The 72,089-nt window shown below is 39.9% G+C and overlaps 2 protein-coding genes across 2 annotated transcripts; one reads left to right on the top strand and one right to left on the bottom strand.

Annotated features, from left to right (window-relative positions):
• Window positions 1-39,496: 39,496 nt before the first annotated feature.
• Window positions 39,497-64,182, top strand: LOC121982095 (GDP-mannose 3,5-epimerase 2-like). The gene is made up of 7 exons (XM_042534999.1): window positions 39,497-39,663; window positions 61,400-61,816; window positions 62,773-62,866; window positions 63,000-63,129; window positions 63,202-63,334; window positions 63,505-63,712; window positions 63,812-64,182. The coding sequence occupies exons 2-7, from the start codon at window positions 61,401-61,403 to the stop codon at window positions 63,965-63,967; spliced, it is 1,137 nt and encodes a 378-aa protein (XP_042390933.1). The 5' UTR covers window positions 39,497-39,663; window position 61,400; the 3' UTR covers window positions 63,968-64,182.
• Window positions 64,183-68,367: 4,185 nt separating this feature from the next.
• Window positions 68,368-71,138, bottom strand: LOC121982094 (protein LONGIFOLIA 1-like). The gene is made up of 4 exons (XM_042534998.1): window positions 70,859-71,138; window positions 69,440-70,774; window positions 69,155-69,359; window positions 68,368-69,072 (listed from the first exon to the last, which is right to left on the bottom strand). Exons 1-4 carry the CDS (start codon window positions 71,024-71,026, stop codon window positions 68,468-68,470), a joined length of 2,313 nt encoding a protein of 770 aa, XP_042390932.1. The 5' UTR covers window positions 71,027-71,138; the 3' UTR covers window positions 68,368-68,467.
• Window positions 71,139-72,089: the final 951 nt, after the last annotated feature.

The raw sequence follows: 72,089 nt of genomic DNA, 5'->3' as shown, positions 1-72,089 counted from the left end.
GACCCGGTGGCAGTGGCCAAAGATGGCAGCAGCTAGGGTTGGTGACACACGGAGGACAACAATAGATAAAAGCCATAATAGTTGAAAATTAGATTTTCTATTTATTGCTTTTATATGGTACTGTGTGTGCATGTTAGTATACATAGACTAGTATAGTTAAAAATTCCTCGTTTATAAATAACTAAGTGGGAGAGGGATTTTTAAATAAATCCTATGGTCTCCATTACTGGTTTGTAAGTGATGCAAACAAGCTTGCGCGTTGGCTCTGAGTGCCTTCCTCCATAACGGATGAGCTTGTTTGTGGATCACTAGAACAGACTTCCAATTTTGGATGACTATAGGAAGTTAATTAAGAGCGTGTGATCTTCCCCAACGGAAGGGGCATAATCTTATTAATGGACTTAGTGTCAAGTAATGGTATACACTTAGGCATGTCTAATAGTATCCTCCCCATCGGAGTCACTGCTATTATTTGTGTGACCAAAGAAAATCAACTATTAATTTGTCAAATAAAAAGGTTGACAAGATAATAAAATTAAAAAAACCCCTCTTACAAATGTTTGATTTTGTATACGTCCACACTAACGTGGCATACAAAATTCACGGTGTTTGAGGTAATTTTATTTGTCATAAAGATTTATTGACAAGATAATTAATGGGTAAAACCCTCCTCTTACAAATGTTTAAATTTTGTATACGTCCACACTAACGTGGCATGCAAAATTCACGGTGTTTGAGGTGTTGGTGAATTTAAATAATATTGTTTGAGGAATCAATGTTATTTTAAATTCAAAGAGTTTTGACCAAATATTTGATCAAAGACAGATCAACTATTAATTTTATTCATAAAGTAAAGTTGACGAGATAATAAAATTAATGAATAAAATCTCCTCTTCGATTTTGTATATACAAAATTCATGGAGATTTTAAGGAGTTGATCTTGACCAAATATTTTGTGATTCTTAGGATGTTTGTCAATCCTAGTAGTCATACTATAGAAAAGACTTAGTAGTCCCAATTGTAATGATTGGAAATAGGACTTGGACATTAAGGTAGATCTTCTTAGAACTAAGAACAATTTAGGTGTATTTAATTCATTAGTTGAAACATGTCTAGTGGTGTTATCTACCAGAACCTGGAGTGTAGATACAAGATGCCATTAATCATGTCTGCAATTCAGGGTTCCAGGAAACCCGACAACTAAATGAAAGGTAAATCACCGTCCACATGAGCACTACTGTAAAAGTGGTAGTTGTTGCAGTGGGAGATGTTTATCCTTTGATAAGAATAAAATATGGATTTTAAGTAATTGTCTTTACGTACCAAGTTTAGAAAGAACCTGATTTCAGTTTCTAAACTATTATAGATATTGTGTCTATTTTGATAACAAAGATGTTATCAAGAAAAATAAGGAAATTATCTATTCTGGTATGATGGTTGACAATTTATAATCCAATAACTCCCACGATGCAACAAATGGAAATTAGTAACACATCTTCTAATTTTAAGAGAAAGCAACCTTCAGAAAAGAACCAATTATATCTTTGGCGTCTAAAAGCTAGGTTATACTTGAGTAGGATTCATTGGTAGCTGATGAACTTTTGGGTTCATTGGTAGTGGAAATCTTTCCAACCTGCGAGTCTTACTTAGAAAGAAAATAACCAAGAAGCTTTTAAGGGGTATGGAGTCAAATATATGTTGAAATTGGTTCATTCTAATTTGTGTGATCCTATGACTATCCAAACAAGAGGTAGTATTGAATATTTTGTCTATTTTATAGACAACTATTCAAGATACAAATAAATTTACTTAATGTGCCGCAAGACTAAGTACTTTGATTAGTTCAAAGAGTACAAGGCTGATGCGGAGAAATGTTAAAGTAAAAGTCACTATGGTAAGATCGTAGTGGCAAGTACCTCTTGGGAGAATTTAGGAGTCACTTATCGGAAGTTGGATTTCAATCCCAACTAACTGCATCTGGTACACCCCAACAGAATGATGTAGTAGAAAGAAGGTATAGGACTCTTATGGAATAATTAGATAGGTGATGAGTTATTCAGAAAATTACCAAATTTGTTTTAAGGATATGCTCTGGAAACGGAAGTGAACGTAGTACCTTCCAAAGTCATAACTCTCTACTCATATAGAGTTGCTGAATAGGCGTAAGCCTATTTTGAAGCATATTCGGATTCGGATAGTCCAGCACATATGCTGAAGAGAGACAATGATAAGTTGGACAGGAATTCACTTGTTTGTGGGTTATCCTAGAGAAATGAAAGTAGGTTTATAGTCTTAAAAATCAGAAGGTCATTGTTAGCATCAATGACCGATTTTTAGAAAAGGACTATGTAATAAACCTCATACCCATAAGTAAATTTGTTCTTAAGGAAATAATAAAGGACATGTCTAATCTAGTACCAACTGTACAAGATGAAATATCACAAGAAATTGTAATACGTATCATAAATGATACACAATTACAGATAGTGCCTCATCGTAGTGGGAGGGTTGTTAGGCAACCTTAAAAAATTCATGTTTTGGGAGAGTTTTTGGACTCGATCCCTGAAGGACATGAACCTGATCTCCGGACATGTGACGAAGCACTCCAAGATAAATATGCAGCATCTTGTCAAAGAGTAATGAATAATAGAATTAGAATATATGTATTCTAATAAAATCTGGAAGCTTGTAAAACCACCAAGTGGTGTAAAAGCCTTTGGGTGTAAAAGGTCTATAATAGGAAAAGAAGGATAGACAGGAAGGTAGAAACTTTCAAGGCAAGGCTTGATGAAAAAGGAAACTTTTTCACTGGTAGCCATGCTTAAGTCTATCCGGATTCTTTTATCTATTTGGCAAGTGGATGTCAAGACGACATTCCTTAATGGAAGTCTTGAAGAAAGCATCCATATAAAGCAACCAGAAGGGTTCATTGCAAAGGGCTAAGAGCATCTTGTGTGCAAGCTCAATCAGTCTATGGACTGAGGCAAAGCTTCAAGGTCTTAGAACATCCGATTTATTAAAGTCTATGGATTTATTTAGTAACCGGATAAGTCTTGTGTATACAAAAGGCGTGATAGAAACGTGGTGGTATTTCTTGTACTATACGTAGATAACATTTTTGGTAGTTGGAAACAATATCAAAGTGTTGTCAGAAGTAAGGGTATGGTCGTCCAAACAATTCGATATGAAGGAATGTAAATATTCTTGAGATCAAAGTAATAAGGGATCGCAAGAAAAGAATATTTTACTTATCCCAAGCTTCATACATCGAAAAAATCCTTGCTCGTTTTAAGCATACAAAACTCCAAGAAAGGTTTCTTACCTTTTCAGGATAGAGTAACTTTATCTAAAGATGTCTCTGTAGACATCAAAGGAGATAAAGGAAATAAAGGCAGTTCTTTATGCTTCGGCTGACAGAAGCCTAATGTATGCTATGCACGAGATCAGAAATCTGTTTTGCCAAGGGCATAGTTAGCAGATATCAAAGTAACTCTAGACAAGGACAGTGGACTGCAGTAAAGCATATATTGAAGTACCTTAGAGGTACTAGAGATTATATGCTAGCTTACAAGGCAGTTAATTTGGTCCTTGTGGGTTACATGGATTTTGATTTCCAATCGGATAGGGACAATAATAAGTCAACCTCGGGGTTTTGTGTTTACTTTAGGAGGTAAAGTCATAACTATGGAAGAGTGATAAGCATAGGTGTTTTTCTGGACTCCACCATAGAAGTTTAGTATATGGCAAGCCTCTGAGGCAGCCATAAAACCTGAATGACTCAATAACCTCAAGATAGACTTAGATATGATTTCTGGTTTGTCCAAAGATTATTACAATTTATTGTAATAATGTTGGTGCAGTAGCAAACTCAAAGAAACCATAAGTCTATAAGGCAAGTAAACACAATAGAGCGCAAGTACCACCCAATACGAGAAATAGTATAAACGAGCAGAAGTTGTTGCCGCCCAGATTGCATCAGGTGATGACCTATAGATCCTTTCACTAAGGTCCTTAAGGCAAGAGCTTTTGATAGGCATGTTGAAGGGTTGGGAATCAGATGTATGGCAGCAGATATGGCAGCTTAGTCTTTTAGTATAAGTGGGAGATTGTTAGAGTGTATACTAAAAGCCTAGCTTTCGGTATAAACATTTATCTAGAAATAAGAATCACATTGGTCAAATGTCTACATTTATGATAAATGTAGTTGTTCAATTAATTTATATTGTAGATAACATGGTGTGTGGTGTCACACACAGAAGATCATGTTATCAGTACCTTATAAATTATAAACAGTAGCTCACGACCATAATGGAAAGGAACAAACCATTGGAAGGTCGTAGTGTAATTATGTATTAGTTTATCTTAACTATATAATTACACTAGTACACTTAGAGTGTATTGAGTAGGACCATTAGAGGTCGTTTCTTTTATACTGACTTTATAAAGAAACAAAGACCTCAGTTATTATGGAAGTGTGTGCTCTTAATCCTAATATAATAACAAGCACATATATTTGATATTTATTTCTTTAATTTATCAATGGGTGAGATTTAGTTCGATGAATCAATAAGCCCGATAAGTTGGGAAATGATATCACTTATAGTGTGTGTTGTTGATTATAGAAGGAAACTGTGTCCTAGTGATCTAGGTTGAGAATGTCCCCAAGAGGAGCTCATAAGGATTGTCATGTTAAACCCTGCAGGTGGACTTAGTCCGACATGACGATGAAGTTGAGTGGTACTACTCTTGGAGCTAGATATTAATTAAGTGAGTTGTCAGTAACTTACTTAATTAGTGGACATTTGTTATCTTAAATACAGGGAGACTAACACACTCATAATAAGAAGGAGCCCAAAATGTAATTTGGGATTGGTGCGGTAGTTCAATAATAGTTCTTTAGTGGAATGAATTATTATTGATGAAATTAAGTTGTGTGTTTGGGGCGAACACGGGATGCTTAATTTCATCGGGAGACCAAAACCAATTCCTCCTCTCGGTCCCTATCGTAGCCTCTAGTATATAGAGATTTATATCCACCGCATACCCACCTTCTTACCCATCCAATGGGGCCGGCCAAGCTAGCTTGGAACCCAAGCTAGGGCCGGCCAAGTCCAAGTGGATGAGCCATGTAGGTGGCCGGCCAAAGCTTGGGTCCCAAGCTTAGGTGGCCGGCCACTAGAATATTAAAAAGGATTTTATTAAAATTATTTCTTATGTGGATATCATGATTTTAAAAGAGAGTTTAAAAATTAAAAATTTCCTTTTATAACTTTCTACAAAAGATTAAGAGAAGAGATTAATCTCTTTCCTTATTTGTAGATTAAAAGGATGATTTTAATTTTTAGTAAAAACTTTCCTTATTTGTAAATCATCTACATGTTTAAAAGAGAGTTTAAAATTTGAAATCTTTCCTTATTTGTTGATTAAAGGAGGATTTTAAATTTTAAGAAAACTTTCAATTTTAATCATGTTCATGATTTAAAAGAGAGTTTAAAATTAAATATTCTCTTTTATAAGTTTCTACAAAAGATTAAGAAAAGATTTGATATCTTTCCTTATTTGTAGATTAAAAGAGATTTTAATTTTTAGAGATAACTTTCTTTTTATCCACATGTTTAAAAGAAATATTTTAATTTATAAAAATTCCTTTTTATTAACCACCATGAAGGGAAAAATTATTTGAGAAATTTTTATAAATTTCCGAAAGCAAATTAGGAAGTTTTAATTCTTGTGTGAATTAAAATTTCCTTGATTTGTGGAATGGTGTGGCCGGCCATTGTATTTGTAAAAAGGAAATTATTTTTAATTAAATAAAATTTTCTTTTTCATGGCAAAATAATTAAGGAAGTTTTTAATTAAATTTCCTTATTTGCCAAAACCAAGGATTATAAAAGTAGAGAAGGCTTCATGGTGAACAACTCTATTATTTTTCCTCTCTCTTTTTCTTCCTTGGTGTGGCCGGCCATCCTCTCCTCCTTTCTTCTCTTTGATGGCCGAACCTCATCCTTCTTGTGGAGACCCATATGGTGGCCGGATCAAGTTTAGAGAAGAAGAAGAAGAAGGAGAGAAAGAAAGCTTTGTTTCTAGCATCCCTTGGAGCATGGTGGTGGTGGCCGAACCTCTTCATCCTATGAGAAGTTTTGATGGCCGAAACTTGTAAGGAAGAAGAAGGTGCTTGGTGGTTCTCATCTCGGAAGATCGTTGCCCACACAACGTCCGAGGTTAGAAGAGGAATACGGTAGAAGATCAAGAGGTCTTTCTAAAAGGTATAACTAGTAATTTTTGTTTCCGCATCATACTAGTTATTTTTGGAAATAATACTAAATACAAGAGGCATACGATTCTAGAGTTTCGAATTTATTTTCGATATAGTGTTCTTTTGTTTTTCTTTCCCTTGTGATTTGATTGTTCTTTTCGGTTAACCTAAAGTTATTTTAGGAAATTAAATATTAGCTTTCTATAAAAGGTTTTGTCTAGTCGGTGGTGGTTGCTCCCATATCCAAGAAGGCCATGTGCCTCGCCACGTCAGTACTGGGAACCAATTATGGAAATTAATATTTAATGGAATTAATAACTTAAGGTGATTTGGGTCGAACGTGTTAAGTTCCGCAGGAGACCCAAGTCAAAACCTAAAGGAACAAATAGATTAAGTTTTGGATCAAATGTGTTAAGTTCCGCAGGCGATCCAAAATTTAATTTAAAAGAACACATGGTAGCTAGGAAAAGGTTCAAACCTTTGTACAAAATTTTTGTACAGTGGAACCTCTAGGCTTTCCGAGTAGCAACCAACAGGAAGCTCGATAGGTCTGGAGGACCTGGTGTCGAGAGAAAGCCCTGGTGAGTTGATCCAATGCTAAGACGTAAAGTCCAAACATGTCTGAAGGGCCAATAGTTAGCATATAGGTTAAGGTAAGTAACTAGAGAGGAGTGACGGTGAGGTCGTGTCCCGGGAAGGGACAAACCCCTAGGTGACTGATCCAACTGAAGAAACCAAGAAGGTTTCCAAGTTGAGATCAAGACAATTTTACTTTCAATTAATACTCATGCATTATATATTATCATTGTGCTAACTTTGTTTTGTAGAACTATTTGTTTTAACTCTATTTTGTAGGAACTGAAGTTATCAGTCGACCGAACCAAGTTGATAGAGATCAGTTCAAAGCAAAGTTTGGTAAAGTGACTGATCAGTCGACCGAACAAAGGTGACATGACAAGATCAGATTAACTCGAAGCAAACATGGAAGTCAGGCCGATTAGTCGACCAAACTCAGGAATCGGTCGACTGAACAATAAAACATTAATGGTGAATTAATGACGAAGCAGGAAACTACACATATCGGTCAATTGATCAAGGGGATCAGTCTAGCTATATCGAACAATAAATACTCATAAATGCACAAAGATCAAATCTCGACAAAGAAGGAAAGCAAGGGGTTGAGTCGACCGATAGGAGGATCAGTTGACATAACGGTTTATCGATTGATCGAATGAGACTTATATAAGGGGTACTCGAGGTCCAAGCTAAAGTAACTTTTCAATCTATTCTGAATCAATTCTCTGTTCATGCTCCTGCTATTCTGCGCTTCATCTTTACAAGCAAGTTGCTTCATCAAGAAGTGTCGACAGAGTTTCATCTCCTACCTATTGTTGGTATAATTTTTAGTTAAGCTTTCATTGTTTTACTTTTTAAAAGATAGTAGTGTGTTACTATCTTTTCATTTATACGAATTGCTTCTTTCCGAATATTTCGGAAAGAAGAGTTATAGTGGATTATTCATCGGTACAACCAAGGATCACGGACCTTGGAGTAGGAGTCAATATAGGTTCCGAACCAAGTAACTAAACAAGTCTTATTATTTTCCACTGCACTCTTGTTGTTTTTACAATACAAAAGAAAAAGTTATAACGAGCAATATTCACCCCCCCCCTCCCTTCCCCCATCACTTCTTTTCAATCCATCAACCTATGCCTACATGGTCCTGTGCTAAGTTAGTGTATATCTAGTGGCATTGCTAAGTTAGTGTATTACTTACACATTCCAAGGTTTCAAGTTAAGGGCTAACCACCCGAGTTGGCACATCAATATCTCTAGGCTGACCTCCCGAGCTAATTGAGTTTTCTTTAACCTCTCAAACTCTCTACTCTAAGGTCCCTCTATTCCAAACTCCTCAAGTTCCTTGCTTTGAGCTCTATAAGCACTCAAATAGATGAAGAAATGAAAACCTAAGTAGAAGGTAATTACTTAATATTTAGTTTAAACTTTCAACCTTCATTTAAACCCTTGAAAAGTTTTGAGTAGTGTGACCATTCTAATAACACTTGAACATGATCACATTATATATACTTGTCAAAATACTTCAATTCAATGGTTCTCTTAAGATAACCATAGATATTGATCTTATCTGAAACTAGAGGAGATGACGTGCTAAGCAAGTAACGATGCTATTGACCAGGAGAAGAATTTGCACAAGAGAAAAAGATGATAAGCTGGAGCAGAAAAGGGCTCCGACTGTCTCTCTCCTCTCTATGCACACGAAAAAGTAAGCCCACAGAATGTTAGAGTGAGAATCATGAAAGAGGTCCTGTGCAAGTACTCTGATGCTCAAGTCAGTATAGTGGCCGAGTGGAAAGAAGGAGATGAACCGTAGATGCGTGTAGTATGTAAAATATATTGCCTCACATACCTAGCCAATAGAGAGCACTCCCTTTTATATATCATCTCTCATAATCTCTATAATCATGAGGTGACACAGAATGTCGGGTGTCAGTATTGGTAAAGGAAGACGTACAACCTGGGAGATGTACATGTAGGATCGAAAAGAATTTAGATATCTCCACAATGACATGATATTGTCCACTTTGGGCCTAAGCCCTCATGGTTTTGCTCTTGGGCTCTACCCAAAAGGCCTCATGCCAATGGAAATATCTTTTCTCTTATAAACCCATGATCTTTCCCATGTGTTTCCAATATGGGACTATGTTTGCAACCTTGCAACCCCAACAATCCCCCCCCTCAAACAAAGGACCATAGGCTTCCCACGTCCGATCCTCGACCCACCAGGTCTTCCTACCTATCGGTCCACCCGACCTACTAGGACTTCCTTGCCTAGTCGCAACTAGGACTTCCTGCCTGGTGTCTGGTCCTCTTGATCCAAACATAGGAGCCCCCACTTTCTTTGTTTGAGGTCAATATTGTACCCACATGGCTCAATCAGACCATAGCTCTTGTGCACAGTCGGCGGTTAAACCTTCTGGCAGTCCGGGCTCTGATACCAATTGTAGGATCGAAAGGAATTTAGATATCTCCACAATGACATGATATTGTCCACTTTGGGCCTAAGCCCTCATGGTTTTGCTCTTGGGCTCTACCCAAAAGGCCTCATGCCAATGGAGATATCTTTTCTCTTATAAACCCATGATCTTTCCCATGTGTTTTTAATATGGGACTATGTTTGCAATCTTGCAACCCCAACAGTACAGTCACCGCCCGAGAAATCTTCCATTACACATGTACACTTCTTTTGTAACTTATATCATTAATGAGACGGTTAAGAAAATATTCTATCGACTGATGGAAGATGTATAATCACCTTCAAAGAAGGTTTTATTGAATGCATTTGTTATAATAGATGAATATTCTCTGATGAATAGTTGTTACTCTCTGACAATGTTGTGATTCTTTGATAATGTTATCCCTTGAAGATATCTTGGCCAGATATTTAGCCGACATATTATATATTGACAAAGTAATATATATGCAGAGTATCCAGTATAATAGGGTCGTCTATCGACCACGCGCCTATATATTATAGAATGTTGGAGCTTTGATATTGAAGCAATATGAAGCTAAGTCCCCTAGGTTGAGTCGGTTCTATGATTGACATGTCATATGCTGGAATACTTACCTTTGTAGAATGGGGAGTCTAAGTCCCGAGAGATCTGATTGGTACTTTTAGTCGATCATCCATATGTTGGGAAGCTCATCCTTGGGATGATAACCTGAGATCCGAAAGTTTGGCCGAATCTATAATGAAAATTGCCTTGTACATTTATCTTCTATACATATCAAAGACGAGTGTATTGAGTTGTGTAAACCTGACCGACTTTGTCATCGATCAGCTTCACATGAGTCGGTCATCCGATCCCTTAAATTCGATCGACTATTGGCTGATTAGATATATAATAGGTGTCTTAGCACAGAAATGGAGCACTAAGCGCCTTAGGTCTGACCGACCTTTGGATTGATCATCCTCGTACTAAAGGCCTCAGCATTGAGCGGGGAGCAAAGTCCTGTTTGAGAGTGACCCACTGGTTGTCATCTTCCTTTGACTTTGACCATCATCTCATTTTGACTTTGATTGTCATATCATATTTGGATCCGCTCGTAACGTCCTATATCAAACATCATGCTTCTTTTCATCATGTTTGACAACTTTAATAAAACCCTACTAATTAATGGAATTTGTCACACTATCAAGAAAATACTCTTTGTAAGATCAAGCTTGCTTTGATGAATTTTGTGCCAGTGCAAGGGATCAAGTTCATGCTGGTTACAATAAACATATAATCGTAAATCCAATAAATCAACTTCATTTCTCAAACCTTCTCTAGCTAGTACAATTTCACTTATTCCCTCGATCAAGACTCATGTATGCATTATATTTATACAAGGCGTGGAAGTTGCATCCTACTTTGTATCTCAATATATTATAGTGCTATTGCACCAAGATGGCTTTCTAAACACGAGCAATGAGCATTAAGATCGTCTAGTAAAATAAACTTCTAATTGTCGTTATGTGAGAATCAAGATGAAAATTATACAATATGAGCATCTCATCTATTTGTTATGATTGGGCAATTGATGTTTCAATACACATAGTTGAAAATGTTGTATTCTATTATGTATAGAAAATATCTCACCACCTGAATGAAAAAAAAAATGATAATGTATTACTTCTCAATTTGGCACGTCCATTCATAATATAGTAGATTTATTTGTATTTTCAAACTTCAAATTAAATTCAAATACATTTTTATATTTTTAGTCTATATCCTCAACAGGGTAATTCACCATCCTGATAGTCACTTATCTATTTATGTATACTCTTTCTACTTTTAATTAATATAACAGTCAACTAAATTGATGTAATAATTTATCTTCATCGGAAGACCGACTGAAAAAACATCTGAAATAAAATAAATAAAATATAATTATCTTTTATTACAGATACAGCCATAAGATGTCATAGGGTGACTCACCTATCAGACCTCAGGCATTAAATTGTTTTAGTTTTTATATTTATTATTTATTGCACTGAGACGACGTTGTGCCTAGTAACTTGGATTCAGCCAGCCCTGGGACATGCAAAGAATATCGGGAATGCCCTTGGCGTCTCGTGAACTAGGCCTCCTACGCATGTGATCCGATCCATCTCGAAAGTAAAGGCAAGGTAGGTGGGTGAGTAATAAGGCAGTATTCGGGGGAGGGGGGACCTGGAACTTGTTGTGAGTTATATTCACATAGAAAATGTTTACACCTATATAGATTAGTATTTTTATTACCTCAAATCACTAAGATTCACTTACAAATAACTAAATTAGAATCAAACCCAAACATTTTTTTTTGAAAAAAAAACATATTTTCAAGTATGAACAGCTGCACCCAATTGAGATATATTGAGGAGCTTCTTCCTTCGGAGTCACAGGGAAGAAAGTGGAAAACGCGTTCTCAGTATTGTATTTTTTGTCGAATAGACAAAAAGGGCATGCAAGTGATGACATGGGAGGAAACCGCGTTGAATTGATGGAGCTTTCTTTCTTTCTTTCTTTCGCGTCTATCCCATGCACGAAATTATCTGCCAACTAGAGGCCACAACATCGCTGGTGTCCATTATATAGCCATGTCTCAGTAGAAGGAATGATTATGATCTAAAAAAAGTGGTGGCATTATGTTGATTCGATTAGATGATGAATATAAAGGATGAGTTTGTGGTTGGCAGGAAAAAAAACAATAGATTAGACAAATCTAGTGAGGAAGCTGACTAGACTAATTATGAGCTGTGCTTCACCAAAGGGTAATGGAATTATATATTATAAAGGAGGAGAATTAATGAGCAGAATTTAGTATGGAGATAGTATTATTTTGACAGTTGATTGACAAATGTGTTTGAAAAGAGCAGTAGAGGCCTCTCAAGTAGTAAGATAAAAATTTACACGAGGAGAATGAAGTATTTTATATCTTTATAAAAGAATATAAAGCATACAGGAAAATTTGTAGATCGATGATCACTACTATACCATAGCCATCTAACTGTAATTAGTGGCCACTATTAGCCCACTGACTATAATTAGTGGTTACTAATTGCAACTAATGGATTAATAACCATTGTCACATATTAAAATAGAAGACTTAAAAAAAGGAGATAATTTGCCAACAGTTTGAGATGGTGAAACTTTTAATCTCAGTAAAACTCTTGGATTCCTTTGGGCACTTTTATCTTGATGAGCATAGAAGGTTTGGATATTATTCATGAGTCATTCATACCCAACAACTTTTTAAGAGCTTCTAATTGACGACTAGAATAATATTCAACATGGAATATTATACCCTACAATATGCTTCCTCAAATTAAGATATGATCAGATGGTTGTCCTATGACAATTAAGATATCATTGCCCTTTGAACCTGTTCCACTCTCTCTACTCATTAATGAATAGTCTCTAGCTAGGAACTTGTTCTGGTTAATTGGAGATCTAACTGCTTCCATTCAATGACCAAGACAACGCTAGAGAGTGGTAGACACATGCAGTCGGACAAGGTGGTAGTGTTTTGCACTAATGTTGGATGTGTTTATGGAGCCTCTAGAACAGATTAGAGCTCAATGAAGCTGAACTCAAGTAGCAGCATATTGGTTTGGAATTTTTAAAAATAATAATTTGAAACTCTTGAAAAGCCTCCAGATTTCTCTCCCACTTGACACCTTCTAAGGAGTAAGATATAAGACATCATCATATATAAAATAAATATTTTTTTCTGTTGAATATTATTAAGCTTAGTCATCCATTCATCCACAAATTGAAGATCGAAATACAATTACTCAATTAATAAATCAAAATTGAATGTGAATATTTATTTGTTAGTAATTATCAAGCTAACTTAATTAAGTTAGCTGTCAAGACATTTATGGATTATATCTACTCATTAATTATATATAATTATATTTTAGGATTTCAATCCCAAATATGAAGATTAAAATAACATATATTTTTCATTTTTTATATGCAGTCTTTAAATACATACCTTTTTTTATTAAGCTACATCTTGTATGCAATCAATAATTAAGTTTGATCTCTTGGAGTAGAACCAAGTTCCAAATCTTTGCTAGTTAAACTACATTTATAACTATATATATGTTTACACATGTAGATTGTGATAACCTATCAATCCACCTCAATTTTCATCAGCTTCTTAATTCAAAATGGAAATATATTCCACGATAAATCAATTCGCCATGCAAATGCAGCCCATTTATCTACTAATTTTTGTCATATATTAATTATATCTTAATTTTTGTCAATATGTCATTACATAATTTTCATCTCAAAAATTTCAATCACCTAAACAAATCTACATAGTTTAAAATTAAATGACATGCATATCATGTAGTCTCAAAATCATTTGATAGGGTTCAATTGTCCTCCAGTGTAATATCACACTTCAAGCGCATCTATAAACTTGGTTTATCATAGCATCATTCGTGTTGATCTCATATCCATGAATTATTTCATAGATGACTAACATTAGAAGACATTAATTAAAAAGTTTGAGCGCAATCCATTACTACAAGTTATTTATGAACTGAACTACTATTAACATCACTGATAGATAGGCTTGATCATACTCAATACTCAAACTCAATGCAGTTCATTCCTTATTCCTGTCCGAAAGCGTGAAGTTGAAAAGTCGGGGATATGACGATTCTAATGACTGGACAAAGACCTCGCTCTTCTTTGCAAAACAAAATCAAACCAGGGAAGGGATTCCTGACGTTGACCTTCTGACGCTCAAGTCAAAAATAGAAGAAGAGAAGAAACAGCAGAAGAGAAAGCAAAGATAATAGAGAGATGAATATTGTCTTTCTTCGTACCTAGTATACTATTTTATACTTTTCTTAATGACCCTCCATCTTCCCCTATTTAATGATATTAATTGATGATAGAAAACATCTTTGTCTTGACTTCTTTGCATTCAATGATAGATGAAATGTTCTATTTTATTTTCTCTTTCCCTTATTAAGTATTTGTCTTTTCTTCTTTTATTATCTTATTGGCTGATGATTAATATGTATAATGTCAATGTCAAACCTAGAGTCAGACGGGTGGTCCGCTCGGCTAGATCTTCTGCCGACCGGCCAGTGTCCCTCTGATCGGCTAATGTAGCCGCATCTCACTCGGGTCAACCTTGTTTGAGCCTTGACGTTGATCACCTTGACTTTGACCTATACCGTGGCCATTGACCCATGCTAGGTGGGCTCCTACCGCATATTCCCAAACACGCGACTTCAACCCTCGACACAAAAAATCTCATAACTCATACATTTCAAACTTTTTTGAATGAGAATAGAGGAGAGGGAGGGTTGAATGGTTGAAGTTTAAGCCAATATACAGAGACAAAATTGCAAGTGAACAGAGCAAATGCTGCGTGAAATGCAGGATGAGAGACTTAAGACAGAAGCAGAAGAGATAGAGGTCACAAGCAACGTGAGAAGAATGTGATATATAGATGCCAAGGAAGTGTTGGAGAACCCTCCCACCTTCTTCTTGTCCCAAGCAAAGTGGGTATTCCATGCATGTGACTATGCCTTGGCTTATCTTTCAGGTAAAATTATTAGAAATGTTCTACTGTTTTTGAACTGGAATGCTTCAGGCATTGATCGGTTCAATTCAATGTTCTAAACCTTATATATATCGTGTGTGCGCTTCTAGCTAGGAAAGAAGTGTAGTAGATATGAAAACATGTGTTTTCACCAACAGATAAGACTATCACCGGCTTAATGAAAATTGTAGTATACAGAGTAAGTTTTATCATTATTGAATGTTGTTTGTGCAGAAGAATGCATTTCTCATCAAGCTAAACTAATAGAGCATTTCCTCCCAAGGTGAAAGGTAGAGATGCAACATTTTTTATTATTATTATTTTTTGGAACTCGGGCTCACAATCCAAATTCCTTTTATATATATATATATAATATATTATATGAAAGAATTAAGAATAACTATTGATACGGTGCATAAAAGATGGGCCCGATAAGATCAGAAGTTTAAAAGTCAAGGGAATGTGACAGTCAAAAGTCAAGAGAATATGACAGTCAATAATCAAGGGGACTTGACAGTCAATAGTCAAGAGGACGTGACAGTCAACAGTCAAGGGGAGGCGGGAGTCAGACCGCCTTATGTCATCAACGATATAATTCTTGGTCGGTCACAGTCAGGACAAGTCCCCAGATTTGAGATATAAGATGGAGCTTGGACGAGTTCTTGATTTGCCCCCGACTAATCGGATTTCCCAAGCTCGGGTTTTGTAGATGGTCCTGGTACTTTTGCTAAGACAACTCTCAACCGGCTCTTCAACGGTTAAATCGTGAAGGATGAGTCCCTCACCACAGTTTCAGATAAAATTTGATCGGTTCGTCACAGCTCATTCTCTTCATCAAGGCTCAATCCTAGTGGTACATTTGAGCGGTCATCCCAAGCTGTCTGTAGCTGAACCCGAGCAAGATGAAAAGCACTAAGCGACAATAATATCAGGAAATCGTAACCTTCTGTCATAGAATAACTGTCATATGCCAGGGAATATTCCAGTGGTATGCTATTCCCTGAGAGTGGAACCTTCCTTCCACCAATAGGAGGTCGTTGTACATCCTCTCTCATCCGACAAGCCCTGACACTTACATTCTTTGGCAGCGGTCAGACTCAACAGGTATGCAGAGTCATATAAAAAAGAAGGTTATCTTCCTTGGCTAGATACGCACACACCCACACTCATCTTTAACAGTTTTTTTTTCATTGTACACTAATTTTCCAGAGAAAAAGGACTTGACTTGAGCGTCGGAGGGATTGCGCCAAGGACTTTTTCCCTGATTTCTGGTCTCTAACGCTTCAGGTAGTTGTCTGAGTGCATGCAAAGTTTAAGTACCATCAGTTCTCCTACCACAACTTTTAGAAGTTCCACGTGGGGGTTCATCTTTCCGACATGCATACACAGGATGCGTCAAAGTCGCATCTCCGTCAACACCAACGTCATCTCCACTAGTCTTCGTCTGATTCAAATTCCAAACAAGATTAACTATCAAAAAGACTAGTACAATCCATAATGATAAACTAGAAATAAATCGGATACATTAATCAATAAAGCTGGTAAAATCGCAATTAATGTAAAAATAACTAATAGAAAGCAAGAGTCATGTTTATACCAACAAATAAACTATACCATTTAATCCCTCACTTAGTCTAATTAATTAATGTGAATTAGCCATTCAACTTTTGAGACTAGCTCACAAAGATATTGATATCATTGGTTCCAATGTGACTTCAGGCAGCAAGTAAAATGTAACTAAAGAGGTGCATCATCAAGCAACTATGTTAAAATATACATGGATGTCATCCTTCGAACTATATATATGCCATCCCGGTCCAACTAATTCAGTAAGCCAAACCATAATATGATTGAAAAGATAAGAACACTCTCATGGACCTTCCAAACATTAGACTAGCTTTAACCTAGATATTTAAGCAATTGTGCCAAAGAGGGAACAAATATTAGCTAAATGATTACAAACCAACATATATATATATATATATATATATATATATATATATAAAAGATAACCCGGTGCACGAAGTTCCCGTTATATGAGTCCCGGGGAAGGATCCATTGTACGTAGCCTTACCTTGTTTTTTGCAAAAGACTATTTTCAGGATTCAAACCCGTGATCTTTTGGTCATATGACAATAACTTTATTGTTACGTCAAGATTCCCTTTCGGCTTATATAGATGAATAAATCCCGACGTTAGCATGCACCACAAAGACTTAAAAACACTACCATCTTTATCATCATTTGGTGATATGGCCACCACAACTAACATTACAGTTGTCTTCCACAAACACAGCCAAACTATTTGAAATGGTGTCGTCACAACAACTAATCTCCATGAATCGGAACTGGTTATTTGTGTAATGGATTAAGCAACTGGAAGGGACCGAAGTAGGCAGCTGTTTGCTTCGCCACTGGGCTTTGGCATGCATGAGTCAGCAGCGGAACTAGAAACAATACTTAGGACGGTAACCTTTTGTTCTTTATAGGGTCGCCGGGATGCTGCAGCAAAAGAAGAATATGGATTTAGTGTCACATGCACACACTTTCAAGGGCTTTCATCTCTTCAGAGAGACTTGAGGTACTGGCCAAAATGGATGCTTTCTCTCTGCCAGGTAACTATAACTTATGCGTAAGTTTAGTTACTGTGATTCTGCAAAGAATCTATTCATTAAATCTTTAGAGGTCTCTTTGAAGAAGCATTATTTAAAAAGTTTAAAATAATTATTAATAATATAAGTTTTATAATTAACATTTTATTATAATAAAAAAATATCTATTTAAAATATAAAAAAATTAAGCTTTAAAAGATAAAATCTGTTGAGGCACTGGTGCTGCGTCCCCGCGGAGGGTCACGACACCCTCTAAGAACAACTACAATCATCTATGTAGAACTTTAACAAATACCCAATGGTTTAAAATAAAAGTATAACAAAAAAGAAACTTGACTAGAGTATTACTAATCAATTATTATTATTAATAATAAGTATAATCTAGTTTGATATAATAAAACAATTTATGTTATTCTGATATCATCAATTCAAATACTAACTCTAGTATGAATTGTTTTTTAATAATGAGGTTTTAAATAAACTAATCTAAAATATATAATAATATTATTTTATAATGGTAAAATTTATGAATAATATTATATCCGTAATTTGGAGTTATTTATTCTATCTTATATATGTTAAAACTATAAATAAAATTTAATAACGTAAATGATATTCATATATTAAAAAATTTATGTTTAATACTATAATATCTTATAAATTATTATAATATCACCTGTATTCATAAATGTATCAATAATTTTTAGTAGTTTCTTGTTAAAGCTTGATTTGGCATCCGAACACTTGGGACTCTAAGGCCACCCCTCAATCAGGAAACTTTGAAAAGGAAACCCAAATAAAATCCTAGGATTTTATATATTTGATTTTGTTCGAAATCTGAGTCAGACGAAAATCGACTAAGATGATATTGGTGTTGACGAAGAGACGACTTGGACACACCAAGCATATGTACACCGGGAAACGGACCCCCACGTGAAATTGAAAGGCTAGTGGTGACGAAACTAGCGGTACTTAGACTCTGCGCACACTCAGATAAGCACATGGAAAGTTAGAAACCAGAAACCAAGGAAAAAGTCCCTGACACAAGTCCTCTGACGCTCAAGTCAGGTACTTTTTCCCTAGAAGAACAATGTACGAAGGAAAAAAAACTATAGAAGACAAGTGCGAATATGCGCACGTGTAAAAAAAACCAAAAACATAATAATTTATTTTTCTTTTATTTCAAAAACTAAATCATAAATGTTTATTTTAAGAGAAAATATCAACTTGGTTTTTCCCTTGTTCACTCCCCCTTGATTAATGTCAAGCAGTGTTGTTATAAAAAGGTCCTAGAGTCCAAGCACGAGTAAACAAAATATTTACTTTCAAACAACTGTCTAACCTTTAGTTACTAGTTGTTTATCAGGAGGTAGTAACTTTCACTTGGTTAGTCAAATTAAATAAATGTTCCATTTAGTTTTGACTAAACATGGATTACTCAATTTGATTGATATAAAGTTTGTATTTATTGTCCAGACTTATGTCGATGCACAAACATAAGTATTCTGAAGTCCAAGCAGTATCCTATTCATCTCACATCATTCTAAGTATGTTTCATACACAAACAAGGTAAACCTAGTGTGCTTGTGAGATGCTCTGACTAAGAACTAGGGATACATGCTTTCTAGGAGGTAAATACCTAAGCTAAGTCTAATATTTTGAAAAACTAATAAAATTAGAATTTTAAAATTATTTTTCCTAGAATTTTAAACTGAGTAACAGATTGAATTAGCAATTTAAAGAGGAATTAAGTAAACTCTATTCTACCGAACATATTTCTATCTGTCTTCTAAGTGCACTGAACTCAAGTTTAGGTAGGAGTTTTGTGAAAATGTCAATCAAGTTTGATTTGGACTCAATATAGTTAAGTACAACATCACCTCTAGCTACATGATCCCTTACAAAGTGGTGTTTTACTTATATGTGTTTAGTCCTTGAGTGGTGAATTGGATTTTTAGTTAAGTTAATTGAACTTATATTATCAACTGAAATTTTTGTGTTTTTATATTCTAGTTGGTAGTCTTTTAAGGTATGCATCATCCATAGTAGTTAAGATTCACATTCTCCTAGGGCTATGTATTCAGCTTCAGTAGTGGATAAAGCAACACAGTGTTATTTTTTGCTTGACCAACTTACTAGGCACTGACATAAACTGTGTTGGTCAAGCAACTTACTATGTATTAAGCTATCACTTGTGTTTTTTCTATCTAGTTTGCACCCGGTATAATTTGAGTCAGAATAACCAGTTAGGTCAAAGGTGCAAGTCCTAGGGTACCAAAGTCCTACATTAAGAGTTTCCTTAATATACCTTAGAATTCTCTTAACATTTGTTAGGTGTGACTCTTTTGCACAAGATTGGTATCTTGCATACATACCTACTACAAATAGAATATCGGGTTGATTTACGGTTAGGTAGAGTAGATTTCCTATCGCACTTCGATAGTATTTCAAGTCTACCGATTTTCCTTCTAAGTCAGAGTCAATTTTAACGTTAGTTGCCATTGGAGTATTTATATTTTTTGAATTTTCCATGCCAAATTTCCTGATTAGTTCTTTAGCATATTTAGTTTGAAAAACATAAATTTCATCTTTGGATTGTTTAATTGGTAAGCCTAAGAAAAAGTTGAGTTTCCCAACTAGGCTCATTTCGAATTCACTTTCCATTAATTTTGTAAATTCTTTTAAAAATTTAGTATTTGTCGAACCAAAAATTATATCATCTACGTAAATTTGGGCTATAAAGATATCTTTTTCTAGGGTTTTTACAAATAAGGTTTGATCTATTTGCCCTTGTTTAAACCCCTTAGTTATTAAATTATTTGATAGACTTTCATACCAAGCCCTAGGTGCTTGTTTTAGTCCATATAGAGTTTTTTAAACCTAAAGACATGGTTTGGGTGGTTCAAGTCCTCAAATCCTGGGGGTTAGATAACATATACTTCTTCCTTAATGAACTCATTTAAAAAGGTAGATTTTACATCCATTTAGTATAGCTTGAATCCTTTATGTGCTGCATAGGCCAGCAACATTCTAATAGATTCAAGTCTAACCACGGGGGCATAGGTCTCATCATAGTCTAACCCTTCTACTTGACTAAATATGTTTGCTACTAATCTATCTTTGTTTCTTACTATTTCGCCCTTATCATCTAATTTATTTCTAAATACCCATTTAGTGTCAACTATGATTTTATTTATGGGTTTAGGTACTAGTTCCCATACCTGGTTTCTTTCAAATTTGGCTAACTCCTCTTGCATTTCTAATATCCAATCTGGGTCTGGTAGGGCTTCTTCTATAGTTTTGGGTTCGATTTTAGAAATGAGGGCTATTTGACTTAGGTTTCTATAAGATGACCTAGTCCGAACTCGTAGGGTTGGGTCGCCCAAAATTTGATCAGATGGGTGATTGGTACTTATTCTTGATGGTCTTAAATTAGGGTCAATAATTGGTTCTTTTGTTTCTCTAGGTTTAAATTGAACATCTTCATCATCTTCTGTGTTTGGATTAAGATTTTCATTTATTGAGTTAGGTAAGTTATTTTCTTCATCAAAAATCACATTAATTGTTTATTCAACTTTTAGGGTACTTTTGTTATAAACTATATAGACCCTACTGGTTGTGGAATACCCTAAAAAAATTCCTAGGGTTGATTTTGATGTGAATTTACCTAAGTAGTCCTTAGTGTTTAGAATATGAACTTTACACCCAAACACTTTTAAATAGTTTAAGTTAGGGATTTTATTGTAATATATTTCATATGGAGTTTTATTTTGTATTTTATTGATTAGAATTCTATTTTGAATGTAACAGGCTGTGTTAATTGCCTCAGCCCAGAATTGATTGTTTAAGTTATATTCATTTAACATAGTCCTAGCGGCTTCTTGTAGGATTCTATTTTTGCGCTCTATTAGACCGTTTTGTTGAGGGATCCTAGGGCATGAGTATTCATGTTTATATCCATTAATTTCATAAAATTCAATAAATTTGAGGTTATCAAACTCTCCCCCATGGTCACTTCTAATTCTTTTAATTTTAATATCTTTTTCATTTTCTGCAAAGTTACAAAAGATTTTAAAGATTTCATAGGTTTCATATTTAGTTTTTAGAAATTTTACCTAAGCAAACCTTGAGTAATCATCAATTATTACTAAGAAATATTAATTTTTGCTTAGTGACTTGGCCCCATGTGAATCAAACAAGTCTAAGTGAAGGAGCTCAAGTATTGAATTAGTTCTATTCAAATTGGTTAACTTATGCGTTGAATTGGTTTGTTTACCCTGTTGACAAACAGTATAAATTGAATTTTCGGTAAATTTTAATTTGGGCAAACCTCTAATAAGCCATTTTGACTCATTTTTGAAATGAGTCTGGTATGAGTGTGACCAGTCTTCTATGCCACAACTTGGTTTCCTCTTGTTGTGTCAATAGACACTTTAATGAAGAGGTTGGTAGGTCAATTGTATAGATATTCATTTTCCTAATTCCCTTAAGTGTGATTTCAGGATTTTCAACGTTTTTAATTAAGCACTCATATTTTGAAAACGTGACTAAGTACCCTGAGTCACATAACTGACTAATACTTAGTAAGTTAAAATTGAATTGATCAACTAGTAAAACTTTTTGAAGGTAGAAATTGGAACTCAGTTGGATATTATCTGTTCCGATTACCTTAAGTGTTCTGTCGTTGCCGAATGCAACTGACCCTAGGTTCTAGAATTTCAGCTTAGTAAATTTCAATCTATTTCCGGTCATGTGCCTGGAGCATCTGTTATCTAGCATCCATTGATCCAAATCTTTATGTTCCTACACATAAAATATTCGATTTGGTTCAATTTGACGGATTCAAGAGATAGTTTCATTGAAATTAACTCCTTAATATCCATCTCACCCAGTCTAGTTTATTAGACATGGTATTACTATGAGTGATTGTAAGATGATTTTGAGTTTAATTGAGTTTAGATTATGAATTGGTTAGGTTTATTGAAAGGTTTATTAATTGGGTCAATTGATTAATTAATTAGGTTAATTAATTACATTAAATTAAATTAATTAGATTATTTAATTAGGTTAATTAGATTAAATTAAATTAATTAAATTAAATTAATTAGATTAAATTAAATTAAATTAATTAGTTTAAATTGAATTAAATTAATTAGATTAGATTAAATTAATTAGATTAAATTAAATTGAATTAAGTTAAATTAAATCAAATTAATTAGATTAAATAATTAGGTTGATATAGATTTTACCCAAGTCTATCTCACCCTTTTCTAAATTATCAATCAAGGAACCTTATGGATTTTGTGAGATGGTTTAATTTTATTTTTGATTTAGGTTATCATCTAAGGATTAATTTACATTTGAGTTAGACTTAAGTTTTTCAATTAGTCAATTAAATATCTATTTCAAAGATTGACTTCCAGGCTGTGGCGAGACACTAGACCTTCTTGGGTATGAGATCATCCACCACTTCTAGACAAAACCTTTTAAAGAAATTGGATATTTAATTTTCCTTTTGAAACCCCTAGATCTAACTAGTCAAGTGTAAATTACGCCTAGGTCTTTATCTAGCCTAATCTAAGCATGTATAATAAAAGCAGTAAAAGTAATCATCAAACAATTTTATCTGTTGATAAAAATGGTCTTTCTATTAGCTCCCCTTGGATCATAGCCTCGATAGAGTCTATTGAGGTAATGAATTTGATCCTCGATGATCCAATATTGACCAAGTCCAACTTTATTAACCAAGTTAGACTTAGGGACCCATGCTTGGACTAATTTTCTATTAGTTCGATTCACAAGGGTTAAATAAGACTTGTATTTTCTTTTAGCTTTAAACCCAAGTCCGGACCGGTTGTAAACGGCTCGTTGTTTTCCAAGAATCAAGTCAAGATTCTTAGAACCCAGAGTAAATCGTTCTAACATGTCTTTTAGTTCCTTGACTTGATTTTTCAGGCTGGAATTATCTTCTTTAAGCTTTTTGGACTTGAGTTGAGGTTTCAGTCTGAATGGGATCGGTCAAGGAGCTAGGGTTAGTCACTTCTTTAAGGGTTGTTACCTCCTTTTGAAGTGATTTGACCCAGACATTTGATTTAGCTAACTTGCGCATTAAATAATTAACTAGGTTATAAAGTTTATCTACTTGACAAGTACTTATAGTGGGTTTAGGCCCTTCAAAAACGGATACGAATCCGTGGCTTCGCTCAGACTCAGCTTCCGACTCACTCTCGGTTCCGATTTGTCGACTGGTTCCCGAGCCATAAGTGCAAGGAAGCTCATTTGTTCGAGCTCTTCGTTGGAATCTTCTGACGAGTACTCATCCCAAGTTGCTTGCAGTGCTTTATTTTTTCTCTGCTTCTTTGCTTCCTTTTGGTTTGGACAGTTGGCTTTTACGTGTCCCTTTTGGTTACAGTCATAGCAGGTTACTTCGAACTTGACTCTTGGACTAGCCTGCACCGTCTTGGACTGAATCACCTTCTTAATGTCCTTCTTTGTGAATTCCTTCTTCTTTCTATAGAGCTTGCGTACTAGGTTGACGAGTTCGGCTGCTATCTCGTCGTTGTCATCTTCTGAGTCCGGTTCTTTTTCGGACTCTGATTCGATTTTATGCTTTGTTTTTGCTTCCCGAGTTCTGCTTGTACCTGCAATCAAGGCAATACCCTTCTTGGCTGAGCGTGCATTAGTTTGTTCATACGATTTAAATTCAGAAAAAGTTCGTCTAACTTAATTAAAGAAAGATCCTTGGATACCTTGTAAGCATCTACATGGATGTCCACAAGGTATTCCTTGGAAAAGCGTTTAACGCATACCTAATTATGTCATGGTTCTCCACCTTCTGTCCGATGGTGTGGAGGTCGTTGAGGAGGTCTTGTATACGAGCATGAAGTTGGCTTGCTGACTCACATTCTTGCATTTTCATGTTATACAATTTATTCAGAAGCAAATTATGTTTGCTTACCTTTGTATCAGAAGTGCCCTCGTGCAGCTCGATCAGTTTTTCCCACAACTCTTTTGCGCTTGAGAACGGGCTGACTCAGTTTAACTCCTCCTTGGTTAGGCCGCATTGAAGGGTGCAGGCTGCTTTGGCGTTGGCCTCAATCTTCTTGATTATGCTTGCGTCCTAGTTCTCGCACGAAAGTGGTTTTCCCGAGCCGTCGAGTGGAAGTGAGATGTCGATTTTGATGATCATCCACATTTCGAACTAGGTTTGGAGGTAGGACTCCATTCGGCCCTTCTAGTAGTCGAAGTCTTCACCGGTGAAGAGTGGAGGTCGGGCTGTGCTATAGCCTTTTTGATGGGTCATCTTAAAGAAAAATCTCGCACAAAAAAAAACAAGGAATTTGGTTCCAAGACTAGGTCTTGGATTTAGTAGTGTGGGATAAAGAGAAATAAAAACGGGACTCGAGTGGTGTTGCACCAACTTCGAGATAAAAACTCGATTCGATAAAACCAGATCGAAAGACGGTGATTTTATCAATTCAGATCGACTCTGAAAAATTGAAAACTACCACGAAAAATTGCTTGAATTGTGGTTTCACCAATTCAAAGTGACTCCGCTCTGATATAAATTATTGGATAGAAAGCGCTAGAGGGGGGGGTGAATAACGCTCATGGCTTTCACTTACGTTTCGGAAGATTAAGAGTAAAACGCAGCAAAAATATATAAAATAATTGCAAACACTCAAACACTAAGTTTTTTACTTGGTTCGGAGCCTACGACGACTCCTACTCCAAGGCTCATGCTCATTGAGCGTTTACTTTAGACAATCACTATAAGTTCACAAAAGTTACAGTTTATATTACAACAATTAAATACAATAAGAAAATATACCAACAACTTAAGAATAGGAAATTCGAAGCTTTAGGTCATCGGTGTCTTGCTACAACTTTATCGGATGGTTCTTTGAGCAGTGCACGAAAGATGGATCACGTTTTCGTTGTTGTGCCAAGCTGCTGCTTGAGACTGTCTTATAAGGCTCGTGGAGGGTGCCTCTAACACCCTGGAGGGTACCCTTATCAGCGTCGAATTTGCAGCGTGGATGTGCTCAGACCAAGTCGCTACCTATCCACCTGAGGGTGCCTCCAAACCAATGGAGGGTGCCCTCGTGGCAGGTCCTGGGCGCCCTCAAGCTCCACGAGGGCGCCCTCGTGCCTTGCTGCGAGGTTGTCTCTGTATGCGACCCGAAACGCCTCCAAGCTCCATGGAGGGCGCCTCGGTACTGTTTATCCGAGGCAGGGATGTCCAATTCACTTCCTGCAAAATACGTCAGTCTAACAAACCAACATACCCTGCAAAATAAAGTTTGCACAATATAGACATGTAAAATAAAGTATTTGACAGTCATTGGATTGCCCGGTTCTGACTTCGAATTTTTGACCGGAAACCCTAGGTCGAACCGATGTCTACTGTTCCCTCACCGGGGAACGCGTCCTCACCTACTCCACTCAGAAGAGTATACCTGTTGCCAGATCGGTCCTCTAGACCGACTGAACTTTTGCTCAGCGCCCGAGACTCTAGGACTTTCTACTGGGCGCCCGCTCCACTACCCGCCTAGTTTTTCACCTGGTTCGTAACATCAGGACTTTCCACCTAGAGTCCTCAACTCTAGGACTTTTTGCTTGAAGCTCTCAACCAGACAAGACTTTCCGCCTAAGGTTACCACCTCCTAGGACCTAGAGTTACCATCCCCTAGGGTTTTTCACCTGCCTAACCACAGCTAGGACTTTTGCCTAAGTACACTTAGGACTTTCCTGCAAACTCATTCAAATACGTTAGACCACAAATAACCTTAACTTTGAATCCTTTGCCATTATCAAAATTTAGGTTCGATCGTCGGATGCTTCCCGCATAAATAGAGTATTTTAGGTATTCACTAGGGATAACTTCTCTAGTTACCCTCCTAATGACCTTCCTAGGCTTCTTAGAGACCTTGGTCATGCTCCTCTCCTTTAGGGATAGCTTCCCTTGTGACTTTCTTAGTGACTTTCTAAGACTTCTTTGAAGTCTTAGTCACATTGGTCTTCTCAAAATACTTTTAGGGATAACTTCCCTTGTATCTTTGACTTGACCCCTAGACCTAGGGTTAGTTCTATAACTATATAGAACTCTATGATAATAAGACACATCCTTCTTTGCTTTAGGTGTATATCCCAAACCTCTATGGTCATAGGATGACTCTTGCATTCCTAAACCTAGGTCGTGCTCTTTTTGCCCCTTAAAGATATTTTCCATTCTTTTTAGGGTATTTTCTAATTTATCAAACCTTGACCTTAAGACTTGATTTTCCATCCTTAAATCATTGGATGTTGATTTTCCTGGGTTTCCTTGATCTTTTTTATTTTTGGACTCATATCTAAAGTCCTTATAATTTTTACTCGAGTCATTTTCTACCTTTCTATCCTTAGGAAGTATGGTTTTAGCATGATACACTACATGTTTTTCTTTTATCCTATTATGCTTCCTATTTTTATAATAAATAACATTAAAATGATACAAATTATTCCTAGCATGCTTTTTATTATTATTTAAAAGAATTGCATTAATAAAAGATACCTTGGGTTTGCTCTTAAGAGCTCCCCCTTGACATGTACTTCCTCCTTTAAGCTTGGTTGTTTTCTTCCTCTTTGGACATTGGCTCTGATAATATCCTCTTTGATTGCAAGAGAAGCACACAATGTGCTCCGTGCCTTTGTGTACCACGGGACCGACCTCCTTTGGCTTTTCCTTGCCTTGGGTGTCACTTGACCATTTTTCTTGGTCAATTTTGGACACTTGCTCTTGTAGTGTCCATTTTCTTTACACTTAAAACATATGATATGACTTTTATTATTAACAATTGAAATTGTTATATCTTTGCTTGTAGGGGTGAAACTTTCTACATTTGATCTGGATGTGAAGGCTTCCTTTTGATCCGGCATTGATGATTCACGCTCCCCCTCAATCCTTGAGGTGGATGCTTCTTCCTCTTCATCCTCGAGTGTTGAGTATCTTTCAACTTCCGAATCCTCATGCACTTCAAATAAGTAGTACACTCCTTTGCCTTTGTCTTTGCACTGTGTTGAGGATGAATCTTCATGAATTTCTTCTTCTTCCAATGTTGAGCATCTCTCAACCTCAAAGTCTTCTTCTTCTTCCTCCTCATCTTGATCCAATGAGTTGTCCTCTTTGGATTCTTCTTGATTTTGTGTAGTGAACGGTTCTTCATGGATCTTTGCCAGTTTGCTCCAAAGCTCCATGACATCTTCAAATTCTCCAATTGGTCTCAAAATGTTGCTGAGCAATAAATTGACTAATAACTTGATCACTTTATCATTTGCTTCACTTCTTTGAATTTTCTCCATGCCCCATTTATTTCTTTTGATGAGCTTGCCTTTTGAATCCTTTGGAGCTTCAAATCCTTCCATTAGAGCAAACCATTGCTCTATCTCCATCATGAAGAAGTTTTCGATTTTTGATTTCCAAGAATTGAAGCTTGATGCTATGAATGGTGGAGGCACCCTCGTGTTGAATCCGAGTCCATCTCGGAATTCCATCTTGAAGTTGAGCTTGTAGATAAAGTCTTTAACTTTTGAAATTTGGCTTCAACTTCTTCTTCCTCTAGCTCGTTGCCCTTTTGGTGATGATTCCGGTAAAGAACGGCCTAGCTCTAATACCACTTGTTGGGTCACTTTAGGAGCTAGAGGGGGTGATTAGCTCCATTCACTTGATCGATGAGTTGTTATAGCGGAAAACACTCAAGCAAGTGCTAACGCCAAGATTTACTTGGTATCCACCTCAAATAAAGTGACTAATCTAAGGATTCGGCCCTCACTCACACATCCACTAAGAATACACTCCTTCTTGGAAACACTCTGGAGTTGGAGAAACCTCGTACAAGACTCTCAATACAACAAGAGGAAGAAAGAAGCAAATATAAAGAAAATCTTACAAGATTTACACAAATGAAACCCTAGCTATCTTCTTCTTATTGTTTGGGAACACCTCTTGACCTTGGAAGTGCAACAACACTTTACTCCAACAAGCTTTAAGAACTAGTGAGCTTGATGATGAGAGTGGAGAAGAGAATCGTGTGAACACTACTGAGAACCGAGCTCGGAAAACCCTTTTCTAGGGTTACCGTTGGTGCCTTAATCGATTAAGAATCTCCTTAATCAATTACCACATCAGCAACATGCATAAATGACTATATTTTCAACCTTAATCGACTACTCTAGTCAATTAGGCATTGCTGCATCGATTAGCCATATCGATTCAGCAACAGTCTGTTCAATCGCGAGAAATAGCTTAAACGATCGGCCTGATCGCTTAAGCTTCAAACAGAACCATTCTGTTCGAAGCAAAAGTCACCGTAAGCGATTAGGGTAATCACTTACGGTGTCCTAATCGATTACACCAATTGATTAAAGGACCTTTCTCGTGATTCCAAGCTTAAGAGATTACCTTAGTCACTTAAGTTATGGTAATCGACTACCTTAGTCGATTACCAAACCCTAACATCCCAAGCCGAAGTCTAGGATTCTTTACTCAGTATCCGGTCAGCCTTGACCTATTGAGACTCCTCATTGTCTAGCTTTTGGTTAATCTTAACCTACTAGGACTTCTTCACCAAGTGCCCGGTCAATCCTTTGACCCACTTGGACTTCTCTCCTTGTGTCAAATGTCCGGTCAACCTTGATCCACTTGGACTTATCATCTCATGCCAAATGGCCAGTCAACCTTGACCCATTTGGACTTTTCAACATGAGATGTCCGATCAACCTTGACCCATCTGGACCTCCACATACCTGGCTTCACTCACCAGGACTTTCCTTCTGCCTAGTTTCACTCATCAGGACTTTTCTTCTGATTAGCTTCACTCACTAGGAATTCTCTTTTGCCTAATTTCACTCACTAGGGCTCTCACCTGACTTCACTCACCAGGATTTTCCATCTGCCTAGCTTCACTCACTAGGACTTTCCATCTGCCTAGTTTCACTCACCAGGACTTTCAATACCAAGTGTCCAATCAACACTGACCCACCTAGATTTTCGTCTACTTCCAACCTTCCCGTTAGACTTACCTTTGCCTAACCTTCAGTTAAGACTTTTCAAACAAGTATCATGTTAACCTTAACCTATTTGACCAATCTCCACACACGGATAATTGCAACTACAATCTCCATACATTGTTAAATATTGAAACCCAAACATTAAAACTCAAACTTGAGCCAACTCAAGGTTAGTCAATCTGGTCAACCTTGACACAGGGGATATTGCACCAACAGTATCTAGCTATAGTGAGATCGACATGTTAGTCAAAATGTGCGTAGGGTGTAGCTCATACGTCCTCAACATAGATACATGGAATACATTATACACTTTGCCAAGTGATGGTGGTAGCACCAGGCAATAGGTTACCTCACCTATCCTCTCTAGTATTTAAAAGGGCCCAATATAGTAAGTAGCTAACTTACCTTTCAGTCCAAACTTCTTAACTCCTTTAGTGGATGACACCTGCAAGAATACATGATTGTCCGCAAAAAAACTCTAAAGGTCTCCATCTCCGATCTGCATAATTCTTCTGTTAATCCTGAGATTCTGATATTCTATCTCTGATATTGCGAATCAACTCTGCATCATGTTCTATGCTCTGTGGCCCCAGAATTTATGGTTCCCCAACTTCTTCCCATAAGGTGGGGGATTTATATGCTCTGTTATACAATGTCTCAAATGATGTCATCTGAATCACTAAATGATAACAATTATTGTAAGTAAATTCTACCAAATGTAGATGATCTTCCCGACTAGCTCTGAAATCTAAGATGCACACTATAAGCAGATCCTCAAATGTCTATATAGTGCACATAGACTGTCTATCTATATGTGGATGGAAAGTTGTACTAAAATGGAGCTCTGTACCCATGGCTTGCTATAGACTCTGCTAGAATCATGAGGTGAAACGTGACTCTCTATTCAATATGATACTCAGAGGTATACCATGAAGTCTAATAATCTTTCTACAGTATAACTCTGCTAATTGATCCAAAGAATATGCCCTATGGATGATAGAAAGTGAGTAGATTTAGTTAATGAGTCAACGATTATCCAAATCGCATTATGTCCTCTCCGTGTCCTAGGTAGCCCTAGGATAAAGTCCATCATAATATACTTCCATTTTCATTCTAGTATTTGTATCTTCTGGAGTAAACTAGTTGACCTCTGATGTTCAACCTTCACTTACTGACATACCAGACATCGAGCTACAAAATTCACGATGTCTTTCTTCATGTCAGTCCACCAATAGGAACACCTTCAAGTCCCTATATATTCAGGTACCACCTAGATGAATCACAAATCTAAATCGATATGATTCCTACAGTAAGTCCTCTTGGACAAGATGTGACTCAAGAACATATAATCTGCCTTGGAAATAAAGAATCCGTTCTCATCATAAGAAAACTCTGTCTGCTATCCTAAGATAACTCTACTACATAAAAACTGTAGATGTTAATCACTAGCTTGGACCCCCTTGATCTGCTCAACAATAGGTAACTGTGCAACCATGGACACTAGTATCCCTCACTCTGTCTGTCTCCGTTCTACCAATCCCAACTCGGAAAAACTCTGTATCAATTATGTAACCATAACTTGGTGACAAGCCAAAACTCCTTAAGATTTCCTACTCAAGGCATTTGTTGTCGCATTGTCTTTCCTAGGTGGTAATTAATTGTGTAGTCATAATCTTTCAAGAATTTCATCCATCTTCTCTATCTAAGATGCAATTCTTTCTGAGTAAATAATATAATCTGTGAAAATCTCAAAAGTGATCCCAAACAAATGATCCTCGATATTTTCAATACAAAGATAATAGATGTCAACTACAAATCTTGCACAAGATAATTTTTCTCATGATCCTTTAGTTGACAAGAAGTATAAGACACCACACGATTATGCTGCATCTGAAAAGTACAAAACCATCATCACCAGAGGGAAGTACTAAGACGGGTGCAATAATTAGTCTCTACTTAAGTTCCTAAAAACTTGATTCAAAAGGCTTCGTCGAGCTAAATTTCACTCCTTTCTTGGTCAGTAGAGTCAACTACATAGTTATGCTGGAGAAACCCTCTACAAATCTCCACTAGTATCTAGCTCATCCCATAAAACTACGGACCTCCTGAATAGTCTTCGGCTACTCTCAACTGATAACAACCTCTATTTTTTTTAGGGTCCACTGATATTCCTCTACTAGAAATAATATGTCCGAGAAATCTAATACAAGATAGCCAAAATGCTTATTTGTTGAACTTCACATAGATATGTTCTCGTCAGAGTATCTCTAGAACTTTGCGAAGATATTGCTCGTGATCTACCTTAGACTAAGAATATATCAAAATATCGTCAATGAAGACAATGACAAACTAATCCAAATACTCTGGGAATACTCGGTTTATCAAGTCCATGAAAATAGTTGGAGCATTAGTAAGCCTAAATAACATTACTAAGAACTTATAATTGTTGGTGCAATATCCCCTGGGTTAGGTTGATCAGGTTGACTAAGCTTGAGTTGGCTCAAGCTTGAGTCTTGATGTTTGGGTTTCGATGTTTGACAATACATGGAGCTTGCAGATGCAATCGTACAATTAGGGAGATTGCTGATACAATTCCCCTCTAGTCAAGGACTGACCAGTTAGATGTGAAGAAGAGTCAAGTAGGTTAAAGGTTTGATCGGATACTTGACTAGGAAAGTCCTAACTGGAGGTTAGGTAAGGAAAAATCCTGGTGAGTAAAGCCAGGTGAAAGACCTAGTGAGTGAAGCTAGGCAGGTGAAAGTCCCGGTGAGTGAAGTCAGACAGTTGGAAAATCATGGTGAGTGAAGCCAGATGAAAGCCTAGTGAGTGAAGTTAGGCAGGTGAAAGCCCCGGTGAGTGAAGCCGAGCAGTGGGAAAATCCTAGTGAGTGAAGCCAAGTGAAAACCCTAGTGAGTGAAGCTAGGTGAAAGTCTTAGTGAGTGAAACTAGACAAATGAAAAGTCCTAATGAGTGAAGCTAGGTGAAAGCCTTAGTGAGTGAAGTTAGGCAGATGGAAAAACTTGGTGAGTGAAGCTAGGTACGTGGAGATACAGGTGGGTAAAGATTGACCGGACACCTGGTGTTGGGAAGCCCAAGTAGGTCAAAGGATTGGCTGGATACTTGGCACGAGGAAATCCAAATGGGTCAAAGGTGACTGGACATCTGGTGAAAGTCCAAGTGGGTTATGGAGGACCGGACACTTGGCACGAGACGGTAAGTCCAAGTGGGTTAAGGTTGACCAGACACTTGACACAAGGAGAAAAGTCCAAGTGGGTCAAAGGATTGACTAGACACTTGGTGAAGAAGTTCCAGCAGGTCAAGGTAGACTGGATGCTAGGCACGAGGAGTCCCAACAGGTTATGGTTGACCGAATGTTGAATTTGGGGACCTTGGACTTATGTTAGGTAAGTTAAGGGGGGTATCAATCGATTAGTTGATCGATTGAACTGAAGCCCAATCGATCAGTCGATTGATTGGGAGAGTGCTGCGATAAATAGCAGTATAATCGATCGACTGATCAATTGGGAGCTTATATCGCGCACACAGAAGTATTCCCAATTGATCAGCCGATCGATTGGGCATCACCAGTTGATGGGTTGATCGATTGGAGCTGGTTTTCTCACACGATCACAAGAAAGCTTGAATCGATCAGCTGATCGATTCAGGTCTTCGTCCAGAGAGCACAGAGGCGCTCTGAATCGATCAACCGATTGATTCAAGCCTCCCCAATCGATTAGCCGATCAATTGGGATACGACCGTTGCGTAGGATGCAGGTTTTGGATGATCGAGATTGTTGGGATCTGACGTGGCAATCGATTGGGAGGAGCCCCAATCGATTGGGAGCCCTAGAAGCGCAAATATAAAGGCAACGAGGCATTCAAACGCTGCAATCCTTCTTCCTGATCTTCATGCGCTCTTCCACGATATTCACCGCCAGTTCTTGGAGGCTCTTGGAGACAAGTGCAGGTGCACTTCCAAGGTTCAAGAGGCATCAACAAGCAATAAGTGAGCAAGAAGAAGGTTTTTCTTTGTATTCTTATATTTTTCTTCTTGCTTTGTGTTGTATTTGTAGTGTGAGTATTGTACGAAGTTTCTCCACCTAAGGTAGTTACCGAGAAGGAGTGTTTTTATTAGTGGAGTGAGCGTCGTGTGTGGATCCTTTGATTAGTCACCTCTTCTTGAGGTGGATACCAAGTAAATCCCTCATGTTAGCATTATGAGTATTTGCTTCGAGTTATTTTCCGATGCACAACATCACAAAGCAAGCCAACGACAAACACGCGACGAGCTATTCACCTCTCCCCCCCCTCTAGTACAAATCGACCCTAACAGTATGTTGGCGTAGCGAGCCGGCAAGAGGGGAGGGGTGAATTGCCTGAAAAAAAAAATACCCTCCTCATTCTTTCAACTCTAAAAATGTAACAACAATAAAATAACAGAGCAAAAGAAGACTTAGCAGTTAACTTGGTTACAACCTTGGTGGTTGTTAATCTAAGGCGGTTGAATAGCTCACTAAGAATCTTCTTCTTTGAAGGCGAAGAAGCCTTACACTGAAAGCTCTAAGAGTTGCTAGGAAGTTAGTACAAGAGTTGATTGATTATTTCTTAGCTCCAGGGGCCTTTTTATAGCTCCTGAAAATTTTAAATAAAGGCTTGAGGGTGTCTCCCAAGGGGTGGAGGGCGCCTCCAAGTAAGATGAGTGGATAAACCTTTATCCACTCACAAACGATCAAGTTGACTGGTTTGAGGGCACCCTCAATGACATTGAGGGTGCCTCCAAGGCATGGAGGGCGCCCTCCCGCTTGAAGAAGGCGGAGGCACCCTCAACACTGCATCAGAGTGCCTTTAGCTTGCTTTTCTAGCTTCTTTAGGCCTTCGGAAGATCCGATCGCTTGGGTGATTGCGGCCAACCAAAATAGGGCTCACTTAAACCCAATTTCTGGTCTTCTCCTCAAGCAGGCTTCTGCTCTGACTTCTCATCCCTCAAATAGCGTGTACATTCTTCTCATCCACCAGTGTACTCTTCCGCAGCTCTTTCGTTCCTTGGACACACCGAACCCGTCGACTCCCTTCCCGTGTCATCCTTCTCGCCAACTGCGTCTTCTGCTTGACTTCCTGCGTTCCTAAACTCCTACACACTTAGACACAGGGATTAAAATAAAATAGAATCCAACCTAACTTGGTTGATCACATCAAAACAACCACGGGGTCCAACATAGTAATGTCCGTACACTAAGCACACTCAGCCGTAAGATCACTATAACGTTTATAATATGATCATAAACTACTTATTATCAAATCTATAAATATGACTCACGTTCTACTTCCCATGTCACTATCAATTAGTAAATCCTCAAAAATAGACTACCAAGTCAAATATCCACTAATAGATCATCAAAAAATAATATATCACAAAATCTGATTTCATAATATCCACCAATCCTAAATTATCCTCAACATCAATCAAATTTGATAGCTTTCCAAGCAATGATAGAGTAAAAATAAAGTCATCCATCTTTCAACACCCACTTCCAACAAATCTAAATATATCTACCCTAATCAACACATTATTCGACATCCCCCAATTGATAATATATAATTATCATGAATAAAGTCATTAACTAAATAATTATTTTCAGTTTAAGCAACCTAAATCATCACCAGATCACTTCATCATCATTACAAAAACACTATCATTGCTATAATTGTTATAATTATTGATTCCATCTTGAATATCAGTACCAATATATGATCCATACCAAAAGAACAATCTTAGTACACTAATATAATCAATCATTTTGAAAACCAAAAATTCATATTATACCAAATGTTGATTATTCACCTTAATCAACACTTCACATCAAATATATCTTCATTACAATTGATATCCACATATCAACATTGCATGCCTATATTGTACCAACTAAAAGGAATTATACCTTATGGGCAAGTTTATTGTAGCATATATTTTTAGTGAGACAGATGTGTCATGTGCTCACAAAACTAGTTTCTCAGTGATTCACTTTCATCATTGGGTACTATCAAGATGTAGAAATATATCATCATTCTACCAAAAGTGTATGATTACTGAAGTCAAAAGGATATCCCTTGACTTCCTGATTGATGATTAACGCCTCTCCAAATAGTAGAGATACGGCTAATCCATGCAATATGAGTATAGAAACTCTACTAATCTTATCCAAAAATATTCTTTGACAAGTGTCGAAAAAGAGTCGACTATTCTGATCTAAATAAAAACTTCAAGACCTTGGGTAAATGATCATATGGTCAAAGAGTCGACTATTCTCAATTGAGTTGTCTAGCCATTGCCCTGTAACTCATCACACCACAATTACTCTATTTAAGGTTTAGGAACATCTGACGGTGAGCTATGCACACCATGGTAGAGGAGCACTATCATCAAATTCCTTATTGAAATAACTATCAATCGATGCTCTACCCCTCAAAGATCATCATCTGAAAATTTCACTTAGTAACGATTGGATTTTACAAATATTAAGCAACTAGCTTTACACTTTTCCACATTAGTGGAGGTCATCTATCTGAATGCACCTTCTAGATTATTTAACCAGGTACATGTAGTCAATGGTCAAAGTCCTCATGGAATAGAATACATCGATCCTCTATAAATTAGAATGGTATATAGCTAATTCAACCTTTTCTATGTCAATGCAAGTCAAGTACTCAAACATGTATTCCAAGTTATCTAACCAATCATAAGTAACCCAAGGTTTGGAAGTCCATGAGACAGAATAAATTGATCCTTTATCAATCGAGCTAATAATGGTATACGTTCTCTATCTCTTGCTTAACTGGTAATAGCAGAAGCCAGTACTAGTGGTGGTATGATAAAAGGAACCTCCTGAGACTATAACCTTGATCTCCAGTAGAGGTTTGATGCACCTAACCTTTGCTATATGACTCAACATCAATCGAATATCTAAAAACTCACTTTTTTTGGCAATAGATTTGGGTCTTATCAACTTAATAAGTCGTTTGTGTGGTTAATCCACACCACGACCATGAATAGTGGCTGACCTACCATGTGCCATTCTTATTATAAACAAATATACAAGTACCAACAAAAGTATAGATTAACAGTTATACAAACTTACCTCCTATAACTTGGAGATATCGTGCCCTTATTTGGTCTTAAAACTTAAAAAGTCACATTGAGAAAATAAATAATGAAATTTAAAATATAAAAATGGGCTTTGCAACCTATAACTCGCATACCAAAAAAAAATTAGATATGTCCACAATGATATGATATTGCCCACTTTGAGTCTAAACCCTTATAATTTTATTTTTGAGCTCTACCCAAAATACCTCATATCAATAGAGATATCCCTTATAAGTTTATGATCCTTTCTATGTGTTTTCAATGTGGGACTTTGTTTGTTACCATTGCAACCCAACAATCTCCCCTCAAATGAAGGACCACCCCTCAAGCCTATCCGCTTGATATCATCTGATCCTTGACCTACCGAGACTTTCCTATCATTCGGTCCAACTGACTTACTAGTCCCTCGATCCACTCGACCTACTAGGACTTCTTTGCCCCTAAGTCCAACTGACTTACTAGATTTTTCTTGCCTAGCCGCAACTAAGACTTCTTTGCTTGGTGTTTGGTTGTCTCGATCCAGATATAGGAACCTTCACTTTCTTTGTTAGAAATCAATATTTCACCCACATGTCTCAATTGGACCATAACTCTTGTGCACAGTCAGTGGTTAGTCCTTCTGGCAGTCTAGACTCTGACATCAATTGTTAGAGCTAAAAGGAATTTACATATCTCCATAATGGTATGATATTGACCATTGTGGGCATAAGCCCTCATGACTTTGCTTTTGACCTCTACCCAAAAGGTTTCATGTCAATGGAGATATCTTACATCATTTTAAATCTATGATCTTTTCTATATCTTTTCAACATGGAATTTGATAGTATCCCCAACAATTCTCCCCTTAAATGAAAGACCATTATTACTTTCATGGTCCGAGTATTTTCGCGAGCATTTGGGTCTCACCGTGAGCATATGATCACCCTGACCTGTTCCGGGCTTCTCCACAAGCATCCAGTCACTTTTGACTTGTTCCGAGCTTCTTTGTGAGCATCTGATCACTCTTAATCTGCTTCGAGCCTCCCCATAAATATCCAGTCACCTTGACTTACTCCAAGTCTCCCTGTGAGTATCTGATCACCCTGATCTGCTCTAGACCTCTCGTAAGGATCCGGTTATTTTGACCTGCTTTGGGCCTCTCCATAAAATTTAGATGAAAAAATAGTCCAAATAAAAGTGTCAAAGATTATATTTTAATAAAATTTAAAAACTAAGAAAAAAAATATTGAAAAGACAAATCTTATGTTAGATCCAAGCAAACAAAACAAAAAAACCTTTTCAAGAGGATTATGCGAGATCTGAGAGTTGAAAGTAAAAAAGAAAAGACGATGTAAGAAAAGTAAGGAATCAGAACTAGATTTATTCCTAAATAAATATTTAGTTGTTCAATTAAGATAGAACAATTTCGTTAATCATAAAATATGTTATTCTATTTTGTCTCTTTACTGATTGCAAGTCTATGTATTTCCAAGAAGCTATAAATAATAAAAAGTGAAAAGATGCGATTTCATGTGTTTGTCATGCTATTTGGCTCAGAAATTTATTGAATGAGTTAAGTTTATCACAAAAAGAGGCAACTAAGATTCGAATCGATAACAAGTTTATAATAACACTAGCAAAAAATTTAGGAAGCAAACACATCGATATGCACTATCATTATATCAAAGAGTACATTATAAAAAAAGAGGTACAAGTGAAATATATAAAGTCATGATCAAATTGTTGATATTTTTATCAAGTCATTCAAATTTGAAAACTTCATTAAGATATAAAATTTACTTGGAGTCACAAAATCAAATTTAAAAGGGGTTGGAAATTAAATTTAATTATGGATAAAGATAGAATATCATGAAATTAATGGATAAAGATATAATATGCTAAGGTGACAATTCTTGATAAAAATGAAAGTTCATGGAGATTGAATATGATAAAATGACAATTGTTGATAAAAATAAAAGTTTGTGATAAAAGAAAAAAAAATAGTCTATTAGATTCAATGCATTGAGAGATAAATATAGAGTCAGTGATTATTCAATAAATCTAAAAATATGTTAACTTCTTTAATAAATGAAAGCGAGTTGAATTTATTTTTTTTATTCTCCTCTTCCACATAAAAAAATATATGTTTTTCTTCTATAAATTTTTTCTTCCAATGAGAAGAACCCAATGGGAGGAAGATTCTCCTCTTCCATATGAAGTACATTTTTTTTTTCTATAAATTTTTTCTTCCAATAGGGAAGAATCTGATGGGAGGAAGATTTGGTAGGGATGAGGTAGGGTAGGAGGACACGATCAAGGGAGGAGACGCTTTCAAAGATGAGAGAGAGGAGGAACGGGAGCGGCATTGGTAGTTATGTGAAGGGTTCGAGAGTGATGTGGTGGGAGCGATATTTGAAGGGTTCGAGAACAGACGGGATCCGCCTACCCTGATCCGAATCATACAATATCTGACAGATTAATATCCCCACCCGGACATGAATGTGACAGATTATCTATGAAGATTATCAATTCAAATAAATTGCCATCATTATTTGTATTGATAATCTTCATAGATAATCAAAGTTATCAACCAAACGTACAGTTTGTTTCTATCTGAACGTGTCAACGTTATCTACCGTTCGATTGCAGTCTTTACCATTTCACCGACGCCTCACTATTCCCACGAATGCCATTTTAGTGGGGAACGTACACCATATCCTATCCTATTGGATAGACACTGTGGGTCTCAACGAAGATACCAATCAGTGTAATATTTTGTTTTCCGGGTCCACTCGGGCCCATGTCAATTTCATTCGCTGGAAAACATTAAACGAGGGAGATGCGCTTTATTATTAACATCAGAACCCGAAAGCTAGAGGAGCCCCAAGCTTGCGCTCTGCTTTAATTTAGGAGGCGTGGACCTCGAGTAGTCGACGAGATCTCATCTCTTTTCTCTGGTTCGTCTCCCTCCGACTTCTTCTTCAGTTCTTGCTCCCTTCCGCTGAGGTTAGTCTCCTTGCTCGCCCGAGGTTCAAGTTTGTTGATGCTCTTGATAGTTTTGTTCTCGGCGTGTTAATTTTCTCAGCCTCTTCTTGTCCTTGTTGTGGTACACGGCGTCGGGCAAGGGTTCGGACTATTCTTGCCCAGTTTAATGCGTGGTAGCTATGCGTGCCATTTTTTGCGTGTTTATTGACTGTTTATGGTGCAATTTAATGCGGTGGGGACCGAGAACAGTGCCAATGTTTGTCATTCTTTGATGTCTTTTTTTTTCCTCATATTTTCCTTCTGTGTTGCGTGGTTTATCTTTGTGCTCCAGCTGTGTCTTGCAATATTTTGATTTATGGATTTTTTTTAGGTATGGATTGTTAATCGTGTTCGTATGACATTGCTGTTTGGTATTAGATAGGTTGTTAATTTTCTAGCGCTCAACTTGCAAACTGCTAGGCATTTATTTTTTGTGCACATCCTGATTACACTTGAAATTTACCTCGGGTGGCTCATATCTAGATGGAGGTCAATGCGAGGGGCGTCTTCATAACAGAATTCTGTTACGATTTTTCATAATAGAATTCTGTTGTGATTTTTTATAACAAAATTCTGTTACGATTTTATCGGATCTGGGGTTTAGGCACTATTTAAAGAGATTATTGTAAACCTATTGTATCATAAGAATTATATAATGTAATTCTCTTGTGTAGAAAGAATTTTAATATAGCTTCAGCCGTTTTTGTGGAGTAGACACACCACCGAACCACGGTAATTCTTCTTCTTCTTCCTCTTCTTCTTCTCCTTCCACGTGTTTGTTCTTTCTTGTGCATCTTGGTTTCGTTACTCCGCCCGATCTCATTCTCTCTTTCTCTTCTTCCGCGTTAGAGGTTGAGAGGTGTTGCCCTCCTCTTTGAGTAATAATTGGTATCAGAGTGAGGTTTTGATGAATTTCTTCAACATGTCGGGGACGACTTCTGCGAAGTTTGATATGGAGAAGTTTGATGGAGCCGAGAACTTTGGATTATGACAGAGAAGAGTCAAGGACTTGTTGGTGCAACAAGGCATGATGAAAGCGCTAGGAGAAAGGAAACCAGAAAGCATGGAAAGATCGGATTGGGAAGAACTTCAGACAAAGGCAGTGACAACAATCAGACTTTGTCTTACGGATGATGTAATGTACCATATCATGGACGAGGAGTCACTCGTGGCAGTTTGACAAAAGCTAGAAAGCTGGTACATGTCAAAGTCATTGACAAACAAACTGTATCTTAAGCAGAAATTATTCGGACTGAAGATGACAAAAGGAACCGATTCGAGTCAGCACATCAATGTATTCAACCAGATTGTGAGTGACCTGAAGCGTGGTAATGTGAAGATCGAAGATGAAGACAATGCGTTGATGTTGTTGAATTCTCTATCTTCATCTCCTATGTATGAGAATTTGGTTACTACTTTGATGTGGGGTAAGGAAACTCTCAAATTGGAGGAGATCAAGGGTGCGTTGCTAGGTTTTTATCAAAGGAAGAAAACAAGCGATGAAGTTTCTCAGGGAGAAGGACTTGTGGTAAATAGCAACCAAGAGCATGGTAGGAGCAAATCTCAACATGGATGTGGTAACAATAACAAGACTTGTTCTAAGTTGAGAAGGAAGAAGGTGATCACGTGCTACAAGTGTGGAGACAAAGGTCATATAAAGAAACATGTTGCAAAGAACAAAGATAGTTCGACAAAGTTTGCAAACATAGTTGAAGAAGAAAATTAAGAGAGCGGTGATGGAGATATGCTATCAGTTATGTCGAGTTCGGAGCAACTGACGGAGCAACTGACGGATGCTATCAGTTATGTCACTAGATGATATTGGTTGTAGTTACAAATCAGTGAGCGGGGTGATAAAAGTCAGCAAGGGAGCTCTAACGTTAATGAAAGGATAAAAGTTAGTAGGGGACATCTATAAGTTGATAGGGACTACAATTGTAGATGGAGTTACCTCGGTGGAGTCTGAATCAGATAGTTCAGTCTTGTGGCATATGTGGCTAAGTCATATGGGTGAACATGGGATGTTAGAATTTCACTGGAAAGATTTGTTGAAGGATGTTGTTAGAATAATTATAGGGGTATTTTTGTCTTTTGGTGTATATCTTCTTTTCTATATAAAGACCTAACTCGTGGTTTCCAATACACGAGAATTTAGGTTTTGCTTTGTACATGGTATCAGAGCCAAGTTAAAACCCTAATTTCTTTCCTCTACCCTGCGTCGTCTTTCCTTTACCCGCGCCGTCTTTCTTCCCAGCGACTCCCTCGCGATTTTCATCTGCCCGACGCAGCGCCACCTTCGCTCGACGCCGTGCTGCCTCAGCCCAACACCGCCTCCGCCGATTCCTTCCAAGGAACAGTCGCGGCCGCAGAAGAAGACTCGCCGCCTCCTCTCTGAGCTCGCGCCTCCTCTTCCACTCGCGTTCTGATCCCTCGCGGGAGAGGAGCATGAACCCCTGCGCCCAGGCTCTCCTCTCTGAGCTCGCGCCTCCTCTTCCACTCGCGTTCTGATCCCTCGCGGGAGAGGAGCACGAACCCTTGCGCCCAGGACGAGGAGGCGCTCGTCGTCCCTAGCAGCCACCGAATCAGGCCAGGCCTCGACTGGACTCTTGTTTCAGCCCTTCGAGGAAATCAAGGAGGAGCTCTCTCTGTTGCCGACCCATCTGGATCTGCCGGCCTGTCTCCCCTGCGCCCAGGTTCTCCTTTCGTGCTCCTAGAATAACAAGGAGAGTATTTGCAGAAAATATCTCAGTTTTTTGGTTTTCTGCAATTTGCTTATAAATTGGTCGAAGAAGCAAGCGCCCACCAACAATTATAGCAGTAATAGCAACTATTGCTTTTACAGCAGCCAACCCAAGAGCCTCTGCTATTGCTCTGTCACCAGCAGCCAACATCACCTCTGCCCCTGCTCTGTCACCAGCAGCCAACAAGCCCGACGGTAGAAGAAGCAATCTCTTTCAGCAGAAGCAAGCTCAGTTTATCTATTCATGGCTACATCGGGCGCCCCAAAGCCAGATATTTCAATCTTTACCAACCATATTACTGCACCCCTTTCTTCCGAGCAGTTGGATGGTAAAAATTATATCTCCTGGGCATCTCACATTGAACTTTGGCTTGTTGGACAGGGGTATGAGACACATCTTATTCAAACTGAAGAAGATGTTCAAGACGCCGATCGTCCTCTGTGGAAGAAGGTTGACGCTCAGTTGTGTTGTATTATCCGAGCCACCATCCATCCATCTCTCAGGGATGTCTTCCGTACTCACAAAACCTGTAAAGCTGTTTGGACACAGGCTCAACAACTCTTTACAAACACCTCTCGGTGACTCTATCAAGTTTGTGAAGATCTCATGACCATCCTCAGCGCTCATCAGATTAAGGATTCAATGTCAACTTATCTTGGTTCAGTCTCTAGTCTTCTTTGTGATTTCAATGAACTGCTCCCACTTGCGGCCAATCTTGCTGAAGAGCTTGAAAATCGGAAGAAATTTTTTATGTCTCTGGCTTTATATGGTCTGCCCACAGATTATTCTCATGTTCGTGATCAGATCCTGGGTAGCCCCACAGAAGCTACCATGGACAATACCTGGACGACTCTTCTCCATGTCCCGGCCAAAGTCTTGATGATACCTGCCGACTCGTCAGCATTGGTCTCTCGACACAAAGGACCTCCATCTCGCAAGGGTGGCAAAGGACGCCCTTGGTGTGATCATTGCCACAAATCGGGACACACGATTGATAAGTGCTGGAGTCTACATGGTTGTCCTCCTCGTGCTGCTCAGATCGTTCAGAGTTCTGTTGCTTCTTCAGCTTCCACTTCACAGTTACCACCTGATTCGACTCCAACACCTTCCTATACTGACTTTCTGAAATGGTTTGAGGATCGCACACGCTGGTACTTCCTTTGCTGGCATATCTCGTTCTTCGGGTCCTTGGGTTCTTGATTCTGGGGCCACGGATCATATCACTGGTAATAAATCCCTATTTTCCTCTCTCACTACTTCTGGTACTCTACCAATGGTCACCATGGCCAATGGTTCTCAAACTCAATCCCTGGGTATTGGTATTGTTCATCCTTCTTCATCTCTTTCCATTCATAATGTTCTTTATGTTCCCGGCGCTCCATTTAATTTATTGTCAATAAGTCAACTTACTCGATCTCTTGATTGTGTCATTTCTTTTACTAACACATCTGTTTCCTTACAGGACCGGAGTACGGGGAGGATGATTGGCTTCGGATGTGAATCCCATGGCCTATATCGACTTCAACAACCCTCTTTTGTTGGTTCGGCGGCGGCATCTCCACTACTTGTTCATGCTCAGTTGGGATATCCAGGTCTTCATAAATTGAAACAGTTACATCCTAGTCTTTCTCACTTAGAGTCTTTATCTTGTGAGTCGTGTCAATTAGGTAAGCATGTTCGTAGTTCTTTTTCTCCTCGCATTGAGAGTCGGGCTATGTCTCCATTTGCTTTGGTTCATTTTGATGTTTGGGGTCCGAGTCGTGTTTCTTCTACAATGGGGTCAAGGTATTTTGTTATTTTTATAGACAATTTTTCCCGTTGTACATGGTTATATATGATGAAGGATCATTCAGAATTATTTTCTATTTTTGAATCCTTCTTCCTTGAAATAAAAACTCAATTTGGTACTTCCCTTCGAACTTTGCAAAGTGATAATGCACGCGAGTATTTGTCTACTCAGTTTCGTAGCTTCTTGACATCTCATGGTGTGTTGCATCGCACGTCTTGCCCTCATACCCCTCAACAGAATGGGATTGCAGAACGCAAGAATCGTCATCTTCTTGAGACCACTCGGACTCTTCTTCTCCATTCTCATGTCCCTCATCAATTTTGGGGTGATGTCGTACTTACTGCGTGTTATCTCATCAATCGCATGCCTTCGACCACTCTCCAGGGTAAAATACCTCATGAGGTACTTTATCCGCATCAGTCCCTTCATCCTCTACCACCTCGGGTCTTTGGTTCTATATGTTTTGCTCATGCTCTTGATCCCGGCATTGACAAACTCTCTCCCCGGTCTCATAAGTGTGTGTTCCTTGGGTACCCACGGTCTCAGAAAGGTACAAATGTTATTCCCCTACTCTTCGTCGGTACTTCATCTCTGTTGATGTCACGTTCTTTGAGTCAGTTTCTTTTTTTGGTCCTTCCACTTCACAGGCTGAGGTTTCTCCCTCTCCACCTGCATCAGTAACTATCTTTTGTCCTCCGGAGGCGCCTCTATCATCTCCAGCCTCGTCTCCTCCTTTGCAGGTTTATCAACGTCGTCCTCGTTCTGTTTTGCCGCCGACCAACACTGACAAGGCACATCTTTGGAGCCAAGTCCTTCGTCGTTTCCTCCGGTCCCATCTCCTGACTCTGATGTTCCTATTGCACTTCGAAAGGGTATACGTTCTACTCGTAATCCTTCACCTCACTATATTTCTTTAAGCTATCATCGTCTTTCACCATCCTATTATTATTGTCTGTCTTCCTTGTCGTCTGTTTCTCTTCCAAAGACTGCAGGTGATGCCTTTGCCCATCCAGGATGGAAACAGGCTATGCTTGATGAAATGAGTGCCTTACAGAGCAGTGGGACTTGGGACCTCGTTCCTCTACCTCCTGGGAAGTCAGTGGTTGGTTGTCGATGGGTGTTTACGGTGAAAGTTGGTGTAGACGGCACGGTTGATCGACTTAAGGCTCGTCTTGTCGCTAAAGGCTATACTCAGGTATTTGGATTGGATTATGGAGATACTTTTTCTCCTGTTGCCAAGATGTCCTCTGTGCGTCTTTTTCTGTCTATTGCTGCAATTCGCCATTGGCCCCTTCATCAGTTGGACATCAAAAATGCATTCTTACATGGTGACCTACTCGAAGAAGTCTACATGGAGCAACCTCCGTGTTTTGTTGCTCAGGGGGAGTCTTCTGGTCTTGTATGTCGCTTGCGGAAATCTTTATATGGTCTCAAGCAATCACCCAGCATGGTTCAGTAGATTTAGTACCGTAATTCAACAGTTTGGCATGACTCGAAGCGAAGCTGATCATTCTGTCTTTTATCGCCACTCATCTACTGGTTGCATCTATGTAGTGGTTTATGTTGATGATATCTGGTAATGATCATCTTGGGATTTCACAAGTAAAACAACACCTTTTTAAACATTTCCAGACAAAGGATCTCGTGCTCAAACTATATTTTGGGATAGAGTGACACGATCTAAAGATGGGATCATTATATCCCGAAGGAAGTATCGATGGATATTCGGAAGAAAGCAGAATGCTAAACTCAAGGCGATCGACAATCCCATGGATCTAATGTCAAGCTCCTACCAAATCGGGGGCCTTTTCAGATCTGAACAGTACAGGCGATTGGTAGGAAACTAAGCTACCTTCGTCACTCGTCCGGATATCTCATTTGCAGTAAGTGTAGTAAGTTAGTTTCTTAGCTCTCCATGCAAAGAACATTGGGATGCCGTGACTCGCATTGTTCGATATATCAGGGGTGCACCAGGAAAGGGTCTTCTATATGAAGACAAAGGACATACTCAAGTCGAGGGGTATTCTGATGCAGATTGGGTAGGATCTCCCTCTGATAGGAGATCCACTTCTGGATTTTGTATATTTGTCGGAGGTAACCTTGTTTCTTGGAAAAGTAAAAAACAGAATGTTGTGGCAAGATCCAGTGCAGAGGCAAAATATCGAGCCATGACCATTGCTAGTTAAGAACTTATATGGTTAAAACAGTTGCTTCAGGAACTAAGGTTTGGAGAGGTTACACAAATGTCACTCATATGTGACAACCAGGCCGCTATGCATATTGCCTCAAATCCAGTCTTTCATGAGAGAACAAAGCATATTGAAGTTGACTGTCACTTTGTCAGAGAGAAAGTCATATCTGGAGAAATATCTACTAGTTTTGTCAACTCAAATGATCAGCTAGCAGATATATTCACTAAGTCACTTAGAGGTCCCCGGATTGATTACATATGTAACAAGCTTGGTGTATATGATCTATATTCTCAAGCTTGAGGGGGAGTGTTAGAATAATTATAGGGGTATTTTTGTCTTTTGGTGTATATCTTCTTTTCTATATAAAGACCTAACTCGTGGTTCCCAATACACGAGAATTTAGGTTTTGCTTTGTACAGATGTCAAGACGTGTAAGCTTAATTTTACAAATTCCGTGTTCTTGGAAAATAGTGCAAAGTGCAATTCAAGACGACAACAAACAAGATAGAGGGAATCTTGGACTATCTTTGAGGACCAGCCAGTGTAACATCACGTGGAGGGCATTTGTATTTTGTGAATTGTACTGATGATTATTCACGAAAGGTCTGAGCATACTTTATGCGTCACAAGTCGAAAATTTTTGTAAAGTTTAAACTGAAGTGGAGAACCAGATCGGAAGGAAGATCAAATGCTTTAGGTCACATAATGAGACTGAGTACACATATTCAAAGTTTCAAGAATTTTGTGAGTAGCATGGGATAATGAGACATTTCTCGGTTTGCAGGACACCTCGCTGAACGGGGTGACGAAATGGTTGAACAGGACAATCATTAAGAATGCAAGATGTCTCAAGCTGAATGTAGGGCTAGGAAAAAATTTCTGGGCGAAAGCGGTTAACATGACATGTTATCTCATTAATAGATCACCAAGGACAACACTAGAAGGCAAAGTATCAGAGGAAGTATGGACAGAGAATCAAGTAGATTACTCGCATCTTCGAGTTTTTGGATGTCCAGCCTATATGCATATATCTAATGAGGAAAGATCAAAGCTGGATGCGAAGTCAAAAAGCAGTGTATTTTTCTGGGGTATTAGAAAGGAGTTAAAAACTTCAAGCTTTGATATCCTAAGACAAACAAGATGATGATAAGTAGAGATGTGGTGTTTGATGAGAAGGCTATGCTACAATGTACTCAGGAAGAAGGAAAGGAAATACCACAGAATAACATAGAAAAAGATGTTGTACAGGTGGAGCTAGAGACTCATGACTCCGATGATTCTAGCTTAGAGCACACAGAGCATCGTACTATAGTTGGTGGCAGAATGAGACAAGTCGTAAAACCATCCACCATATACGGATTTGAAGACTTGGTATCTTGTGCGCTTATCACTAGTAGCAGAGACCCTATATCTTTTCAGTAGGTGATACATATCTCTAAGAAGGACAAGTGGACGGGTGCTATGACAGAGGAGATAGAGTCGTTGCATAAGAATCAAACGTAAGATCTAGTGGAACTTCCTGAAGGAGAGAAAGCTATAGGGTGCAAGTGGATATTCAAGAAGAAAGAAGCAATGTCAGAGGAGAAGAAGTGAAGTTCAAGGCTCGGTTAGTAGCAAAGGGGTATTCGTAGAGAAAGGAGATTGACTATGAAGAAATTTTCTCTCCAGTAGTAAAATATACGTTAATTAGACCGTGTTGGCTTTAGTGGCACATCACAATTTGCAGCTGGAGTAAATGGATGTAAAGACGACATTTCTTCATGGAAATTTGGAGGAGCAGATTTTTATGTCACAACCTGAGGGATTTAGTTAGCTCAGACAAGAATGGTTGATTTACAAGTTGAAGAAATCCCTCTATGGATTGAAACAATCTCCTAGGCAATGGTACAAACGTTTTAATTCATACATGATTCAAAACAGATACAGGAGATGTAAGTATGATTGTTGCATATATGTGAAGAGTCTTGATTCTTACTATTATACGTAGATGACATGCTCATTGTTGCAAAGAAGATGAAAATGGTTGATAAATTAAAGAGGCTACTGAGTAAGGAATTTGACATGAAAAATTTGGGAGAGGCCAAGAAGATTCTTGGGATGGAGATTCACAGGGATAGATCTCTAGGGAGATCATAGTTGTCTTAACGTATCTATGTGGAGAAGGTGCTTGATAGGTTCAACATGAATAATGCAAAGTCGGTGAGTACACCCCTGGTGCATTACTTCAAGTTATCCAGTATAGTGTCTAAAGACGGATAACGAGATCCAAGATATATCAAAGGTTCCTTATGCCAATGCAGTTGGTTGTTTGATGTATGTCATGGTTTGCATGAGATCAAATTTGACGCAAGCAGTTAGTATTGTAAACAAGTTTCTCTCAAATCTCGGTCGACCACATTGGGATGCAGTGAAGTGGATTTTCAAATATTTAAGAAATATAATTGATTATGACATCATGTTCAATAGACAACCGGAAGATCCTTTAGTTGATGGGTACGTAGATGTAGACTATGCAGGAGATTTAGATGACAGGAGGTCTATTACAGGATACGTGTTCATTGTGCCAGAATGATCTATTTATTGAAAATCTATGATACAATCTATTGTTGCATTGTCTACTACAGAGTCGGAGTACATAGCAGCAGTTGAAGAGAAGGAAGCTTTATGACTTATAGGGTTGGTCAGAAAACTGGGTGTTTAGCAAGGTGAAGTCAAGTTGTTATGCGATAGTTAAAGTGCTATCTATTTGGAGAAGAATCAGGTATATCATGCGAGAACCAAGCACATTGATGTGAGGTTTCACAAGATCAGAGAGCTGATTACTTTTGGGGGAATTCAACTTAAGAATGTTCATACTATAGGCAATGCTGCAGATATATTGACAAAGCCAGAGATTACAGAGAAGTTTAAGCATTGCTTGAGCTTGATCCATATTTCTAGACACTATAGGAAGGAAGCTTAGACCCAGAAATCCAAGTGAAATTTTGTTCAGATACTCGTGTTCTTCGAACGGGTGAATATTCGCCAAGGTGGAGATTGTTGACGGGTGACTCATATCTAGATGAAAGTCAATGCAAGGGGCGTTATGGAAGGAAAAATCTATTAAGATTTTTTCGTAATAGAATTCTGTTATGATTTTACCGGGTCATGGGTTTAAGCACTATTTATAGGGATTATTGTAAACCTATTGTATCACAAGAACCATGGAATGTGATTTTCTTGTGTAGAGAGAATTCTAATAAAGTTTCGGTTATTTTTGTGGAGTAGGCACATCACCGAATCACGATAACTCTTCTTCTTCCTCTTTTCTTCTCCTTCCTCATGTTTGCTCTTTCTTGTGCATCTTTGTCTTGTTACTCCATGCGATATTTTTCTCTCTTCCTCTTCTTCTACGTTAGAGGTTGAGAGGTGTTGCCCCACCTTTTTACGCAACACTCTCCTTCGACAAGATTATTCCATTTTTTTCTTCTAATATTTTTTAATATGTTAATGTTAGGTTGACATCGTAACATGCCCCGCTTTGAGAGTTTCTCTAGTGGTGCTACTCAATTTGTCATTGATTGTTTGCTTACTCCCAATCTGGTTTTAATATGGGAATACTTATGCCATTTTGAATATTAGAATTGCCCTTGTTTTATGTTTTTTCGTTTCTTTAATTATATATATATATGATATGGGGTAATCAAGGCCACATGGCTAGAAAAGGTCAATAGTGCCAAACTGACAAGCGAAAGTCAAAGAAGTTGTGTGCTTTGACTCCCGACTTCTGGCTCGATTTTCAGACTCCCTCTGGTTAACCGAAATGACCTTAACTGTCATAAGTTAAAACGACGAACTGTTATTCATGGGGGACGTGGACCATGCAACCATTATTGCGAGAACGACAGAAAATGCAACTATTTACTCCAAAATAAATGAGCCATAATGGCCATTTATTTCCAAAAACGTGGTAATGGTCGTGAGAAAGGAGAAGAATGTGGTGGACAATCCCAACCCTATAATAGGTAGCCGACCCCCATGAGAAGAGGTATGCACACATCATTCTCACAAACCCTAATATTGATCATCTTCTTATTCACTCCATCGAAACCCTAACTTGGGCACCTGAGTGACATTACCAAGGAACTCCCTGATTGCCCTCTAACCTCTCGTCCTTCATATTCTCTCCTATCTCCTTATGGTCTTCGTGTAACCTTGCGATTGACAGTCAAGTCGACATTGACACCAACTCACCGGTGACTTACTCACCAATGTTCTTGGACAAGATCAAATTGGTGCTATCTGTGGGAACACTGAGCTAGGACTTGAACTGAGAAGTTGAGATGGAAGACATTGGTGCGTCTAATGTCATCACCAATCACCATGGCAACCGAAGATTTCAACAAGTTGGTCGCCGCGACCGTACAAACAATGTTGTAAGGGCAATCACAACAATCAACGTCGCCCACAGTGCTCCCCTGACAGAGTCCCTATTGGATCATCGGTAGTGCCACAAGTACTCGACCCTAGGACGACCCTACCAAGGGAAGCTCCTCTGGTAGCGATCCCCACTATTGGGGGCATGTCAGTGGCACGAGAGGCGTCTCTAGAATCTTTTAGAGGCACTCCATATCGAAATCCCTCGAACAGAAGGAATCTCCTATCAAGCAAAGGCAAGACTCTATCGGGCCCTCCATTTTCGGCCAGGATCCTTCGAGATAAGTTACCTCAACATTTTCGGGCGCTATAGATTAGGGAGTACAACGAAACTACCGATCCAGAAGATTATATCTGCAAGTTCGAAAATGCCTCCTTATTATACTAGTACATAGATGACATAAAGTGTCAGATTTTCTTGACAACCCTCTCGGGCCAACACAAGGTGGCTTAGGCGACTTCCCGCCTCCTCAATCCGCACCTTTGACGAATTTAGAACCATGTTCTTGCAACACTTCGCCACTAGCTGGTTGTATAAAAAGACTCTGCGCAATCTATTCACCCTCAAATAGAAGGTCAAGAAGCCGTTGAAAGATTAACTATAGCGGTTCAGTCAGATCGCCATGGATGCTCATGTTAGTATTGATCCTAGTACCAATTATGAGACGATTGATAATGGTACTTTTTGTATCATATTTCATTAATTACAAAGTTGGTTATTGTATTTACTTTAGTTCAGTGCCAAATGAATAAGTATAATAATGTCCTATAATAGTAGGTTCTAGTCTACAATATATCAATTGGTTGAATTGATAGTGGGATATTGTAGATACATATATAGAATGCTACTTTTAACTATTCCTAGTCAAACATTAATATACAAGGGCAATATTAATGTGTTGAGACTAGCATGTAGGTCAATGGATAACTTAATCTCACAAGTCATGGATATGAGATATTGGTTGACATATGAGTATATATTAGAGAATATGTGCTGAATGAATCCCCATAAGAATGTTTTATGGATTGTTATATGAGTGTCATAAACATTCTCATAATGACTATTATGTTTCATGGATCATTATATGAGTGTCATAAACATTCTTATAGTGACTATTAGTATGAATAGTCCTTAGACTTGAAGTCACTACGGTTCCCTACATAAGTAATTCTGTACCTTGGTATCGACAAACGTCACCTGTAACAAGGTGGACTATATAGTCGATCACTGGGTGTGCAATGCAATAAGTTATACGGAGGAGGGATGTGAGTGATGTAGATGAGATCCATCCCTTTTATATGATGGAAGTGATATCTGTGAGTCTCTTGTTTAGTAGGACACAAGAATGCATGACCATGTTCAAATGAATATGAGATATTGAGCTTATTTGATTGAGTATGTCTGCTGATCAAGAAACACAGATTGATAAAAGAATGACACGGTACATGTCTCATTGATTAATCTAGAAATCAAGAATAGAAGGATTGAGTCATACAAGATAATAGACACGGAAAGGATAGGTCGGATCTCGACATTCTCGTCACTTGGATAGCAACGATGCATTGCTAGATGTCACTCATTGTTTATGTATCTAAAATGATTTTAGAGACATTGCTAACGTTACGAGAACCTATTGGGTCACTCACACAAAGAACATGTTAATTTGGAGATGAGTTCATATGATGGATCAATGGATTAAGTCTAATCCGAATTAGACTCATTGAGTTAGACTCAATTGGATCCAACTATTGGATTGAGTCTAATTTGAATTAAACTTATTGAGTCAATTCGGATTGATGAGGATCAATGAGTGAAACTTATTGAGTGACTTGATGAATTAGAATTCATCAAGGAAGAGGAGTGTTCAATTTAAAATTGATCATGCATTGGATGAAAAGCAAAAAGATGATCAATTTTGAATTGATCATGCATTGAATGATGATAGATATTAATGTCAATTAAGGAAATTGACATTAAGACAATTGATTGAATGAGTACAAAAGGGGTTTTGATTCATTTCATGAAGATACACTTGTGTTCTTGCTCTTCTTCTAATCTTTCTTCCTCTTTGGCCGAAATCTCCTTTTTTGGTTGCTAGCACAACCTTAGGTGGTTTCTCTTCTCCAAGTTTGTGAGTTTGTGAGACGGATGGAACGTGTTCGTATGGATACCGAAAGAGGCGCGAACACTTGATCATGCTGAGATCTAATGATGACAAAGTTGCTGTCAGGAGTTTGTGTTTACGTAACAAAGGTAGAACTCTAGATCCAACTAGTATGCGATTTCCTTCGCATGGATTTTCTAGAAGGATCTTAAAAATATATTCTGCTGAGCTTGTCTTGTTTTGCGCATAAGATCCTTATAGCTCCGTCTGTCACGCCTGAGATCCACGTCAACGCCTTCTCTCAGGGGCTGATAGATGGTGACTTTTTTAGATCTTTGGTGAAGAAACCTCTTAGCAATTTCGCCTGAGATCCCTAGTCTCGTCTAGTCGAGGACAAAAAGGATGTACGGATTCATCTTGACTTAGCAGACAGAACCACTCGAGTAGCCAGTGATCTTCATCCGGGGCTGAAGCAAGAATTGATCGTGTGCTTGTCACACAAGCATGATGTCTTCGCTTGGTTTTCTAGAGAGGTCACGGGAGTCTCCTTGACAGTGATGGCTCACCGATTGAAAATACTCCCGGATGCCTGGCCCATCCGACAAAAGAAGCGAAACTTTTCGCCCGAATAGAATCAAGTGATCCAGGCGGAGATCAAGTGGTGGCAAAAGGTGAATACGCTCGCCCCCAGTACCCTCGCCAACCCGTCCCAGAACCAACACGGAGGAGGTAAATCACGGGTGCTACTAGCCTTGGGAATAGTGGCTAGCACATAAGGGAGACATTTACCATCCAGACAGAGATCAAGAAACTAAAGGAGGTGGGGCACATCCGGGAAGTCCAATTCCTGAGCTGGTTGGTCAACGTAGTATTGGTGTCCAAACTAGGGGGCAAGTGGAGGGTCTGCATCGACTTTCGGGATCTCAGCAAAGCTTATCCAAAAGATTGTTACCCCTGCCTCGCATATACCATTGGTGAACTCAACCATTGGATGTGAGTTCATATGTATACTGGACACCTACGAGGAGTATTATTAAATCTCTTTGGCTATAGACGATCAATAAAAAGTCAGCTTCATCACCTCTGTTAGTTTTTTTTTGTTATACGGTTATGTCGTTTGCACAAAAGAATGCAGGAACTATTTATCAATGACTCATGAATCGAGTATTTGAACATCAAATCGAGAGGAACATCGAAGTATACATAGATGACATCCTAATCAAAATTACCCAGATTGGGTGCTTAATTGCAGACATTGAAGAAACATGTGATAATATGAGGCAATACAGGCTCAAACTCAACCTGAGTAAATGCCTATTTGGAGTCAAGAGAAGAAAGTTCCTTGGGTATCTGGTGACTAAGAGAGGAATCAAGGCTAATCCAAAGAAGATCCAAGCCCTCCAAAGCATTCCACCCCCTCGCAACCTCAAAGAAGTACAGAGATTAGTGGGTCGCATCACGACGTTGTTTAGGTTCATTTCCCGTTTCGCCGATCGAAGTTTACCCTTTAAAATGTCGAAAAAAGCTTCCAAATTCATGTGTGATGAAAAGTGTCACAACATCTTCATGAAACTGAAGGAATATTTGGCCCGCTTACCACTTCTGGCCAAACCAATAGCTGGGGAAAGCTACGGGTGTATCTATCAGCCTCAGGAGGAGCTGTTGCTATGGTATTACTATGGAAGATAGACGACAGCCAACACCCAATTTACTTCTTCAGTCATCTAATAAAAGAAGCAGAAAGCAGGTACACTAACTTAGAGAAATTGACCCACCCCATCATGGTTCTCACCAATAGTAGTTTTGGTCGTGTATTAACGAACTCCGAGATCTCCGACAAGTTGATCAAGTGGGCCGCTAAGTGAATATGATATTCAGTATCAACCACGAACGACTATCAAAGCTCAGGCCTTGGTTGATTTCCTCGTTGAAGTTCCTGACCAAGAGAGCGAAGGAATCTGGAAAATATACATAGACAAATCATCCACTCAGTATGACAGTGCAGTCGGGATCCTATCAATTTCTCCCCGAGATAATGTGCTCCTATTCTCCATACGACTGAACTTTTAGGCCTCTAATAAAGAGGTCTAATATGAAGCTTTACCAGCAAGACTCCAAGCTGCTAAACAAGTCGGGGCTTCCCGAGTGGTTAGCTGGGAACTTTGAGACATGAAACGACTGGCTAGGTGTTACTTGGAGCTCTTTGAAAAACTTAAGGTTGGGTTCCAAGAAGCCAATATATACAAGATTCCCTGAGCCGAAAAATCAAAGACCAGATGCGTTAGCCAAGATAGCAAGCGTAATGGCCACCTGGACTCCTGATAATTTGGTAACTCAAACCTTGCTGGTGGCTCAAATTGACCAAATCCTAAATTAGGATACACCTGCCTATTGGAGATTACTTGTCATTGTCTATCTAGAGCAAGGAACTCTACCCTCGGATTACTAGGAGGCTTAGCTACTCAAAAGGAGATCTCCTCATATCACTTTAAATGGGATCACACTATACCGTTAGTCTTTTTCTCGCCCCCTCCTCAGATGTCTTAGCCCCAATGATGCTGACTATGTTATGAGGAAAATCCATGAAGGTATTTGCGGGAACCACATCGGAGGGCGGACCCAAGCTTGAAAGGCACTACTGGCTAGATACTTTTGGCTAATATTGCAAGTAGATACTGCTCGGTTCGTTGCTTCCTGCATCTAGTGCTAAAAGCACCAAAATTTCTCCCACCACCCTGCCATATTCTTGAAAACTTCCACAGTGTCTTACCCTTTTGATCAGTGGGGTATGGAGGCCCTTTCCTGATTGGATCCCAAAAGAAGAGGTTTCTCCTAATAGCCATGGATTACTTTTCTAAATGAGTTGAGGCAGCCCAACCCAAATTATGGAGGACATCGTTCAAAAGTTTCTATGGCAGCACATACTCTGCCGATTCAGGATACCTCATAAGCTCGTCTCTGATAACGGGCAACAATTTCAGGGTTGGTAACTAAGGAAATGGTGCGAAGAGTTGGACATTTAGGAAACCTTTACCTCGGTAGCTTACCCATAAAGCAACGAACAGGTAGAAGTAATTAATCGGGAGATAGTGTAGGGACTTAAAATTACTTTCACATTGTCTACGGTGGAGAAGCGGTTGCCCCGATAGAAGTGGAAGAAGAATCTACACAAAAAACCTCTTATGGACCAGAAAATACGGATCTTCGCCTCCTGGACCTCAACCTGATCATTGAGACAAGAGAGCAAGCAGCTTCTTGACTTATGGCCTATCGACAAAGGATGTGCCAGGGGAAGTTGAGGTCCAGGAGGCGAAGATAGTCCAATCGAGTCCTTTTCAGGGCCTAAACTGCCCGACTTGGATATAGTCGGGTCGAGATACATGTGGCTGCGATATCAACTTCCTCCATGTGAGGAACATATATCATATTGCCTGTGTCATTTTCAGAGTCCAAACTCCCCAATTTAGACAGTCGGGTCGAGATCCATGTGACTGCGATATCAACTTCCTCTGTGCGAGGAACATATATCGTATCGTCCGTGTCCTTTTCAGGGTCTAAACTCCCCAACTCGAATATAGTCGGGTCGAGATCCGTGTGGCTATGATATCAACTTCACGTGCGAAATATATATGTATGACCTATGCCCCTAATTTCCCCAACCCTGTGTAGCCAAAGTCCAGGTCACAACACAACCAATCATTAAAAATTCTATCAAAATACAAGTCAAGAAGGCATATCTAGCATCGGAATTGAGAAACCAAAAAGCTTCATTAAAAGAGGTTGATTACAATTAAATTAATCATGAACAGGAGGATATTCAGGTGAAGTCTGCTACATCTTCCTCGGAGAGGTTATCGGAGATCCTAGATAGCTTAATAGACAGTAGAGGATTGTCGGCGGACAAGTGGCCGGACTCTTCTAGTTACTGCAAGGCGGCATCCACGCTATATCGCACCATTAAGGTAAAATGTGTGCCCACCATGCTATAAAATTCTTCAGAGTGAAGGAATTCTTTCTTTTTAGCAGCCAATGGACGTCTTCCCTGGTGTAATATTCTGAGAGCTCAGCCATTGCGCCTGCTAGTTGGCATGTTTGGGCTTCGAGAGCTATTCATAGTTCGACTTTAGAGACCTTCAATACTTCAGCCTCTGAAAAAGTAGTCCTAAGCTTATAGAGTTGGGACGCAGCAAAGGCTTGGGTAATTTCTGTTTCTTGATGGGCAATCTCCAATGCTGCCCGAAGCTCGTTCTCGACTCCTGCAAGAGTGGCCTCTGTCTCGCTACAAGCTGATTCCACCAACCCACGCAGTCGATCCTCTGCCAAAGATCTAGCCGATTCAACCTCTCCCCAAGTGTATTTCAGTTCCACCCTTAAAAGATTAAGCCTTTTTTGGTAGGCATTCAGGTCGCCTCGGGTGGCGACCTTCCCCGCTTCAGCTCCCACAGTCTTTAACTTCTTAATATCCTTCAGTTGTTTCTGCCTCCCCGATTCCAACTTTTTATTCAGGGTTCTTAGGGAATCGATCTCTCTTTTTTGCTGATCCACCTCATACTTCACTTGAAGACTACTCTCGGCTATGATTTTCCTCAAACGGAGGATTTGTGATTGCTTGGCAACCGAGTCATCCGTCAAGTTCTTTAGGCGTGTTAGCTCTATTTGCACCAAGGAAGCCTTGGTCTTCAGGGCAGCCAACTGGGCCTCCAATTCAGTTATATGAGTACGCATTTCCTGGCGACCTAGCCACACTTTCAAGAATCACCTGCTGAAGACCATCACCTTTGACATATGATCGGTCCCAAATCCCATCAGCTCCTCCACTAGAGCTCTGAGGGAAAGACTTTTTGCAGCTGCCTTAGCTTCCTTCCACCTCGCCGCTACCGGGCCAAGGAGAGTGGGGTCTAAGTGGAACTCTTCTGGGGATGTTGGTCCTTGGGGGGCATGGTAGTCATCCTGGTTTGAGGGGCCAGGAGGCCGAGCTCCAATGGGAGGTGCGAGGAGTTGGCCCCTACGTCCCTTGGCAGGAGAGAAGTCGAGGTCATGACGTCTGGTGGAGTAGGATCAAGTGGATGCAAAAAATTGGCATCTGTGGGATCTTCGGTTGTCTCTGCGGGTGGAGTTGGAAGTTGAATAGGCAAGGGCAAAGGGCCGCTAGTGGGTGAAAACCCAGCCCAAGAATTCTGTGACCCGAGAGGAGAAACCGAGTCCCGAGCCCTAGGTGGAGAGCGGTTGCGCTCAAACAATCGGTGCCACTTGTGAGTTATTTGTAGGAGGGCCCCCGAGTCCTCTGAGTTTGTGGGCTCCGCGCCTTGCTGGTGTAGGAGGTGCGACTTCCGTCAAAATTAGTGTTGGATCGGTTGGAGCCTCTCTGTTAATCGTTGCCTCCCTGGTAGAGTCGGCGATCTCCTGGCCACGGACCTCTAGTTCAATGTCCGACAACCTCATCGCTTGGCCCAAAAAGACTTTCAATATGGTGGTGGCTGCTGGAATAAAGATAAACCTTCAATTAGAAATCAAAGCTCAAAGAAGAGGGAAAAAGCTTACCGAAAGAGAGTTGAAGAGGAGTAGAAATGGGGCTCAGCCTAAACAGGCGAAGCAACCCTTCCTCCAATAAGGAAGTGTTGTCAAGCATCAAATCTTGTAGTTGCTTTAGGGTACGAAAATGCTCTCGCTCCAAGTGATAATTTTTTAGAACGGGAGGGGGAGGTAATTCGCATTGCTAGTGAGCTGGCCAAGACACGGGATTGGGGAACAAATAAAAAAGAATTGTGGTTTCCATCCCTTGTGGAATGACGAAAGGCTCTTGAATAGGTCATGACCAACTTGAGAGGAAAAGAAAAATACTCAATCCTTCATTTTCTTTGGATAAAAGAAGCAGTGGAAGAGTCGAGTTGATATGGGGATTCGATACAGGTAGAGCAAGATAACTCTATTCCGGTTAAGATACATAATGAATTGGGTCCCAACTGGGATAAAGAAATACGGACAGATTAAGACACCTCGGCGAAGAAAGCGGGAATAGGAAAGAGTAGCCCACTTATCAGATGACTTTGGAAAAAGGTTACACATCCCAAAGGGGGACGATAGGGACGGTCATTACTATTGGGGAGTATTAGGACATGGTAGGATAGAATCCCATAGGTGACCCTTATTCGAACTAACGAAGAATTACTAAAACTAGATTCTACTGACCCGGTACCAAGGAGTAGACGAAGATCCCGCAACCATCACAAGACCAATACTAGGATACAGGTACTGGCAAGGAAAGGGAAGGCCAAAGATAGGCAGGTAAACTTTCAACAAGCGAGGAGATGAGGGACTTACTCAAGGATAGAAATGCAGATAACTTGAAGCGAAGACGAAGAAGATCGACATACGCACAAACAAGGGTTGCACAAAGTGACAACAACCCTCGTAATCTTATTTATATAGTGGGGCATCTGATCAGGACGCTTAGATCTAGACCATCTTGAAAGCAAGAAGGATCACTGACCGCTCGATCAAACATAGATTGTAACAATTCCTAATAATCATTACATTGAGATAGGTGGTTAGTTTTCCCTGTTAGGATCACCTTGCATTAATGTGATATAACCTCAGAGCCAATGACACCTTCAGGGTTTAGACGCCAAAGCTGATAAAGCATGCCCTATATTTAAGAGGCATGGCCACAATTAAGGCACAGATCTGGGTAAAAATCATGCCTTGGATTTGTTCTTTGCCACGTGTCTGAATAATCAAGATAAAAAAGGATGTCCTGCCACATCATACTAGTCTAGTCAATCGGTTTTTTGCCTCTCTTGACTAGACTTAAGGGGAAGATTAATGATATAAGAGTAATCAACGAAAGCCACGTGACTGGAAAAGGCCAATAGTCTTGCCAGGGTGACAAGCAAAAGGCAAAGAAGTTGTGCTGTTGACTCCTGCTCCCGACCCCCGACTTGATTTTCAGACTCCCTCTGGTTAAATCGAAACGGCCTCAGTTGTCAAGAATTAAAACGATGAACTATTATTCATGGGAGACATGGACCACGCAACTATTATTGCGAGAACGGTAGAAAATATAACTATTTACTCCGAAATAAATGGACTATAATGATCTTTTATTTCCAGGAACGTGGTAACGGTCGCGAGAGACGAGGAGCATGTGGCAGACAATCCCGACCCTATAAAAGGTAGCTGACCCTCATGAGAAGAGATATGCGCACATCATTCTCACAAACCCTAATATTGTTCATCTTCTTCACTCCACTGAAACCCTAACTTGAGCATCGGCGTGACATCGCTAGGGAACTCCCTGGCTGTCCCTCTAACCCCTCGTCTTTCGTCTTCTCTCCTATATAGTCCTTGGCGGATCTCCTTACGGTCTTCGTGTAGCTTGACGATTGATAGTCAAGTTGACTTCGATGCCAACTCATTGGTGACTCACCCACTAGCATTCTTGGATAGGATCAAATTGGCACCATCTGTGAGAATTTGTCGATCCAGCTGCCTCCAACGTGGTCCAATTTAATTTTAAGTCCTCGCACTATCTCCCGATTAATTACTTCTGTTCGTTGCTTTATGGGTAAGCCACCGAGGTGAAGACTTGCTGAATGCTCAACCCTTCACACCATTTCCTCAGTTGTCGACCCTGAAATTGTCGCCCGTTATCAAAGACGAGCTTATGAGGTATCTCGAATCGACAAACTATGTGCTGTCATAGAAACTTTTGAATGACGTCCTCCGTAATTAGGGCCTGGGGCTGTCTCGATCCATTTAGAAAAGTAATCCACGACTACTAGGAGAAACCTCTTATGTTGGGGTCCAACCAGGAAAGGGCCCACAAGGTTCATGCCCCATTGATTAAAAGGGTAAGACACTGTGGAAGTTTTCAAGAATGTGGTTGGGTGGCGGGAGGGAAGTCGAGGTAATGACCTCAAGTGGAGTAGGATCAAGTGGATGAAAAAAATTGGCATCTGTGGATCCTCGACCGTCTGCGTATGGAGTTGGAAGCTGAACAACTAGGGGTGAAGGACTGCTAGCAGGTAGGATGGGAGGGGGAGGTAATTCACGTTGCCAGCAAGCAGACCAAGACACGAGACTTAGGGGGCGAACAAAAAAGAATTGTGGTTTCCATCCCTTGTGGGATGACGGAATACTCTTGAGCATCAGAGTGACATCACTAGGAAACTCCCTGGCTATCCCTCTAACCTCTCGTCCTTTGTCTTCTCTCCTAATAGGCCTCGGGGGATCTCCTTACGGCCTTTATGTAGCCTGGCGATTGACAGTCAAGTCAATAATGCCAACTCACCGATGACTCACCCGCCAGCGCTCTTGGACAGGATCAATATGTTTCCTGCTAGTTTCTCCCTTCTTGTCATACTTATTTCATTGTTGATTCGCTTGTTCTTGTTCTTTTAATTCAGGTATTTTTTTTTCCATGAAACTATTAGGCTTTATATTTCTGAAAATGTGTATATTTAAAATATGTTGCAGGATGGGTATTACAGGAAATAATGTGACTGACTATGGGGAATACACTTATGGGAACTTGGAGAGGGAGCCATACTGGCCTTCTGAGAAGTTGCGGATCTGCATCACAGGAGCTGGTGGCTTTATCGCATCACATATTGCTAGGCGCTTGAAGAGTGAAGGCCACTATATTATTGCTTCCGATTGGAAGAAGAATGAGCACATGACTGAGGATATGTTCTGTCATGAATTCCATCTTGTTGATCTGAGGGTCATGGATAATTGTTTGAAGGTCACAAGTGGAGCAGACCATGTGTTTAATCTTGCTGCTGATATGGGAGGAATGGGTTTCATTCAGTCAAATCATTCAGTTATTATGTACAATAATACTATGATCAGTTTCAACATGATCGAAGCTGCAAGGATTAATGGTGTGAAAAGGTAGTTTATAGTTTCATCTTTATTCTCCTATTTGAATTATTGATTTTATGCTTATTGCATTAAAACATGTGCGCTCAATAATTCTCAACATAGATTCTGCTGTCTAACAAGATGATGAACTGCAGATGGTTGAGTTTAAATAGTATAATGAGGACTATCATGCTTGTGAAGATCATACGTTTTCTGTTGTATCGATAAAGATCTTACTGTGTAATACAAGAAAAATAAAACCTGCAGTTTTGTTCATCATAAGATGGCTCTTTTTTCAGGAGTGATGATACTTTCCGCAAGTATTTGAGAAATGTTTCATGAATTGAAATTGGAAAAATTAACGACATGAAAAGTTATAAAAGAACACCTAATATTTGAGTAATGTATTCAGTCAATGACAAAATTTTGGTAGTTAGGATTTGTGGTTGTACTATATCCTGCTTGTTAGTGTTATCAAGCATGACCTACTTGGCCCATCAAAATCTTACTGTATGATACAATAAAAGTAGTTGACAAATGATTTGTGAAATGAAATCAACAGAATTAATCACAGGAAAAGTTGAAAAAGAGCACATGATCTATGAGTAATATATTCAGTTGACAACAAAATTTTGGTTGTTTGGATTGGTGGTCATCCTTTGTTCCTGCTTGCTAGTTTACCAAGCATGATCTACATGGTCCACTTATATCTTCTGCGCCTGCTCAAACACACATCACATCATTTTGACACCTTGTCAGAATGAAGTTGAATGCTAGTCAGTGCCTTTAAGGTTAATGGTAATACTTTTGGCTAATCCTTGACTATTTTTTTCTTCTTTTTCATGTTCATTTTATCAAGATTGATCTCTTTTTTTATATTAATGTCTGCTGGTCATGCTTAATATTTTACGAAATCCAACTTTTGAGAAATTCTCTTGTATGCTAATTTGCTAATACAAACACAACTCGAATGTGAATACATGCAGGTTCTTTTATGCTTCAAGCGCTTGCATCTACCCTGAGTTCAAGCAGTTGGAGACTAATGTAAGCTTGAAGGAATCTGATGCTTGGCCTGCTGAGGTTTGTAATTGAATAGACATTAAAATGAGATTTTTGATCTTATCTGTTGTCTCTAGTAGTTAACAAAGAATGTCTGTTCTTGCTTTTACTACAATTTTGATAACAATCTAATAGTTGATTTTGATCACTGTAGCCTCAAGATGCCTACGGGCTGGAAAAGCTTGCCACTGAGGAGTTGTGCAAGCACTACAATAAGGACTTTGGCATTGAGTGTCGGATTGGACGATTTCATAATATCTATGGCCCATTTGGAACTTGGAAAGGTAAGTCATCATGTGTTATTTGCAATAAAATCTCATTGGAATTATCATAACTTTTAAACTTCCCTGTAACAGGTGGGAGGGAGAAAGCCCCAGCTGCCTTTTGCCGCAAAGCATTGACTTCCACAGATAAGTTTGAGATGTGGGGAGACGGCCTGCAAACTCGATCTTTCACCTTTATCGATGAATGTGTTGAAGGTGTTTTAAGGTAATTACCATGACAAATGCCATCTATTTAAGTGTTAGTGATGTACTATTACTTAAATCCAAAGTCTAGATATTCTGCCAACTTCTTGCTCGAGGTTTAGATATGGACAACTCTGATACTATTACTTGAATCCAAAGTCTAGACATTCTCTTTTATTTTTGTCTGTTCAGATTGACAAAATCAGACTTCAGAGAACCCTTGAACATTGGTAGTGATGAAATGGTGAGCATGAATGAGATGGCTGAAATAGTACTTAGCTTTGAAAATAAGAACCTTCCAATCCATCATATTCCTGGTCCTGAGGGTGTCCGAGGTCGCAACTCTGACAACTCTTTGATCAAAGAGAAGCTTGGTTGGGCTCCAACCATGAAACTCAAGGTACATGTTATGCCAATAAATCTTGCAGTCCTGTTATTTCTGTGTTTTTCTGATGAACAAATTGGAGCTTAACGATGCACAATTATTTCATTTCCACAGGATGGCCTGAGAATTACATATTTTTGGATAAAGGACCAAATCGAAAAGGAAAAAACTCAGGGACATGATGTGTCCGCTTATGGATCGTCAAAGGTTGTTGGAACACAAGCACCGGTGCAGCTTGGTTCCCTTCGTGCTGCTGATGGACAAGAATGAACATCGCCACCCACAATTTATCGCTAGTAACTTTCAGACGTTAATGTTAGCTAATTGGATTGTGAGTGTATACACCTCAATAGAATTGAAAGTAGTGAATTTGTTCTGCACTATCAGTATTTTGCATCGAGGTGTTATTGATATTTTGATGATCAGGCTTTGTGTTACTAGGCTGATGCCATACGTATGTCAAATCTATGTGCTTAATATACACCTAGGCAGCCTCCGCAAGCACAACGCGAGGCCGCCATGAAGGATTATGTCCACATGAGTGGATTTAATCTCTATAAGGTGGGCTTACATTTTGTAGGATTTTTGTGCTAGGGGGCTGAATAATATTAGTGTAGGGAGCATCAGACGATCAAACCTGTGTTTTGATAATAACAAAGGGGTTCAAAGTTAAGTTGTCTTATTTTCTAACAAGTTGAACTAAGTATGCAGAAAAGTTTTAAGTAATCTTAGGCAAAGGAAAGTCCTAACTGCGATTAGGCAGGTGGAAAATCTTAACTACGATTAGACAAGGAAGTCCTGATCCGGGGGATTGGGCGAAGTTTTAGCGGGTCGAGGACTTTAGACGAAATCCTAGTGTTGAGAACTCTAGATGAAAATCCGGAGTTGCAAACACTAGATGGAAGTCTGGACAAGTCGTGAATCGGACGTTCAACATGAAGTCTTGAGATCTCGGACGCTGAGCAAAAGTCCAGACCGTTCGTCTATCCGACTTTAAGGGCTCAGCTCCCCCGACTGCAGTCCGCTCAACCAGAAGCTCCCCCGACTCCTTAAAAAAGAAAAGATTAAGAGTGAACTTTGGCGGTCCATATTACTCTAGAGGTCCATCTCCCCCAAGTCAATGTTTCCTTTGATCAGATCAGCTCGTTCGACTCTAGGGGCTCTGCTCCCCCGGCTCACTGCTCTGCATTGCTTGGTTTTGTTGACCCAATTTGACCTCTTTTTTATGGGCTAGACCCAATAGGCTCTATGCTTTGTGGGCTAACACCATCATAAATACATCACATGGAGTATCATAGCGTGTGGGACAGTATAATTATATTAATACAGGATATAAGCGATGTGACTATTTGATAGGGCAGAGATATAACAATGTGATGTTTTACTTATTGTGGCTTGACACATAATTAATGAAGATAAAATGTTACCTCAATAAAAGGAGTTTGCTCCTGTGGGCATAGGTACATTAATAGGTGCACATATTCACATTTCTCCACTACTGTTCTGTTGGCGCAACGGGGCCAACAATGGGAGGTGAATTGTCTGTAAAAAAATCACCTTTCTCGTTCTTTCAACTCAGATTAGTAGCAATAGTATAATTAAAAAAATTAAACAACTATAAACTGAAAGATGAGACACGGGATTTACTTAGTTACAATCTAGGTGGTTGTTAATCCAAGACAAATGAAAAGGCTCTAAGCAATCTCCTTCGATGAAGGTGGAGAAGCCTCTTATATTGATTAATTGCTCAGACAGTTGCTAAGAAATGAATACAAGAGTTGATTAACTATCTCCTAGGTCCAAGGATCTTTTATAACCCTTAAGAAACCTTATGCAATGCTGGAAGGTGCCTTCAACAAGGTGGAAGGCACCTCCAGCGAGCCAAGCGAGGATAAAGTTTTATCCTTGCCAACGTTCACTTCTGCTCAGTCTAAGGCGCCTTCCCACTGAAAGGCACGGAGGCACCTTTAACTCTAATGAGGGCACCTCCAGCAGCTCCGTAACTCCCTTTTAGCTCTTCCGCTGCTCTACTCGCTTGGGTGATTTTGGCAAACCGGAATAGGGCTCACCCAAACTCATTTTTCGACTTTCTCCTCAAGTAGTGTTTCTCTCGACTTCTCGTCCCTCGGACCGCCAGGCGCGTCCTTCTCATCTGTCGGTGTACTCTTTCGCAGCACCTCGCCTCTCGAATGCACTGAGTTCATCGGCTCTCTCCCGTGTCGTCCTTCTGGCTAGTTGCGTCTTTCACTCGACTTCCTGTGCTTCTAAGCTTCTGCACACTTAAACACAGGGGTTAAATATCAACAGGACCTAACCTAACTTTGTTGATCACATCAAAACTACCACGGGGTACCAACATATTCGTCTTCTCATTTTTTTTTCCCTACTGACTTGAGAGTCAAAGTGGCTGAGCCATGACACCGTCTAGTCATCCTTCTAACGCTCTGTTTCCTTCTTTTCTTCTAACAATCTTACAAACATTATTAACCAGAGACTTTCTTCCACTTATGGCTCCATCTTCCTAGCTTTTTCTTGAAGTCCAACGATTTAGTTAACACTAGAGACAGTTCACCGATGGCTCGTCTTTAGACATTTTTGAGTGGATCACTTGTAATTTATACATTTCTTCCCTTCGAAATATCACCCAAGCAAGCTGAGCAACTAATATAGGTTGTTACAAATGGACCCAAGTATAAGGTGGCAGTTAAAGTCAGGAAGACGGGACAGTCAAAGTCGAGATAAGGTGGCAGTCTAGTCAAGGGGAAGTGACAGTCAAAGGATCACTCTCAACAAGGCACGACTCCTCGCCTAGCGCTAAGGGTCTCAATACAAGGAGGACCGACCCTAGAGTCGACCGAGCCTGAGGGGCCTAGTGTGTCGCTCTTTTGCTAGGATACTTAGCGTATAACTGATTGTTTTCGTGCCGCTCAAGTTTAATAAAGGACTGGCTTGCCACAAGGACGTTCGAGAATATATTCGTCCAGGTCTTAGGGATCAAGCCTTTCATTCTCAAAATACAACATAACATATAGTCAGTCAAACATATAAGCTTTCACTATTCATTTCCTCAGCCTTTTGGGCATGGGCGGTTGGGTATATAGCTGACTAGGGTTACAAGACTCAATATCCTTATCTTCGCCGAACAAACATAAAAGGCAAATCTTAGAAAAAAAAGTTAACCGGATTTCTAGAGCTCAGACATCATTTCAGGGGCAGGCCTCCTAATACAAGGATGATCGACAGAAAGTACTGCTCGAGTTTTTTGGGGCTCAGTTTACCATTCTTTAGAAACAAGTATCCCTACATATGGTCAGTTGGTCTTAAAAATCATCTGGACCTAGGGGACTTGACTTCTCATTACTTCATAATCAGATCTCCAACATTAGACAACATATATCTGAACGGTCTTAAGGGTCAAACGTCCTACCATACTTAGTGCTCTAATTTTATATATACACCCAATCGACTAAATATCCGATCAAGATATCTTCAAGGAACCATATTGTCAGAGAATCGCAACAGTTTGTCAGAAAATAACAACTGATTCTTAAAGAATATTCTTCTGTTATTACATGGACATTTAATAGAATCTTCCTCGAATGTGACTCTACTTTTTTATTAGCCAACATATTACGAGAGCGTATTCCTTTAACCGCCTCATTAACGTCGTTAGTTACAAAAGGGTGTACACGAATAACGGAAGATGGTGACTATACGCCTCCTAGAGTACATATTCCCTTATTCGACAATTTATGACACCCGTTATTCTTTGTCATCTCATGATTATAGAGGTTAATTATTAGAGGTGGTATATAAAAGGAGTCCTTTCCGATGGCAATATATGCTTTGGAACGTATTTTTACTACGCATATGCTCTACTACATATCTACTGTTTAATTTTTTACTTAGACATTATACTGACTTGAACGTCGAAGGACGTTCGCTAGGGATCCTCCTTGATTTTTAACACTAACGTTTGTCTGATCCTTTGAGTATGTGCAGAGAAAATCTTTATTCTTATCTCTTTGATTTCTCTTTGATTAAAAGCCTTCCTCCGGTTAATATTTCAATCATCTATCTAGTATACCATCTATCCCGCTTTCAAATAAGATCATACATAATCATTTCAAAATACCCAAGCACGCGCTATTTATTTTGAATTAACAAAAAGCTCCTTTCCTGTTGAAGTCATTAATACACAGCCCCAAACGTCCTTGTATTCATCGGTGAACAATTTACTCAACCAATCAACCTGACGCAATTCACTGCCTGATCCTGCAGCCGAGTCACATGAAATTGTCCATAGCATAATTAGTTTAGTAAAACCACTTAAATCTGCCCAACCCAGCCAAGAACGAAGAACAACGTAATTCTAAAAGCGCAGTGAGTGGGCCCATGTTGTACGCAAAATGGAGACATTAGAGCGCAGCAGAGGCCCACCGCGTCTTATTGCAGTAAGCGGGTGGGCACGAGCATTCCAACGGCGGGTGGGCCGTGGGCACGAGCATTGCAAGCGACTCCTAAGACAGCACCATATGACTGCCGCAACGTTAGGCAGTTGGTGGGATTTGCGTTGCCGCCACAAAAAAAACCGTTCAATATTTTTCGCGCCATCCCCCGTCGTGCTCATCCGCAGACGGCGGGGGCCCATATCAACCTGGCCACGTGCCTTGGGAAAGAAATCATCCTCTTAGTAATGTCACTGTTACAACTTTTGTTACATCGGCACCGTTCAAACTCGATCCAAGCGCGAGATTTTGATTTTGGATCTTAGAATTCGAGCTTGCGGCGGGGAACCAGGCGGCGAGCGGTGGCGAGATCGCGGATTGTCTCCGCGACGAGGTCCTTGAAGATTAGCCTCTCGATCTGAAGGACAGTGTCGGACAGCTCGGGGCCCGGCCGGGACCATCCGTCGCCTGTCCTCCTTCCATCGATGTCCTTCCGCACCGCACCACCCACGGCGGCGTCCTCCATGCCGCACTCCGCCTCCGATGCCAGCTCGCGTAAGTGCCGTATATCTGTCCATACACGTCGAAGTAGCACCTCCACCCTGCGCGGTGCCGGAGGGGAGCTGACGACCCGCGAAAAGGCGTCCCAGGGGTACACCTGGCGCATCCGGTTGAGGATCTCGGCCACCGTGTCGAAAATGAGGCGGCGGTGGGGACGGCCGGCCTTGCACGAGTCGCCAGCTCGGCGCTTCTCCAGGATCGCGTACACGGAAGCGCACGCGTCGCCGTAGCGGTCGCATGCGCGGACGACCTCACAGACGTAGGCGTAGTCGGGATCGACACCCTCCGGTCCGCCGTCCGCCTCCCCTCCGATGGTTGATTCGATCGAGGACCACTGTGATTCCTCCCTGTCTTCCGTCAGAAGATCTGGGGATAGGATTAGGCTGTAACTGTGACAATCCACAAACTCGGGCCAACAGGGGATCGAGGAGTAGGGTATTGGGAGTACCTTTGAAGTCGATGGAGCGCTTGGTTAGGGGGGAGGGCGAACCCTCTTCGCTGAGGAATGCGAGCGAATCGAGTACGGAAACGGGGCTTGGTTGCAGGTTCGACTCCGTCGATTGCACCGTCCCGGTGAAAGCTGCGATGCTGTGCACGAGCTTGTCGCAGCGCTCCAGGATATTTCGTCCTCTGTACTCCTCTGCCTTGGGTCTCTGCAGCGCCAAAACTCACATTTTACAACAATCTCGAGTTAATTGAAATAGTTTGTGCAGGAGCGAAAAGGCAATTGTACCATGATGTCCAATTGAGAGGACGCAATACTGCTGTTTTTGGAAAACGTGGTGGAGTTATCGTCCTCCGCCAGTGAATGAGCCCTCTCCTCGGAAGATGGATCCGTCAACCGCCGGCTTCTCGGCGATCGGATAGCCAGAGAATCCGGCCCCAATCTCTTTGGACTAGACTTTGGGGATACGCCAGGTGAGGTCCTCCTTTGTGTCTGCAAACTCTTGTGGACCACCGTATTTTGTGGTCGCCGGTTCACCGGCGAGCTCGGCCTCTCCGATGACTTTGGCTCTCGATTCCTCCGCCCATTTCCTACACTCACGAGACGATCGACAGGCGAGCGCTCACGACGGAGAAGCGGCGGGGCCTGGCGTGCAGCGCCGCTTTTGGGCGGCAGCGTAGGCAACTCGCTTGTCGGCCCTCGTAGGGGCTTGGTTACAGGTTTCATGATGACGATTGGAGCGTCTTCTTGGATCCGGCGCTGGTTGTTGTAGGAACTGCGGCGGCCATTGACGACGTGAGAAGGGTTGGAGTGGAGGAGTCCTTTTAGCTGAAGCGCTTCCAAAATTTGCTTTACTGTTTCCATGTCCTTCGCAGGTTCGTGGATTCCTCGCATCCTTAGCCGCTTCTCGATCTCTCCATAGAGCGTCCCAGGACGCTTTGGATCCGGGTAGAAGTCCTCGGCGTCGAAGACCTTCCGCGGCAGCTGTGCGTTCTTGGATGGCGGCATTGCCTTCCTCGTGTTATTGAGATTGAACTTGGCCAGGCTGACTGACTTAAAGAACTCCTCGGTGGAGATCTGTTCAGATTTCGCAGGAGCCGGAAGTTCATTTTGGATCGAGCACACGTCAACGAAGCCGTTGCACGATGGATCCTTCCGGACGCGTGACTCAGAGGAAGATCGCCGGAGCTTGGCCCCATCTGTCTCGGCTCCCCCCTCGTGGCGATGGCTCGGAAGACCCTCTAGACCCATTAGCCGCACAACGACGCTGGTAGATCGCCTCTGCTCCTCCCCTGCTTCGGAGGCGTCAGATTGGGCTCTGGTGTTAACCTGAGCAGCCGTCTGGATCTGGCGCCGATGGAGCTTTCCCTTCGCGTCAATCACCGCGCGGCTGTCGAGAGAGAGCCTTGGACCTTCGCGGATCCTCCACAACGTCTTCCCTCCGTCGCAGGTCTCAAAGACCTGGAGCGGCAGGGGAAGTGACCGCCGGGCAGGTGTCTCTGCCCGGCTCTCTGGGGAGGAAGGGCATATCTCCGGCGAAGAGGGAGGAGGAGGCTGGCTCTCCTTAAACAACGACGGCAAAGAAGAATCTGATCTCGTCGACGGCGAACTCGACCCGGCAATCTGAAACCGTCCGTCCAACCATTAGAACACCAAATAAAAACTCAATTAAAAAAAAAAAGCCCACCCACGGCTACATGATCTCACCGAAGGGGTGGTGAGCGGGCGGGTCGAGAAGCCACGCCTGCCGACGACGATATGTCCACGATCGAACAGCTGGAGGAACCCAGCCATGCAGCCGATCTGCCGCTCGAGGCGCTGCTCCTCGAGGACTCCTCCATGGCTGACGACGCCGGGCGTCATCTCGATCAACATTCCTCCTTTCTTTTCCGCGTCGACAGCTTCCTCTGCTTCCCAACTCCAACTCACTCCTCTCCCGCTCACACACGGGAAGCCTGTGCTCCTCGCTCATTTCATGAAGCAACTTCCGTTAGTTTTTTAAAGCGTTGGCGATGGGCGGCACATTGACGATAATGCCCCTCTGTTAGGAACAATAAATAAACGGATGCGTCCGCGTGACGTGGTTTCGCTTCATGGTTCTGGGCTCACCCGCTGCACGTAGATTTTTGTGTGGCCAGTCCGCGGAGTAAAATGCAGTGTCAGAACCCGGAAGACGAAAGCGAAAGCGAGTGTCGCTCGTTTATGCCCTCAAAGCCCAGACCGAGTTAATTTGACCGCATGACGACGACATCGACGTGCAGTGCTCGCCCTCTCTATCTTAACGCAACTAGACTTGGACTCAGACTTACCCCTTCGAGGCAAGCGGTAAATTAAATCTCATTTATTACTGCTTCCTCCGTACTAATATCGACTACAGTGATCATTAAATTAAGCAGCTTAAGCATTTAATTATATTAAGTGTTATGGGAGTGTGTAATTGTAATGGAGGGATCTGGCGTGACATCACCGCAGCACGTGACGCGGAAAAGGAACGGGTCGCCTGAACTTGGACAACCATCTTTGTCGCACCGCGTCCAAGAAGCAGGAGTGTGACTGCTTCTCGGTGGCCGCATCGGCGTTTATTTACTGCCGGTTTAACCTCAACGAGGACAAACTTGGAGTGAGTACTATCTCTTTACATGTCTTGAATCACAATGTTCATGGAGCTGCCACTGAAATATACTACATTTTGCATCTCATGAGTTTTTTTTTTTTAAAAAAATATCCATTTCCATCTCATTCCAACACTCAATTACCTATATAAAATAAGATTTTAACGTTGCAATGCAGTTCAATATACTGTATGTCAAGCTGGCATGGCTAGGAAGTAATCTCACATTATTATCTATTTGAGCTAGAAGTTAAATAAAAATTTAACATTTAAAGTTTATATCTTTGAATTCAAATTTGGGCCTATTATCATATTTACCATTTATCA

This window comes from Zingiber officinale, chromosome 5A, assembly GCF_018446385.1.
Source record: "Zingiber officinale cultivar Zhangliang chromosome 5A, Zo_v1.1, whole genome shotgun sequence".
Lineage (NCBI taxonomy): Eukaryota > Viridiplantae > Streptophyta > Magnoliopsida > Zingiberales > Zingiberaceae > Zingiber > Zingiber officinale.
The sequence above is the reverse complement of the archived record's forward strand: the minus strand, read 5'-3'. Positions and strand labels throughout refer to the sequence as shown.

Excerpts from the sequence above, each read along its gene's own strand:
- LOC121982095 (XM_042534999.1), top strand. The coding sequence starts at position 61,401 with ATGGGTATTACAGGAAATAATGTGACTGACTATGGGGAATACACTTAT. Across the intron at positions 63,335-63,504 it reads TGTGTTGAAGGTGTTTTAAG|ATTGACAAAATCAGACTTCA; the intron begins GTAATTACCATG and ends TTGTCTGTTCAG. Across the intron at positions 63,713-63,811 it reads CTCCAACCATGAAACTCAAG|GATGGCCTGAGAATTACATA; the intron begins GTACATGTTATG and ends TCATTTCCACAG.
- LOC121982094 (XM_042534998.1), bottom strand. The coding sequence starts at position 71,026 with ATGTTGATCGAGATGACGCCCGGCGTCGTCAGCCATGGAGGAGTCCTC. Across the intron at positions 70,775-70,858 it reads GCCCGCTCACCACCCCTTCG|ATTGCCGGGTCGAGTTCGCC; the intron begins GTGAGATCATGT and ends GGACGGTTTCAG. Across the intron at positions 69,360-69,439 it reads CCTCTCAATTGGACATCATG|AGACCCAAGGCAGAGGAGTA; the intron begins GTACAATTGCCT and ends TTGGCGCTGCAG.